This window comes from Bos indicus x Bos taurus, chromosome 9 (genome assembly GCF_003369695.1).
Source record: "Bos indicus x Bos taurus breed Angus x Brahman F1 hybrid chromosome 9, Bos_hybrid_MaternalHap_v2.0, whole genome shotgun sequence".
Taxonomy (NCBI): Eukaryota; Metazoa; Chordata; class Mammalia; order Artiodactyla; family Bovidae; genus Bos; species Bos indicus x Bos taurus.
This window is the reverse complement of record NC_040084.1, coordinates 75,097,132-75,169,220: the sequence shown is the minus strand read 5'-3', so window position 1 is coordinate 75,169,220 and position 72,089 is coordinate 75,097,132. Positions and strand designations below refer to the sequence as shown.

At 40.8% G+C, this 72,089-nt stretch overlaps 2 protein-coding genes across 2 annotated transcripts in view; both read left to right on the top strand.

Annotated features, from left to right (window-relative positions):
• The first annotated feature begins 21,639 nt into the window (after nt 1–21,639).
• Nucleotides 21,640–46,115, top strand: IFNGR1 (interferon gamma receptor 1). The gene is made up of 7 exons (XM_027551676.1): nt 21,640–21,841; nt 33,558–33,672; nt 34,327–34,490; nt 35,842–36,014; nt 37,996–38,182; nt 42,558–42,685; nt 44,720–46,115. Exons 1-7 carry the CDS (start codon nt 21,655–21,657, stop codon nt 45,266–45,268), a joined length of 1,503 nt encoding a protein of 500 aa, XP_027407477.1. The 5' UTR covers nt 21,640–21,654; the 3' UTR covers nt 45,269–46,115.
• Nucleotides 46,116–53,609: 7,494 nt separating this feature from the next.
• Nucleotides 53,610–72,089, top strand: part of IL22RA2 (interleukin 22 receptor subunit alpha 2) — a 20,261-nt gene continuing 1,781 nt past the window's right edge. Inside the window, exons 1-4 of the mRNA XM_027551675.1 lie at nt 53,610–54,320; nt 58,378–58,513; nt 62,237–62,415; nt 72,083–72,089. The exon at nt 72,083–72,089 is cut by the window's right edge and continues 160 nt beyond it. Of these exons, the coding sequence (XP_027407476.1) occupies nt 54,260–54,320; nt 58,378–58,513; nt 62,237–62,415; nt 72,083–72,089 (383 nt within the window). The 5' untranslated portion in view covers nt 53,610–54,259. The remainder of the gene's footprint in view (nt 54,321–58,377; nt 58,514–62,236; nt 62,416–72,082) is intronic.

The window sequence follows — 72,089 nt, the reverse complement described above, 5'->3', positions numbered from 1 at the left end:
GTTGGGCTGGGGGTTGCAAGGACAACTGTAACTTTCAGAGCAGAGCCCCACAGTTTCTGAGACTTGGGCAGAAAGAGCTAGCAGCATAGTCTATAAATAACCAAGTCAACTTGTGAAATGCTAAGCACCAATTGCCTAAGTCAAGATTTATTTTAAGGACTTGGCTTGTATTATTATGGAGGCTGGCAAATCCGCAATCTGCAAGGTGGGACTGGAAAGCTGGAGACCCAGGAGCCGAGGTTGCAGTTCAAGTCTGAAGGCTGTCTGCTAGCAGAATTCCTTCTTAGAGGAGGAGGTTAGTCACTGATCTATTAAGATGTTCATCTGACTAAATGAAGCCCTCACTAATGTAGGGCCCTGTGGCCTATTATGGGTCCCCCCGCCAGCCTTCTGTCTCATGATTTTCTCTCAGAGCCCTGCTCTCCACCTCAGTCCTTTGTATCAGGGTCTATGTCCCTGAGTCCCAATTTTAGGCAGAGTCCAGGGTCATTGGAAGGAAAGCTATGACCAACCTAGACAGCATATTAAAAAGCAGAGACATTACTTTACCAACAAAGGTCCATATAGTCAAAGCTATGGTTTTTCCAGTAGTCATGTATGGATGTTGAGAGTTGGACCATAAAGAAGGTTGAGTGCCAAAGAATTGATGATTTCAAACTGTAATACTGGAGAATACTCCTGAGAGTCCCTTGGACAGCAAGGAGATCCAACCAGCCAATCCTAAAGGAAATCAGTCCTGAATATTCACTGGAAGGACTGACTCTGAAGCTAAAGCTCCAATACTTTGGCCACCTGATGTGAAGAGCCAGGTCAATAGAAAAGACCCTGATACTGGGAAAGATTGAAGGCAGGAGGAGAAGGGGATGACAGAGGATGAGATGGTTGGATAATATCACCAACTCAATGGACATGAGTTTGAGCAAGCTTCAGGAGATGGTAAAGGACAGGGATGCCTGACATGCTGCAGTCCATGGGATCACAGAGAGTTGGACATGACTGAGAAACTAAACAGCAAAACAAGGTCATCTCAAGAGAGTCCCAGTTCCATTTAAATCAGAGGATAAGGCCTGTTGCTGTTATTGTTTACTCGCTCAGTCGTGTTCAACTCTTTCGAGACCCAATTGACTGTACCGGAGTTGGTTGCTATTTCCTTCTCCAGAGGATCTTCCCGACCCAAGGATCTAACCCAGGTCTCCTGTTTGGCAGGTGGATTCTTTACCACTGGGCCACCTGGGAAGTCTGGATGTGGCCTAGTAGCTGTTTAGCTCATGAACATTTCACGATAGTCAACAAGTCCTCAACAATCTGTGATAAACCTCAACTTGTTTGTTCCTGCAATCTGAGGAGTTGTAGCAGGGTTTCACCTGTTGATAGAAATAATAAACAATCTATAATAGGAATAGAAAAGAGTTTTATTTTAATCAAACTGAGGACTATATAGCCTGGGAGACACGGATTCAGGAAGCACTGGGAGACTCTTCTAAAGGCAAAACCTGTAAAATTACGTAAGTTGTTTGTCACCAATCACCACTGGAGCTGGCAAGAAATAAGGGTGCTTGTTATGCAAGGATTAACAGGGATTCGAACTGGTTTCCTAGTTCCCTTCAGACCATAAGGCTACAGCTGGCAACTGCTAGCAGATACTGTTTTGAGGATGACTGGTGATGTCCTTGAATCTGATACAGTTCAAAAAACTCAAGTTCTCAGGGATGTAGAAACGTGACTGAAACCACAGCCACAATGACCACCCAGCTCCACTCAAGCTAAATAATGTATAAGTCAGAAGGACTTCCACATACATTAAATATTTGACAATTTCTTCCATCACACCTAACACCACTAGCCAGGTTCAGCTTCAGTCCCACTAAATAACTAAAGTTAATATCAGAAATGTCAAAATGGACCAGACTTGTGTTACAGAGTGTGCTGGCATTTGGGGCTGGAGGAAAGATGATGAAACTGATGAGGTAATGCTGAGAAAAGAGAAATACTGGCTATGATTTCTCAAGCACTTTCTGTGTGTCAGGCATTGCGCTAACACTCCTACCCCCATTCACTGAAGTCTTAGATCTGCCCTACTGAGGTGAGTATGACTCTTCTTCAACATTTCAGAGACAAGAAAGGAGAGGCATGCAGCGTATAATAACGTACTCAAGTTACAGAGTTATTAAGTAATGCAGCTGGGATCTGAGCCCAGACAGTCTGGCTTACTACACTCTTAATTAACCATAGTATTCTCTGGCAAAGGGACTACATGCATGTATAATCCGGAAATGACATCTCTTTTTTCCGACACTGCTGGTGACATACTCCATGATTTTACCTACGTGAATTCTTCATTTTTTCTGTGTTTCCATCAAAATCATTTCTCCTTTTTTGATGTGGTTTTGAAAAATTATGCTAAATATCTTCACTTAGGTCAGGATTAAATTGTTCGTCCCTCTTTTGGCCTAAGAGATAGTGATAACTTCATTATATCGTGGTTTTCATAAGCAAGTTCCTTCATAGACAGAGAACAAATTGAAGGGTTGCCAGAAATGGGAGGTGGAGGTGGGGGAAATAGCTAAAGGGTGTCAAAAGAGATAAATTTCCGGTTATAAAATAAATAAGTCATGAAAATGTAACATACAGCATGGTGACTCTAGCTTATAATACAGTATTGCATATTTGCAAGCTGCTAAGAGTTCAGTTCAGTTCAGTTGCTCAGTTGTGTCGGCCTCTTTGCAACCCCATGGAATGCAGCACACCAGGCCTCCCTGTCCATCACCAGCTCCCAAAGTTTACTCAAACTCATGTCCATTGAGTCGGCATGCCATCCCCCCATCTCATCCTCTGTCATTCCCTTCTTCTCCCACCTCAATCTTTCCCAGCATCAGGGTCTTTTCAAATAAGTCAGCTCTTCGCATCAGGTGGCCTAAGTATCAGAGTTTCAGTTTCAACATCAGTCCTTGCAATGAATATTCAGAACTGGTTTCCCTTAGGATGGACTGATTGGATCTCCTCGCAGTCCAGGGGACTCTCAAGAGCCTTCTCCAACACCACAGTTCAAAAGCATCAATTCTTTGGCACTCAGCTTTCTTTATAGTCCAACTCTCAACATCCATACATGACTACTGGAAAAATCATATATAGCTTTGACTATATGGACCTTTACTGGCAAAGTAATATCTCTGCTTTTTAATATGCTGTCTAGGTTGGTTATAACTTTCCTTCCAAGGAGTAAGCATCCTTGAATTTCATGGTTGCAGTCACCACCTGCAGTGATTTTGGAGCCCAAGAAAATAAAGTCTGACACTGTTTCCCTATCTATTTGCCATGAAGTGATGGGACCAGATGCCATGATCTTAGTTTTCTGAATGTTGAGTCTTAAGCCAACTTTTTCACTCTCCTCTTTCACTTTCATCAAGAGGTTCTTTAGTTCTTCGCTTTTTGCCATAAGGGTGGTGTCATCTGCATATCTGAGGTTATTCATATTTCTCCCAGCAATTTTGATTCCAGCTTGTGCTTCATCCAGCCCACCGTTTCTCATGATGTACTCTGCATATAAGTTAAATAAGCAGGATGACAATATACAGCCTTGACGTACTCCTTTTCCTATCTGGAACCAGTCTGTTGTTCCATGTCCAGTTCTAACTGTTGCTTCTTGTCCTGCATACAGATTTTTCAAGAGGCAGTTCAGCTGGTCTGGTATTCCCATCTCTTTCAGAATTTTCCACAGTTTATTGTGATCCACACAGTCAAAGGCTTTGGCATAGTCAATAAAACAGAAATAGATGGAACTCTCTTGCTTTTTTGATGATCCAACAGATGTTGGCAATTAGATCTCTGGTTCCTCTGCCTTTTCTAAATCCAGCTTGAACATCTGGAAGTTCACAGTTCACATACTGTTGAAGCTTGTCTTGGAGAATTTTGAGTTATTACTTTGCTAGCATGTGAGATGACTGCAATTGTGTGATAGTTTGAGCATTCTTTAGCATTGCCTTTCTTTGGTAGTAGCTCTTAAAAGTTCTGATCACAAGAAAAATGTTGTAATTATATATGGTGATAGATGTAACTAGACTTATCATGGTGATCATTTCACAATGTATAAAATATCGAATCATGTTGTACATTTGAAACTAATAAAATTTTATATGTCAATTATACCTCAATAAGACAAAAAGACCAAGTTCTTATAGTCTTCTACCAGACTGCCAATGTTCTTGAATCTGACATGAATGACTAAAGAAGTGGGTGTGGTAGAAGTGTAGAGTCTGTGGGTCTATAAGTTCAGGAGCCATGAAAAACAAAAACAGGGGAAATGCAAGCAGAGAGTACTTGCATCATTGAAATCTACAGCAGTAAGCTTTTTTTTTTTTTTTGTCAAAGATAGTCATTTCTTAGTAGTCTATAGGAAAATACGTACTATTAGAAATTTCTGTTTTATTTTCTCCACCAGTATTTGGTGGTTGCTAGGAGATCAAGATGGTGAGAAAAAAACTGGTTTCAAGATTTAGTTCAAAGATCCCTGCATCTTGTAAAGAACTTCCTGATTGTTTTTTCCACCACTTTGAGTAGAACTGGCCACTCCCTGCTGTGTTCTCACTAGAGTTGGCACAAACTTTTATTGAAAGACAAATAAAGCTGTAATGTCATTTTTAGTTTACAACTCTTCCTTCTCTGTTTCTCTCTCATAAAACAAGTTCTTCAGAAAAGGAATGACAGCTTATTCTTATTTATATAACTGTGGTGGGCATATTGAGCAAATAATAACAAACAGCTAATATTTATCTACTTTCTTGTCAGGCCTGGGGCTAAGCCACAGGCACAACTATCTCGTTTAACCTTCACAATGACCCTATGTGGTACACATGATTCTATCTCCACTTACAGGTAATGAAACTGAGGAACAGAGAAGTTATTCAGTGGTGATAAACCCAGGCAGACCAACTTCAGAGGCTTCATGCTTAATCAGTGCACTGCACTGATGAAATGTCTGATGGTAGACTGACTGAAGAAAAGACTGTCTTGCTCACTCCCAAGCAGCAGCCAGGATTCTCTAACAAAATTAACACACTTCCATATGACAAATTTCCATGCAGATAAAATTGTTTGCTACATACTTTGGAGTAATATCTTAGCCTGTTCAGGCTTCTATAGAACAATATCTTAGACTGAGTGGCTTATAAGCAACAGAAATTTATTTCTCACAGTTTTGGAGGCTGGGAAGCCCAAGACCAAAGTCCAAGACCAATTCACCAAAGCAGAATTGGTAAAGACCCTCTTCCTGGCTCACAGCCAGTCATCTTCTTGCTGGGTTCTCACATGAGGGAAGGGGCAAGTTCTCTGGGGTTTCTTTCTTTTTTTTTTTGTAAATTAATTTATTTATTTTAATTGGAGGCTAATTACTTTACAATATTGTAGTGGTTTTTGCCATATATTGACATGAATCAGCCATGGGTGTACATGTGTCCCCGCATCCTGAATCCCACTCCCACCTCACTCCCCATCCCATCCCTCAGGGTCATCCCAGTGCACCGGCCCTGAGCACCCTCTCATGCATCGAACCTGGACTGGCGATCTATTTCACATATGGTAATATACATGTTTCAATACTATTCTCTTATAAGGGCAGTAATGCCACTCATGAGGGCTCTACCTTGTGACCTATTCATCCCCACAAAAGGCCCACCTCCTAATACATCACACTAGGAGTTAGCATTTAACATATGAATTGAGGGGTGGGAGAGACACAGACATTCCATCTTTAGCAAGTAGTAAGAAATTTTCTTCTCATTTTGGTTTTATTTCTAGTCCAAAAAATTATAAATTCTTCTTTCACATAATGTATTTCAATTCTCCTTTTAGAGGTCTAGATGGTAGCACATATACATTCCTTGATCAAAGTACTGACTGTGATAGCTTGGTGGAAAACTTACATTAAAGGTTAATTTAAACCAAAGAATGAGGGATTTCCCTGGTGGTGTAGGGGCTAAGACCCTGCACTCCCAATGCAGGCGGCCCGGGTTAGATTCCTGGTCAGGGAACTAGATCTCACATGCTGCAACTAAGAGTTTGTATGCTGCAACTAAAGATCCCAGCACAGCCAACTAAGTATTATTTTGGGGGGCTCCAAAATCACTGAAGATGGTGACTGCAGCCATGAAATTAAAAGACGCTTACTCGGGGTACTCTTTCTACCCCCTTCTGATGCCTATGTCAGAAGCTTTCTCTATCTCCTTTATACTTTAATAAAACTTTATTACACAAAAAAAAAAAAAAAAAAAAAAAAAAAAAAAAAAAAAGACGCTTACTCCTTGGAAGGAAAGTTATGTCCGACCTAGATAGCATATTCAAAAGCAGAGACATTACTTTGCCAACAAAGGTCCCTTTAGTCAAGGCTATGGTTTTTCCTGTGGTCATGTATGGATGTGAGAGTTGGACTGTGAAGAAGGCTGAGCACTGAAGAATTGATGCTTTTGAACTGTGGTGTTGGAGAAGACTCTTGAGAGTCCCTTGGACTGCAAGGAGATCCAACCAGTCCATTCTGAAGGAGATCAGCCCTGGGATTTCTTTGGAAGGAATGATGCTAAAGCTGAAACTCCAGTACTTTGGCCACCTCATGCGAAGAGTTGACTCATTGGAAAAGACCCTGATGCTGGGAGGGATTGGGGGCAGGAGGAGAAAGGGACAACAGAGGATGAGATGGCTGGATGGCATCACTGACTCGATGGACGTGAGTCTCAGTGAACTCTGGGAGTTGGTGATGGACAGGGAGGCCTGGCGTGCTGCGATTCATGGGGTCGCAAAGAGTCGGACACGACTGAGCAACTGAACTGAACTAAAGTAAAGGATGATATGAAATAGGGGGTCCCAAACTCAAATTGCTGCAAGAACTCAGAAGGCAGACTAAATTAAGCACTGTGTGAAGTGATTGAGACAGTGAGACTGTGGTTCAACTGGGACAGTAAACAGTAGAGAAAGTTTTCATGTTTTATATTTTTATGTCATGATTTTCTGAGCAAATTTTAAGGGCCTTTGTAATCTGAGCTAAAAGAACAAGACTCGACATGAATTTATGAGTGATTACTTATTGTGAATTCCAGAGAGATTTACTTAGAGCTGTGGGGTTTTTTTAATGTCATAGAGCAATGCAATCCCCTCCCCCTATCCCCATCATCTCCCCCCCACCCACCCAATTCAGGATATCTGTGATGTGAAGCTGGAAACTCTAGTCTTATCTTCATGTCAATAAATTTATTTACATCCCAAAGAGTAAAAATCCAGGATCCTGCTCCTTTGTTCCTCAAGGAGAATTTGTTTATAATATGAAGCAAAAGATTTTACTTTGCCTCTCAGAATGGGAGAGATAAATAAATGTGCAGGTTGATTCTGGGGAGTGAGTTGCTCACCTACAGTAGACACTGTTTTGAGTAGGATGACATCTGGTTCTCACTGCATGGCCCAGGGATAAGAATTGGGACAGAGAGAAGATGGAATGATCATTTGCTGTAAGTAAATAATATTCTGCTTTGCTCCAGAAGCCGAGTATTGGTGTACAGGATAATATTAATAAATGTAGATATTAAAAACTTAAAAGGAATCTATACTCTACCTGGGCTTCCCCAATAGCAGGTAAAGAATCCACGTGCAATGCAGGAGACAGAGGAGATGTGGGTTTGATTCCTGGGTTGGGAAGATCCCCTCTAGGAGGGTATGGCAACCATCTCCAGTATTCTTGCCTAGAGACTCCCATGGACAGAGGAGCCTGGTAGGCTACAGTGCATGGGGTCACAAAGAGTCAGACACAACTAAAGTGACTTAGCACACATGCATACATACTCTACCAGCCCTGGTGACCAAACAAAACATGTCTATTGGCTGACTTTAGTTCATGAGCTGTGAGTTTGCAGTAACTAGTATTAGGTGTGTCCTGTCTTTTGGAAAGTGGGTTGTCATAGCATAATTTTAAAGACACGTAAAAGATCCCTGTTTCAGAGCAAAGTATCTTACTCTTCTTGTCAAGATTTCCAATGTCACTGTTGTTACACCGTCACTGTAAATCCATTGTTTTGCTACTTAGAAACTGTCTATAATGCTAAAATATCTCCAAAAATGGCTATCAGAATGCTGATATCTATAAACTAATCTGTTTACCCATCTTTACTCACAGCCAGCAAAGAACATATGCTTGCAGATTAAAGAACCACTTACTGTGGTTCTTTAGGAACAACCTAAATGTTGATCAAAGATTGAGGTGGAGAGAAACCTTAAGCTGAAACCTTGTTAACCAAGGCAGTTCTAGTTATTCTCAAAGCAGAAGAATCTTGTCTGAAAAGCAGTGAGAGGGTACCGGGCATTGGTGAGACACAGGAAAGCACTTCAAGAGGAAGAAACTCTGAAAGAGGAAGTTCAAGGCACCCAAGACAAACTGCATGCTTCTTTACATTGCTTGATTCTTGCTCAGCAACAGTTTACCCAGCCCAGTGTTTTGTGGGATACTGAGAAATGTTTTCTAAAAACATGGTAGCTCTTCTTTATGGAACTGACCACACACTGGCTAGAAATTATGACAGGTGGGCTATTTTAGTTGCAAGAGACAGAGACTCTGATTACCTTAAGTGACAAAGAATTGTGGTGCAAATGTATGGGAAAGTCAAAAGAGGAAACAGTCACCGGTGAGGGGGTCCTTAGAGACCACAGTGAGGGAATACTGTTCAGGTACACAGCAGTGCTACAAAGCCTTGGGTTACTGCTGCATCTCCAAGGCTTGGGCCTCTTGTTTCCCTTCAACAAAGGTTCTTCTTTGCTTACTGTTCTAGTGCTCTATTTTCTGTCCCTGAGTTTCTCGGTGCTTCTTTTTTTCCTTTTCCCTCTTTCGCACCCCCTCTGTCCAGCCATCTTTCCTTCCACTGTGGTTTACATCTCAGCTCTCTGAAAGAGCATTTATTTAACTTGGTCTGACACTGAGTGAGAAAAATTAATAGAAAACTTAATTAACTTGATTAAAGCTTAATTAACAAAAAATCCAACTGGCAATGACTTCAATCCATAGGATTTTATTTTACCTCCTATAACAAGAACCCAGATGTAGGTGGTACCAGATACTGGTTCACCTGCTCAATGCTAACACCCAAATCTCAGTCTTTCTATTTTTTCTGGCCTTCCATTTTTAGCTGTTGGTTTTTCATCCTTAATTGTGAAAAACCAGCCTTATGATAGCTGCTGCAGATCCAGGCACCATGTGCCAACATTTAAGCCAAAAAGATTAGAGAAGGGTCAAAGCCAGCAAGCTCTCTTGTTGAATCTGCCTCACACACACACACACACACACACACACAAGCACGTGCATACACATGCTCGCAGACTTCTGCTTATGTCTCATGAACCAGAACTATGTCATATGACTATGCTGCTGCCACGAAGGTTCTGAAAGTGACTACTGAGATTGTATAGCCTCTGTAGTGGGAAGGAAACAAGAAGAAAGGTTATTAACTGTCGGGAGCCGTGTTAGGCATTACTGACAAAATGGAGGCACGGCCCCAACTCCCTCTCCTCATCTCACAGGCACAGTCCCGGGATGAAGGATTTAGGCCTTGTGATTCTGACTTGTTCTTTCCTTTCTTCAGTTGAGTTGGCTGGAAAGAATGTTAAGGTGCTTGAGAGAAGCATGAGAAAGCACAAAGCCTTCTGCAGTTGTGCCCAGAAAATAATCTATAAAATAACCATTGACATTTGTTCAAGGATCTTTACAAAGAATGTCCCAGGATGAGCATGTAGGCCGCATATTGAGGCCATGGGAAGGATTATTATCTGAGAACTGTTTGTGAGGGGAATGTTTATGGCAAAATAAGTTTGCTGAGTTTAGGGTTTAGGATTAATTAAGGATTAATTAATAGTTTAGGGTTTAGGATTAATTAAGAAGAGAATCGAAAAGCAAAGGAGAAAAGGAAAGATATAAACATCTGAATGCAGAGTTCCAAAGAATAGCAAGAAGAGATAAGAAAGCCTTCTTCAGCGATCAATGCAAAGAAATAGAGGAAAACAACAGAATGGGAAAGACTAGAGATCTCTTCAAGAAAATCAGAGATACCAAAGGAACATTTCATGCAAAGATGGGCTTGATAAAGGACAGAAATGGTATGGACCTAACAGAAGCAGAAGATATTAAGAAGAGGTGGCAAGAATATACAGAAGAACTGTACAAAAAAGATCTTCATGACCCAGATAATCATGATGGTGTGATCACTGACCTAGAGCCAGACATCCTGGAATGTGAAGTGAAGTGGGCCTTAGAAAGCATCACTACCAACAAAGCTAATGGAGGTGATAGAATTCCAGTTGAGCTATTCCAAATCCTGAAAGATGATGCTGTGAAAGTGCTGCACTCAATATGCCAGCAAATTTGGAAAACTCAGCAGTGGCCACAGGATTGGAAAAGGCCCGTTTTTATTCCAATCCCAAACAAAGGCAATGCCAAAGAATGCTCAAAGTACTGCACAATTGCACTCATCTCACACGCTAGTAAACAAATGCTCAAAATTCTCCAAGCCAGGCTTTAGCAATATGTGAACTGTGAACTTCCTGATGTTCAAGCTGGTTTTAGAAAAGGCAGAGGAACCAGAGATCAAATTGCCAACATCCGCTGGATCATGGAAAAAGCAAGAGAGTTCCAGAAAAACATCTATTTCTGCTTTATTGACTATGCCAAAGCCTTTGACTGTGTGGATCACAATAAACCGTGGAAAATTCTGAAAGGGATGGGAATATCAGACCCCCTGATCTGCCTCTTGAGAAATCTGTATGCAGGTCAGGAAGCAACAGTTAGAACTGGACATGGAACAACAGACTGGTTCCAAATAGGAAAAGGAGTACGTTAAGGCTGTATATTGTCATCCTGTTTATTTAACTTACATGCAGAGTATATCATGAGAAACGCTGGAAAACTAAGATCATGGCATCCGGTCCCATCACTTCATGGGAAATAGATGGGGAAACAGTGGAAACAGTGTCAGACTTTATTTTTCTGGGCTCCAGAATCACTGCAGATGGTGACTGCAGCCATGAAATTAAAAGATGCTTACTCCTTGGAAGGAAAGTTATGACCAACCTAGATAGCATATTCAAAAGCAGAGACATTACTTTGCCAACAAAGGTTCGTCTAGTCAAGGCTATGGTTTTTCCTGTGGTCATGTATGGATGTGAGAGTTGGACTGTGAAGAAGGCTGAGCACCAAAGGATTGATGCTTTTGAACTGTGGTGTTGGAGAAGACTCTTGAGAGTCCCTTGGACTGCAAGGAGATCCAACCAATCCATTCTAAAGGAGATCAGCCCTGGGATTTCTTTGGAAGGAATGATGCTAAAGCTGAAACTCCAGTACTTTGGCCACCTCATGCAAAGAGTTGACTCATTGGAAAAGACCCTGATGCTGGGAGGGATTGGGGGCAGGAGGAGAAGGGGACGACAGAGGATGAGATGGCTGGATGACATCACTGACTCGATGGACGTGAGTCTCAGTGAACTCCGGGAGTTGGTGATGGACAGGGAGGCCTGGCGTGCTGCGATTCATGGGATCGCAAAGAGTCAGACATGACCGAGCGACTGAACTGAACTGAACTGTACAGCATTACTTATGACTGGGAGGATCATGGGGGAAACATGCCCATGGTATCAAATTATGCCACTTGATTTTAGGAAGACCATTGTGCAACATAACTCTGCGATTAGGCACTTGCCTAGGTGCAGGGACTACTACAGTGAGGAAAACACTGAGTTTATTTTCTAGCGGAAGACAGAGAAAACTTAGGCTCCAATAATCCTGTTCTTCTCTTTGTAATGATCACCATAATTTCAGTGCTTACGTGTCTGCAGACATATAATGACAAAAACACAGTTAAGTAATTCTGATTGTTCTATAAATTAAACCCAGTATGCCCTCCACACAGTTAAGTAAGGAGCAGTGTGGAGGGCATACTGGGTTTAATTTATAGAACAATCAGAATTCAGAACTAAATGTTTTAGCCACAGACTTTTCAGTCTGTCCCCTTTACAGAGAAACTGACAGACATTTTTGTGCTAGAGAAACAAGGAAGGAAATGCACACTGCCAGGAGCCAAAAGCATAGTTTTTGCTGTACACCCTGTCCCCATTCTCATTAGAACATAGTTTTGACTTCTAAAATTACTTTATTTGGCCTTTATTTAACTTCCTCTATGGGGTTGCACAGAGTCAGACACGACTGAAGAGACTTGGCAGAAGCAGCAGCAGGATATGTTGAATGTGGCCTATAAAATGTAGCTGTACTCCTGAGCAGCACTTCTCTATGCACTTGTGCTCTATGCACTCTATGCATTAGTGGTCTTGGTTTTAAAAACTCACCAGAGGATATTATGCAGACCAACATATACTTGGATATTCTCTGGCCTTAGGCATTAGATGTTTACCAAGGAAACCGGCACTGCTCATGTGACTTCCATGTGACTATATAAGATTTATATATTGAATTTTTAACTTATTCTACTGATCTTCCTCTTACCCCTCTTATTAGCCTGTGATTCCCCCATCACCCAGCTTTATTCAGGCTAATACCCTTCCATCCTTCAGGTTCTAACAAAGTTGTAACCACCTAAAAAAAGAGTCCTTAAAACTTAGATTAAGTTCCTGTTCATGCTCCTGTAAACCCATCACTCTCCTGATAAAACTTACAATTTCAATACTTGTAATAGCTTTATTGGGCTTCCCAGGTGTCTCAGTGGTAAAGAATCCACCTGGCAATGCATGAGATATGGGTTTGGTCCCCGGGTCAGAAAGATCCCCTGGAGGAGGAACTGGCAGCCCTCTCCAGTATTCTTGTCTGGGAAATCCCATGGACAGAAGAGCCTGGTGGCCTACAGTCCGTGGGGTCACAAAAGAGTCAAGACTCATTAAGTGACTAAATGACAACAACAATAGCTTGATTAATACCTGCTCAATCTCTCACTAGACTGTAAGCTCCATGAACACAGAGGCCATCTCTCTCTTGTTTAAGTCTACACCTCAGTGTGTAGCAGTGTTGGATATACACAGTGGCGCTCAATAACATTTAATGAATTAATAAGTAACTTTAGTCTCCAAGTGACTAGCATAATGCTGCCAAAAAATAGATACTGCAGCAGATGTTGACTGCGGAGCTCTGCCCAGGAATAGAAAATTTCGTACCATTCTCTCCCTGCTACTGGGAGTGCTACTGGCAGACACCCTCAGCTGCCAGCTGCCTTTGGAGAATGCCTCACTTTTAAATTTATTTTTAACTGGAGGATAATCACTTTACAATGTCACGTTGGTTTCTGTTGTGCAATAAAGTGAATGTGTACACATATATTCCCACCCTCTTGAACCTCACTGCCATCCCACCTGCATCTCACCCCTCTAGGTCATGACTAAGCACCAAGCTGAGCTCCCTGGGTTATGCAGCAGCTTCCCACTAGCTTTCTATTTTACACATGGTAGTGTATATATGTCAATGCTAGTCTCTCAATTCAACTCAAACTATTTTTCTCCCGCTGTCTCCACAAGTCCATTTTCTATGTCTGCCTCTCTATTTTTGCCCTGCAAATAGGTTCATCTGTACCATTTTTCTAGATTCCATATATACGTGTTAATAAAAACATTTGTTTTTCTCTTTCTGACTTACTTCACTTTGTATAATACCCTCTAGGTTTATCCACCTCACTATAACTGACTCAAATTCATTTTATTTTATAATTAACATTCCATTCTATATATGTACCATAATTTCTTTATCCATTCATGTGTTGATGGGCATCATTGAAAAAGCAAGAGAGTTCCAGAAAAACATCTACTTCTGCTTTATTGACTATGACAAAGCCTTTGATTGTGTGGATCACAATAAACTGTGGAAAATTCTGAAAGAGATGGGAACACCAGACCCCCTGACCTGCCTCTTGAAAAATCTGTATGCAGGTCAGGAAGCAACAGTTAGAACTGGACATGGAACAACAGACTGGCTCCAAATAGGAAAAGGAGTACGTCAAGGCTGTATATTGTCACCCTGCTTATTTAACTTCTATGCAGAGTACATCATGAGAAATGCTAGGCTGGATGAAGCACAAGCTGGAATCAAGATTGCTGAGAGAAATATCAATAACCTCAGATATGCAGATGACACCACCCTTATGGCAGAAAGTGAAGAAGAACTAAAGAGCCTTGTGATGAAAGTGAAAGAGGAGAGTAAAGAAGTTGGCTTAAAGCTCAACATTCAGAAAACGAAGATCATGGCATCTGGTCCCATCACTTCATGGGAAATAGATGGGGAAACAGTGGAAACAATGTCAGACTTTATTTTTCTGGGCTCCAAAATCACTGCAGATGGTGACTTCAGCCATGAAATAAAAAGACACTTACTCCTTGGAAGAAAAGTTATGACCAACCTAGACAGCATATTAAAAAGCAGAGACATTCCTTTGCCAAAAAAGGTCCATCTAGTTAAGGCTATAGTTTTTCCAGTAGTCATGTATGGATGTGAGAGTTGGACTATAAAGAAAGCTGAGTGCCGAAAAATTGATGCTTTTGAGCTGTGGTGTTGGAGAAGACTGTTGAGAGTCCCTTGGACGGCAAGGAGATCCAATCAGTCCATCCTAAAGGAAATCAGCCCTGAATGTTCATTTGAAGGACTGAGGTTGAAGCTGAAACTCCAATACTTCAAACACCTGATGTGAAGAGCTGACTCATTTGAAAAGACCCTGATGCTGGGAAAGATTGAAGGCGAGAGGAGAAGGGGATGACAGAGGATGAGATGGTTGGATGGCATCACTGTATCAATGGACATGAGTTTGGGTCAACTCTGGGAGTTGGTAATGGACAGGGAGGCCTGACGTGCTGCAGTTCATGGGGTCGCAAAGAGTCAGACACAACTGAGTGAATGAACTGAACTGAGTTTGCTTCCATGTTCTCGTTATTGTAAATAGTGCTGCAATAAACACTGGGGGTATATGTATCTTTTTGAAGAGAATGCCCCCACTGAAAGAAACAGGCAACCCCAAACATGTCCCTTTTCTGGGTGGTTGATACTCAATGACTAATCAGTCTTGGGAGTTGAAGACCCAGCCACTCATGCCAACTCAAAGATACCTCTAAAAGGCCTGGAAGGGATCAGCTGAAGTCTTTATTAGGAAGGCATCATAGCTCACCTCCCTCTGCTCAATCCTGTTTCCTCCACCTCCCTTTCACAGGAGTCAATCCCAAGAGCATACAAGAGCATGTCTGTACGCTAATCTCCCCTAAGAGTCTACTCCATGGGTAACAACCTTTGATGGCTACTACAAAAATATTTACTGAACTGAATTGAATATTATGTTCAATTGAATTGAACATTATGCTCCATAAACTCCTATACAGCAAAATGAAGTGAAGTCGCTCAGTTGTGTCTGACTCTTTGCGACCCCATGAACTGTAGCCTACAAGGCTCCTCTGTCCGTGGAATTTTCCAGGCAAAAGTATTAGTGTGGGTTGCCATTTCCTTCTCCAGAGGATCTCCTAGCTCAGGGATCTAACCCGGGTCTCCCGCATTGTGGGCAGACGCTTTACTGTCTGAGCCACCAGGGAACTTATTTATCCTTGTATCCTTGCACTGATTAGAAGGTGACTTTTATAAAGGGAGTGCTATGGTCTGATTGTATATATACCACCAAAATTCACATGTTGAAATTCTAACCCTCAAAGGTGATGATATTAGGTGGTGTGACCTTTGGGAGGTGCTGGAGTCATGAGGGTGGAGCCCTCAGGAATGGAATTAACACCTTATAAAAGAGAGATCCCTCCCTCTTCTGTCAAGTGAGTAAACAGTTAGAAGCCTGCCACCTAGAAGAGTGAAGTGAAGTGAAGTGGCTCAGTCGTGTCCAACTCTTTGTGACCCCGTGGACTGTAGCCTACCAGGCTCCTCCATCCATGGGATTTTCCAGGTAAGAGTACTGGAGTGGGTTGCCATTTCCTTCTCCAGGGGAAATTCCCGACCCAGGGATCAAACCCAGGTCTCCCGCATTGTAGGCAGACACTTTACCATCTGAGCTGCCAAGGAAGCCCAACTTAGAAGAGTACTGCAGCCCTAATCTGCCCATGTTGGCATTCTTATCTTGGACTTGTAGCCTCAAGACTGCTACTGCTGCTGCTGCTAAGTCGCTTCAGTTGTGTCCGACTCTGTGCGACCCGAAACGGCACCCCATCAGGTTCCCCCATCCCTGGGATTCTCCAGGCAAGAACACTGGAGTGGGTTGCCATTTCCTTCTCCAGTGCATGAAAGTGAAAAGTGAAAGCGAAGTTGCTCAGTCGTGTCCGACTCTTAGCGACCCCATGGACTGCAGCCTACCAGGCTCCTCCATCCATGGGATTTTCCAGGCAAGAGTACTGGAGTGGGGTGCCACTGCCTTCTCCAAGCCTCAAGACTAGGAGAAATATAATCTTGTGGTTTATAAACTACTGAGTTTGTGGTATCCTGTTATAACCACCCAAGCAGACATTGAACACAATAAACTCAAAAAATAAAATATTACCCCAAACAGTTTACTTGTGTTAAACCCTTCCTATTCAAAGTATGATCTTAGAACTATGGCCATTGGCATTCTTTGTGTATTTTGTTACAAATGCAGACTCTCAAGGCCCAACCTGAATCTGACCAACTGAATCCAAATCTGCATTTTAATAAGATCCCAGGTTGTTCATACTGATTTTCAGAAATACTGAGCTAAGGGATTTATTATTATAAATAAAGTGATCTTGCTAATATTTCCTCTCTATGTTGTACATCTTCATAATGTTTTTCTAAAAATTTTTTTAATTTTAATGTGATCATGCCTTCTTTCATCCAACAAATACTAAATGAGTCCCAAAGATTTCAACCCTACAGCACTTACATTCTACAAAGATGAGAAAATAAACATCAATATACATATTGTAGAGCATGAGGGAAGGTGATAAATGCCCCTCACACACACACACACACACACACACACACACACACACACACACACCAAAAAAACAGTAGGGCAAGGTAAAGAGGATGGGAAGATGGGTTGCAATCCCAAAATTTTGCAGAAAGCCATAAGCAAACACTTGAGGCAAGCTAGGTAGTTAGCCATATGCATATCTAAGCATGATCCTGGAATGTTCTAAGAAGGGTAGAGGCCAATGTGGCTGAAAGAGAATAGGTGAGGCGATGCAGAGTAATAGGAGATGTGGTCATAGAGATAATAGGGCAGATCTTATGATGAGAGGCTGCTATTTAATAGCTGAAAAGGTAATGCAAGTTCTTTTTCCTCCAAGAAATAAAGTAGTTCTTGCCCGAGCCAATTAGATTTGGGCTGTGACAGTTTGCACAAACCATTTCCCGGCAAACCTTCTGGTTCCTCAACTACAAATGCAGGGATTACAGAAGCCATGTAAGGGCTCTTTCTGCCTGAAACTCTCAAATTCCCAGAGGCATTGATGCCAAAAGCTAATACGTGGTAAAGGAAGAATTATGGCCAGGTTGTGGCATAGATACCCCTCGTCCAAGGTAAGGAGCAATGGCTGTGCTTTGCTGGAGCAGCCGTGAAGAGATACCCCACGCCCAAGGTAAGAGAAACCCAAGTAAGACGGTAGGTGTTGTAAGAGGGCATCAGAGGGCAGATACACTGAAACCATACTCACAGAAAACTAGTCAATCTAATCACACTAGGACCACAGCCTGGTCTAACTCAGTGAAACTAAGCCATGCCCATGGGGCAACCAAAGATGGGCAGGTCATGGTGGAGAGATCTGACAGAATGTGGTCCACTGGAGAAGGGAATGGCAAACCACTTCAGTATTCTTGCCTTGAGAACCCCATGAACAGTATGAAAAGGCAAAATGATAGGATACTGAAAGAGAAACTCCCGAGGTCAGTAGGTGCCCAATATGCTACTGGAGATCAGTGGAGAAATAACTCCAGAAAGAATGAAGGGATGGAGCCAAAGCAAAAACAATACCCAGCTGTGGATGTGACTGGTGATAGAAGCAAGGTCCGATGCTGTAAAGAGCAATATTGCATAGGAACCTGGAATGTCAGGTCCATGAATCAAGGCAAATTGGAAGTGGTCAAACTAGAGATGGCAAGAGTGAATGTTGACCTTGTAGGAATCAGTGAACTGAAATGGACTGGAATGGGTGAATTTAAATCAGATGACCATTATATCTACTACTGTGGGCAGGAATCCCTCAGAAGAAATGGAGTAGCCATCATGGTCAACAAAAGAGTCTGAAATGCAGTACTTGGATGCAATCTCAAAAATGACAGAATGATCTCTATTCATTTCCAAGGCAAACCATTCAGTATCACAGTAATCCAAGTCTATGTCCCAACCAGTAACGCTGAAGAAGCTGAAGTTGAACAGTTCTATGAAGACCTACAAGACGTTCTAGAACTAACACCCAAAAAAGATGTCCTTTTCATCATAGGGGACTGGAAAGCAAAAGTAGGAAGTCAAGAAACACCTGGAGTAACAGGCAAATTTGGCCTTGGAATACTGAATGAAGCAGGGCAAAGACTAATAGAGTTTTGCCAAGAAAATGCACTGGTCATAACAAACACCCTCTTCCAACAACACAAGAGAAGACTCTATACGTGGACATCACCAGATGGTCAACACCGAAATCAGATTGATTATATTCTTTGCAGCCAAAGATGGAGAAGCTCTATACAGTCAGCAAAAACAAGACCAGGAGCTGACTGTGGCTCAGACCATGAACTCCTTATTGCCAAATTTAGACTTAAATTGAAGAAAGTAGGGAAAACCACTAGACCATTCAGGTATGACCTAAATCAAATCCCTTATGATTATACAGTGGAAGTGAGAAATAGATTTAAGGGCCTGGATCTGATAGATAGAGTGCTTGATGAACTATGGAATGAGGTTCGTGACACTGTACAGGAGACAGGGATCAAGACCATCCCCATGGAAAAGAAATGCAAAAAAGCAAAATGGCTGTCTGGGGAGGCCTTACAAATAGCTGTGAAAAGAAGAGAAGCGAAAAGCAAAGGAGAAAAGGAAAGATATAAACATCTGAATGCAGAGTTCCAAAAATAGCAAGAAGAGATAAGAAAGCCTTCTTCAGTGATCAATGCAAAGAAATAGAGGAAAACAACAGAATGGGAAAGACTAGAGATCTCTTCAAGAAAATCAGAGATACCAAAGGAACATTTCATGCAAAGATGGGCTCGATAAAGGACAGAAATGGTATGGACCTAACAGAAGCAGAAGATGTTAAGAAGAGATGGTAAGAATACACAGAAGAACTGTACAAAAAAGATCTTCATGACCCAGATAATCACGATGGTGTGATCACTGACCTAGAGCCAGACATCCTGGAATGTGAAGTCAAGTGGGCCTTAGAAAGCATCACTACCAACAAAGCTAATGGAGGTGATGGAATTCCAGTTGAGCTATTCCAAATCCTGAAAGATGATGCTGTGAAAGTGCTGCACTCAATATGCCAGCAAATTTGGAAAACTCAGCAGTGGCCACAGGACGGGAAAAGGTCAGTTTTCATTCTAATCCCAAAGAAAGACAATGCCAAAGAATGCTCAAACTATCGTACAATTGCACTCATCTCACACACTAGTAAACTAATGCTCAAAATTCTCCAAGCCAGGCTTCAGCAATATGTGAACCATGAACTTCCTGATGTTCAAGCTGGTTTTAGAAAAGGCAGAGGAACCAGAGATCAAATTGCCAACATCCGCTGGATCATGGAAAAAGCAAGAGAGTTCCAGAAAAACATCTATTTCTGCTTTATTGACTATGCCAAACCCTTTGACTGTGTGGATCACAATAAACTGTGGAAAATTCTGAAAGGGATGGGAATACCAGACCACCTGATCTGCCTCTTGAGAAATTTGTATGCAGGTCAGGAAGCAACAGTTAGAACTGGACATGGAACAACAGACTGGTTCCAAATAGGAAAAGGAGTTTGTCAAGGCTGTATATTGTCACCCTGTTTATTTAACTTATATGCAGAGTAAACCATGAGAAACACTGGACTGGAAGAAACACAAACTGGAATCAAGATTGCCGGGAGAAATATCAATAACCTCAGATATGCAGATGACACGACCCTTATAGCAGAAAGTGAAGAGGAACTAAGGAGCCTCTTGATGAAAGTGAAAGAGGAGAGTGAAAAAGTTGGCTTAAAGCTCAACATTAAGAAAAATAAGATTGTGGCATCCGGTCCCATCACTTCATGGGAAATAGATGGGGAAACAGCGGAAACAGTGTCAGACTTTATTTTTCTGGGCTCCAGAATCACTACAGATGGTGACTGCAGCCATGAAATTAAAAGACGCTTACTCCTTGGAAGGAAAGTTATGACCAACCTAGATAGCATATTCAAAAGCAGAGACATTACTTTGCCAACAAAGGTTCGTCTAGTCAAGGCTATGGTCTTTCCTGTGGTCATGTATGGATGTGAGAGTTGGACTGTGAAGAAGGCTGAGCGCCAAAGAATTGATTCTTTTGAACTGTGGTGTCGGAGAAGACTCTTGAGAGTCCCTTGAACTGCAAGGAGATCCAACCAGTCCATTCTGAAGATCAGCCCTGGGTTTTCTTTGGAAGGAATGATGCTAAAGCTGAAACTCCAGTACTTTGGCCACCTCATGCGAAGAGTTGACTCATTGGAAAAGACTCTGATGCTGGGAGGTATTGGGGGCAAGAGGAGAAGGGGACAACAGAGGATGAGATGGCTGGATGGCATCACTGACTCGATGGACGTGAGTCTGAGTGAACTCTGGGAGTTGGTGATGGAGAGGGAGGCCAGGCATGCTGCGATTCATGGTGTCGCAAAGAGTCAGACATGACTGAGGGACCGATCTGATCTGATCTGTGGCGTAGAACAAAGTTCTGCAATCCTCAGTTCAGTTCAGTTGCTCAGTCGTGTCCTACTCTTTGCGACCCCATGGACTGCAGCACACCAAGCCTCCCTGTCCATCACCAACTCTCGGAATTTACTCAAACTCATGTTCATTGAGTCGGTGATGCCATCCAACCATCTTATCCTCTGTCTTCCCCTTCTCTTCCCGCCTTCAATCTTTCCCAGCATGAGGGTTTTTTCAAATGAGTCAGTTCTTCGCATCAGGTGGCCAAAGTATTGGAATTTCTGGCAACCCACTCCAGTGTTCTTGCCTGTAGATTACCAGGGATGGCAGAGCCTGGTGGGCTGCCATCCCTGGGGTCGCATAGAGTCGGACACTACCTAGCGACTTAAAAGCAGCAGCAGCAGCAATCCTAGAACACTGCAAAAAAAGAGGAAGATGAATTACGGCAAGTAGTGCCAAGCTTAAAGAACATAACCTTTGGACCCAAGGTGCTCACAAACGGGTGAGCCAAGATCTCCACCACAGACTGCCGTGCCCTTAACGCCGAGCTTCCACAGAGGCGACCTCTCTTTGACTTCCCGCTGTATTCCAGCTCGCCTACCCAATTCAACCTCCTAGGCCACCTCAGCCTCCCCTGAGGAACCCTAATTACCCCCACGCAGGCCGCCCTCCCCGCCCAGGCCCCGCCTCCCGGCCCTGGCCCCGCCTCCTGGCCAGGCTGGCCGCCCAGTCCTGGTCTCGGCCTCCCTGTCCGCGCCCCACTTTCCCGTCCACGCCCCGCCTCCGCTGGAGGGATGGTTTTCGGCGGAGGAAGTGACGCAAGACCTAAGCCCGAGGTCCGCGCGGGTGTATACCCGCCGTGGTGCTGGGCAGCACCCGCGTTAGTCTGGAGCAACATGGCTCTCCTCTTTTTCCTCGTCCCTGTCTTGCTGACCGGAAGCTGGGTTGAGATGAGCGCCGCGATTCCAGGACTTTCTTCGGGTACTGTCGCTCGCGGCAGGGCCGCAGGCGGGTGGGGACGGGAAAGGAGGGAGCCCCACCGGCCAGGAAGCCCCGCCCGGGGTCGGGGCCGCGCCCGCGGCGGTTCTCGACGCCCGGCGGCGGCTTCGGGTCCTAAGGGGGCGGCCGCTGGGAAGGTGACGCCGAGTCTCCGCGGTTTGCAGCGGAGTTCCCTTTTTCTGCCCTCTTCCGCGGTTGCCGAAACAAAACGCGTTTTCTTAATTCGTTTTTAAATAAGTGAGTTACCTGGTGAGCAGTTGCACACTGTGGCCACAGCTCATGATTTAAATATTCGTAAGGTCGGCCCCAAATCCTTAGACGTTCTTTCGCCAGCTGAGAATTATTAAAAGGCAGTTAAGTGGCCGTCTTACATGCGAGTCTGGAAGTGGTTCAGGGCATGTACTCTCGAGTCCGTTTGTCCGGCAGTAGGTCTCTTGGCAGACCTCAGTTCCTCCTTTATCTCCGCCTGCTTAAAGAGATTTCCCGGGAAACATATTTTTCTAAAGCTCAGTGTAGTGATAATTAGGAGCTCCGGTGAAATCAGTAAACTCTGCAAAAGGGGCAAACCTAGATTATCGGAAAGCGGGGCATTCTTGAGCGTTTCCTCTGTGTATGCGATTAGCAGCTGCCTGGAAGGGGTCAGGGCGACCCCGCCTCCTTTACCCTTGGCGAACTCCGGGTCTGCACCTGTGTTATAACTTCCTCTGTGACACTTGTTAGGTGCGATCCCTTCGTATCCCGCTCTCCTTTGGCTTGCTCTTTGGAAGTCAAGCAAACAAATAGTTAAGTCATTCCTTGGAAGAGACATTGCGCCATTTGTGTTGGAAAGACAAAAATAACTTCAGTTTTTGCCTTCAAGGATCCTGATGGTATAGCTAACAGTTATTGGGCTCTGTTGTAAGTTCTTATCACATCATTTCCCAAACGTCCTGTAAAGTAGACGCTGTTCTAGCTCTTATTTATGGATGAGAAATTGAGGCATGGAATCTACTAAATTGCTGCTATTCACTGGGAAGCTTGGCAGTTGGGTTCCAGAGTCCGAAGTACTTAACTCTGTCCTCTGCCATTACTAGGGCAAGTTGGTCACCCATAAGAGCAGTTTCAGTCCATGGTGATAAGAGCCAGAACTTACACATAGTTTACTGGAAAGCAAGACATGGATGCCTGACTCAGCAGGGGAATCAGGGAAGATTTCACTGAGAAGGTGACTCCAGAGTTGGAGCTGAAGGTGCAAAGAGACTTATGTGTGCAGAGGAAGGGCTGTGAAACAGCAAGTTGAATTTGTGGAATAATTTAAGCATTTTGGGTTCGATCCCTGGGTCATGAAGATCCCTTGGAGAAGGGACTGGCAACCCACTCCAGTATTCTTGCCTGAAGAATTCCATGGCCAGAGGCTGCCTGGCAGGCTACAGTCCATGGGGTCTCAAAAGACACAACTGAGCGACTAACAACAGCAGCAAAATTGTTGTTTAGGAACCAGTTGGTTGGTAGGAACCAGTTAATGAAGTGCCTTGTCATGTGTAACAGCAAAGGACAGAAACACAGCTTCAGCTCACTTCAACAAAAAGAGGAGTTTATTGGCTCAGAGAATCCAAACCAGAGTTAAAACAGAAACGTAGAGATGTCGGCTGAACCAGAAACTCAAAGTGCCAAGACCCTCCATTTTTTATTACTGACTTTGGCTATTGGCAGCCTTCTCTACTTGGCAGGAATCATGGATGTTGATAGGCTTTTGGATTTTGACATCTTGCAGCTTCCTCCACCCTGGAAAAATCCCAGAAGAAGGCTCCGATTTGCCCAGCTTGGATCAGGTGCCAGCTATGGGAAGGATACTGTTGCAGGTGGTAACAGTAGGAGAATCCCGGGAGGGAGAGCCATAATGTTCCTGAAAGAAGTACAGGTGCTGAGCCAACAAGATAACAGGCTCACTCTTGCTCAAATCAGTGGGTAGCCATGGGATTATTTTCAGGAGATCAGTGATTTTAGGCAGGATCAGATACGCCATTTAGAAAGACCATTCATCTTAGAGGATAGTTTTGAGATAGATTCAAAGGAGGGATGCCACATAGGAGGCTGCTACTTAAGTCTGGGAGAAGACAGTGGTAAGTTGAAATGGAAAAGGAAAAATCAGAATAGAGAGCATAACTTGGGGATGACTGGATGTGGGAAGAGAGGAAGAGAGTGACTGAGGTTCCTGGCTAGGGCAGAGCAGTAAACCAAGTACAAGGCCCTTCCTTCTGAGACCGGAGGCCCCCTGACCATGGGCCCCTTGGGACTACATAGTTCCTGTGTTCTTGATACCAGCCCTGGGAGGAGGATTGCCTGCCTTTCTCCATAGGAAGATCTGTGGCCTTCTGTACTTGAGCATTCATTGTATAACCACAGGTGTCAGCTACCTTTTTCCAGTTTGTTCTTCCACTCTGGGTATTATCTGAAGAGCAGACTGCTTTAAAACAGGAGTGAGGCTCTTAACACCTTCTCCACTTGATTATTAGCTGTTCATTCTCTGACTTTAGGTAATGCTCTGGGTGTGCTGAGAGTTTTCATTACTTTAGATTCTATATGTATTTCAGAGATTCAGAATGCTTAAATCAGTGCATTTCAATTATATTTATTGAAGAGGGTATTAATAAATTGTTTTCATTTTATTGTGATCCATGATTTATATGGGTTTTTGAAAGATCCACATTTTGGTTCTATATAAAAGAAAACCTAAAGAACTCAAGAGAGAAATAACCCCTTTAAAGACTGAGCTAAATGGATAATTAATGGCTCCATTTTAATTGGACAAAGAATCAAAATGAAAGATGAGCCAGAATTAAATGAGTTCCTGACAAAAAGGAATCAGTTACTTGTAATTTTCTTATTAAGGGAGTGTCTTTGTTTTAGATTATCCCAATACTAGATATCCATTTCAATCATGTCCATTCTAAATAAATAATTTAGTATATTGTTCAGATTTTCAGTGACTGTCTTGTAATTGTGATAGTGTAATAAATTAGGCAAAATTACTTGAAGCAAATGCTTATGAAGTCATCAGAAAACAATTATCTCCAGTTTCTATTTATATTTTTTCCCCACTTTTAGTAAACTATCACAAAGATGATGCTTACACAGCTTTTATTAATTAAAACCAACAAAACTTTGCACACTGTCAAGTCTTTGAGTAACTTCTCTAAGCTTTTTTTTTTTCCCCTCTCTTTTCGGTAAAAAGATGTAAATACTACCTCCCTTCTAGGACGGTTGTGGTGTTTAACTGAGATAATGCATAACAAAGTTGAGCTCACAGCTTGTCCAGTAAATATTTCATATATGTTGGTGACTGTCATTCAATTATGTGCATCATTTTCACAAATATATATTTTAAATATTGCATTGTTTTAGTTATGAATGAGAAATTGTGTCAGCTTTAAAAACAAACTCATCCAGATCAATATGAAAAATTTAAAATAGGCTCCGTGACTAACTCCTTGTTCCAACGTTTTCCCATTCTTCCTAAGATTGAAAAGTCCTGTTTAATTTTTTCTGTTCCTAAACTATTTCTCAACTTAGAGTTTATCAGTCCAAATGAGAATTAGTCTTGAGAAATGAGTTCTCTCATAGACTAGGTGGACCTGGTTCAATTAGAATTTTATTGGCATGCCAAGCAAACCCAACTAGATGAAATTGAATAAACAGGAACAATATTACAGTGCTGCATTTCAGATGAGAAAAGTGTCTGGGAAGAAGTTTATTGGATAAGCCCTAATTTGGTTGTGGTTTCTGTGAAAGACCTGGGGAGTTTTAGTTCATTACAAATTAAGTGTAAGCCACGATTTGATAGAACAATCCTTCAGAAAAGTATTTCATTCACATCAGTTACATTACTTCTGGGTCTTATATTTTAAGGAAGAGAGAGTGAGTGATAAAACCTGCAGACAGGAGGAAGAGAAAACTTCAAGGACACTAGAGCTAAGGAACTCTGGAAGGTGAAACAGACCTGAAATATTTTAATGAACTCACTTGAACCCTTAGTTCTAACACCCTTTTTACGAAGGTACAAGGAAATAATAGAAGGAATTTTAAATAGGATCATTTTTTCCTTTTGTTTCACAAAGTGATAGATAGGATTCCTTTCAAAGCCCCCCAATATTTAAATGTTTCAGTTTTTAAACTTTTATGAATGCTTGAAACACCATGTGCAAGAATTCTTAAATGTCTTTATTCAGCTTAAATTTAGAGGATCGTGCTATCAATATTTGCTAAGAGAAGAAGTTGGAAAGCCCTAAGAAAAAGTTATTTTATCAGCATCGTAAAACCAGTAGATAGATCATAATCATAAATATATTCTGAAAAGAATGCAGAAGTCTTGATGTTTTTCCCTTTTTCTGCCTGGATTTCTCATGTCATTTCTTATTTTGCTGTGTAAGAAGAAACCTTTGTGAAAATGTCCATAACCCCACATCTTTAACATGAGGAAGTTGTTAGATATTTTGAGAGTTGCTCACTCAAAAAAAAAAGTCTAGATGCTTTAAGTTAGTTTGTTTTTGAGTTGTAGTGTCAGATGACTTTGCATCCTCCAAAACAACTTACTTACTGGCCACTGTCTCCTTAACCTCTTTATGCTTCTGTTTGTCCTTCCCCTGGAGAGATTGTGAGCAGATAGTCGAATGGTGTCCATGGAATGCAGAGTTCTGTTTTGCATTTAGATGTACACAACTTTTGGGGCTTTCCAGATGACCCAGTGGTAAAGAATCTGCCTGCAGTGCAGGAGATGCTGGTTTGATCCCTGGGTTGGAAAGATCCCCTGAAGGAGGAAATGGCAACCACTCCAGTATTCTTGCCTGGAAAATCCTATGGACAGAGGAGCCTGGTGAGCCACAGTCCATGGGGTCGCAGAGTCAAATATGATTGACCATGCTCACACGCACTCACATAATTTTTTTGTCTTTGAATGCTATTATGTAAAAATCGTCGAACTACTGTGACTGTCCGTCTTTTGGTTGAAGCACAGATGCTTTCAGAGGCTACAGGATGGTGCATAGGAGGCTGCCTGCACCCCTATCACCGTCCCTGCAAAGGAAATCTGGAGGTGTCTGTAATGATGTGCTTCCCCCCTGCTGCCTTTCCCAGTGAGGATCATAGAGCTGTCCTAGCTACTGGTTTAGGGGCTTCGGTGACACCTCCATTGCTCCATCTAGCGGCAGGGCTTCACCACTTGCTGAACTTCATTTGTCTTTTCTGTCCTTTCCCTTGCTGTTTTTGCATATCCTTGCTCTTTTTTGCATATCTTATCACCAGGAAACAATCCACTGTAACCAGATCTCTCCTTTTTATCTGTGTTGTAATTAGAATGTTATGAAAAGTGATTCCTCCCTCCTTTGATTTTGTTTAACCTTCAGCTGCTAGCTCTAGAGGAGTTTGGGGAAGCAGATCTTAAAACAGAGCTGAACTTGACTCTGGGTTGTATAATGCCAGATATAATGCTACAAGGACTCTAAACCCATTTCCGAAAACAACATGTGTTACAGAAAACTTCTGGGCATTTCTAAGAGATGGGGACATCTGTAAGATGATGCTACTTCATGAGATACTCCTTTAACTCCATTCTCTTGCTATTTCTACACATATTTTTATTGACATAGAGTACATTCATTATGAATAGAAGTTAGCTGTAAGCCTCAATTATTTTAAGCTGATTATGTAACCATTTAAACTTTAGGTTACAAAATTCTGAAACTTAAGGAGAACACTGCTCATGTCTACTTTATCATGTGATTTTGGCAAGGATGACAAAAGCAGATGTCTGATCACCACATGGTTTCTCTTCTGTAGCATTAAAACCACAGGTTACATCCTTTGATGTAAATATTCAAAAGTCTCTCCTATAATCTAGTAAGTAATTTCTGTGTTTTAGAATCCATTGAAACCTCTTTTCCTACTACCTGCCTTGATTGCTTTGAAAGCTGTGATTTAAGTCCTTGTCCTAGTCTAATCATGCCAAGCTTTTACTTAAATTTTGGGAAATATTTGATTCACTCTAAAGATGAATGCAACATAAGTCTGCTGCTGTTTGTATTTCATAATGTATCATTCAGTAACCTCTTAAATATAAATTGCACTTTATTTTATATTCTAGTACATAGGTTTATTTCTATATGCCTTTCCCTCAAATGCAGAAACTAATTTCAGATTGGGTACATACATATTCCTACTGGGAATAATTTTTTAAAAGGTACTTAAAAGGAAGTGAAGGACTTGTCTTTACTGGAAACTGTGAAAGGATCCTTGTTACATAGTGGCAGGAAACTTAACACCACCATCACCTTTAATAGCAGGGAAAGTAGGATATGTGCCTGGTGAGCCCAGTGACCTAGCAAAGGAGGTTTCCAAGCAGATTGAAGGCGCCATGTGGTGTCTTTTTATTTCTTACTGTAAAATACAAGGTTAGAGAGAGTAATCAAGGGAAGGACTGTTAAAAGAAACCAGGACCTGATGGTTTGTAAATTCTCAGCTACTAACTGCAGTCACGAAATTAAAAGACATTTGCTCCTTTGAAGAAAAGCTATGACAAACCTAAACAGTGTATTAAAAAGCAGAGACATCACTTTGCCAACGAAGGTCAATATAGTTAAAGCTATGGTTTTTCTAGCAGTCATATATGGATTTGAGAGTTGGACCATAAAGAAGGCTGAGTGCCAAAGATTGATGCTTTTGAAGTGTGATGTTGGAGAAGACTCTTGAGAGTCCCTTGGACTGAAAGGAGATCAAACTAGTCAATCCTAAAGGAAATCAACCCTGAGTTTTTATTGGAAGGACTGATGCTGAAGCTCCAATATTTTGGCCACCTGATGCAAGGAGCTTACTCATTGGAAAAGACCCTGATGATGGGAAAGACTGAAGGCGGAGGAGAAGGAGGTGACAGGATGAGATGGTTGGATGGCATCACCAACTCAATGGACCTGAATTTGAGCAAACTCAGGAAGATAGTGAAGGACAGGAAAGCCTGGAGTGTTGCAGTCCATGGAGTCACAAAAAGTTGGACACAACTTTGAGACTGAACAACAAGAGCAGCAAAAGATGCTAAAATTAAGAAATGGCATCTGAGGGACGTTCTGATTTATTACGAATTTTCTTAACATTAGGTTTCTTATATAATTGCAAAATTACATTTATATGTGTGATTGATATTTGATATTAATGTTGAATTGACCCTAGAGGGGGATGCCTTTAATTTCCTTCTCAACCATAGAAAGTAAACTGTTTGAGACAGGTTGCTTCATGAAGCTGAGGTGTGAACACACCATAGAGGAAGGAGCCCTGTTAAGGAGGGCTCAGTCCACCCTGCTGTGTATGGCCACGGGAACTCGACTAACACCAGGGCGAAATCGGGCAAGTCCAGTGCTTCCTGACTACCTGCAAGAAAATTGCTTAGAGAACCAGCGATGATAGATACCAAAAGCCATCAACATTATTCCAGAAAGGAAAAGTAGAAAAATGCTGTCTGATCACTGGCTACAGGTTAAAGGGCATATTGAGTATTTGAACATGAGACATCATTCCAACTTCATAATTTCAATCTTTAGGTACAAAGTGTTCTACTACTTTGGTGAATAATATGGAAATTAGAGATTTCAAGAGACACCAAGGCTATTTGCTGAGCAGGAAGTGTAAAACACATTAGTTTATCAAAAAATTCTGTTTGTCTTTTATTTTTTATTGAAGTGTAGTTAATTTTCAGTATTACTTTCAGGTATATAACAGTGATTCAATATTTTTAAATTGTATTCCATTTAAACTTATTAATCAACTATATTCCTTGTGCTGTACAGTGTATTCTTGTAGCTTATTTATTTTAGACACAGTAGTTTGTGCCTCTTAATCCCCTACTCCTCTCTTACTCCTACCACACCATTGGTCACCACTGGTTTGTTCTCTATGTTTGTGAGCCTGTTTCTTTTTTGATACAGTCATCCATTTGATTTTAGGTTGCACATGTAAGTGATGATATACAGTGTTTTAACTTTTTTCACTAAACATAATACAGTCTGGGTCCAAACATGTTGCTGTGAATGGCAAAATGCCATCATTTTTTGTGACTGAGTAGTATTCCATTGTGTATGTGTGTATATATGCATATATGTATATTATATATACACATACAAACACCATATCTTCTTTATCCATTCATCCATTTTTGGGCACTTGAGTTGCTTCCATATATTGGCTTTTGTAAATAATGATGCTGTGAACATTGGAATACATATATCTTTTCAAGTTAGTGTTTTTATTTTCCTCAGATATATGTATATATCCAGGAGTGCAATTGTTAGATCATGTGGTAGTTCTATTTTTAGTTTTTTAAGAACCCTTCATACGGTTCTCCATAGAGGCTGCACTGATTGGCATTCCCACCAACAGTGTATACTAGGGTTTCCTTTTCTCCACATGCTTACCAACACTTGTTGTTTATAGACTTCGATGATAGCCATTCTGACAGGTGTGGGGTGATTTTGAATTCCATTCTCTCTTTAAATTAATTTTCTTCTTAAATAAAAACGATTCCTAAAATTATGATAAGGCAGGGTTTCTCAGTGTTCGGCACTGATGGCATTTTTGACTGCCAAAATGTGGAGGGCTGTCTTGTGTGTTGCAGGATATCAGCAGCATCCCCAGCCTTTGTCCCTTAGACGCGAGTAGAACCCCACCAGCACCACACCCTTAGGAGAACCGTACTGTCTCTAGACAGTGCCGTATATCCCTAGGGGACATAGCACCTCTTGTGGAAAACCACTGATATAAAGGGAAAAATAAAAAAGGGGTTGGGGTATGACAATAGAATCACACTGTCCTTGAGGGCTTCCTTAGGTGGCTCAGCAGTAAAGAATCTGCCTGCCAGTACAGGAGACATAGGTTTGATTCCTGGATCGGGAAGATCCTCTGGAGGAGGAAATGACAACCGACTCCAGTATTCTTGCCTGGAAAATCCCATAGACAGAGCAGCCTGATGGGCTACAGTCCAGGTGGTTGCAAAAAGCCAGACATGACTTCGTGACTAAGCATGCAGGCACACACATGTGTTTTTTACCTAAATAACTCTTGATCCGTGTTCTGCTTTGAAACAATAATGCAATTGCTAAATAATTGTAAATTAAGACAGTGTACCAGTTTGGCTTCAAATATTGGAATTTTTTGTTTTGGGAAAAAATATAGTAGGTGTTTTCTTCATCAGTAAGCAAATATCCTGTGTATGTGAAATTAACACCTCACTTGACAGGTGAGGGATTCTGAAACAACTCTTTAGTAATATAGCAAGGAAAGAATCCAGATTTCTTAAGGTCTAACCTAGGGAATATATTTCTTATTAGAACAGTCTACTAGGTATAAGGCTACTGGGTATAGGGCTTCCCTAGTGGCTCAGTGGTAACGAATCCTCCAGCAGTGCAGAAGATGCAGGTTTGATCCCTGGGTCAGGACAGTCCCCTTGGAGAGGAAATGGCAACCCACTCCAGTATTGCCTGAAAAATTCCATAGACAGAGGAGCCTGGCAGACTGCAGTCTATGGGGTCACAAAGAGTCAGACGCAACTTAGTGAATAAACAACAAACAAGTCAGTATAAATCTAAGTGATTATCATTATTATCTGGAATACATTTTTTAAAAGTATAAACTTTTGGCTCTCTTTGAGGTTTTTAGGGTGACAAGTTATGTTTGGAAACCACTGCACCTGACCACATTGCTATTCATTTATTTATTTTAGCTGTACAAGCAGATCATGTTTGATGGAGTTTTCTAGATAGGTAGGATTGAATGGTCTTACGTTTCAGGTCATATTGCTAACTCTATACCTTCATGTTTGTTCACAGAGAAGGGCAAGAAAGGAGAAGGGGGGGAGAGAGAAGGAGGAAGGGAGGTGTGTGTTCAGTTTTCTCTGGATTGGTAGACAATAACCATTCACACCCAGCAGGGGAAGAAATGGCAGCTTTTAGTGACTAGATAATGGTTGTGGTAGAGTGTGAATATAAGATGTCAAAATGACTTCTGCCTATTTTCTTGTGTGACACTTGCACATCTTATCAACAGACATTTTCTAAAATGGTTTAAAAGAGCAAAGGCAGAAGGAAATATAGGGTATGTTTTGAAAAAAGCTGCTGACGAAACTGGACTGCTTGATGGCTCCGTCAGGCAGTCGTTCAGTATCTATTGCTGTGCTGGAGAAAAGGCAGTAAAGGTGTGTAACAGTGCTGAGTGGAGGTTTGAGAGCCCAGGTAGCACTTTAGACTGAAATTGACCATCCCACTTGTGGCCAGTTCTTCTCTAGCCATTGAATACAATCTTTGGTACCAGATAGAGAAAATTCTAGTGATTAAACGAATTGAGGATTATTATTGCAGTGCAATTATTATTGCAGTGCAATTATTATTGCAGTGCAATTATAATTGCAGTGCAATTATTGATAAAAACTCCTAAAACATTCTAGCAGTGTGTTGCTTATACTATATTAGTATTTTTTAAGTCAATTGTGTTTTATTTTTACTGTGGTAGAATATATATAATGTAAAATTTACCATTGTTCTTCTTATAAATGTGCAGTCCAGTAGCATTGAGTATATTAACATTGTTGTGCAGCCAGCACTCCATCTTTGGAACTTTTCGTGATCACGTATGAAACTCTGTACCCATTAAACATTAACTCCCCATTGTCTCCTACCCCCACACCTGCCCCTGATAACCACGGTACTAGTCTCTGTCTCAATGTATTTGATTATTTTGTATGCTTCATATTAGTGGAATCATACAGTATTTGTCCTTTTGTATCTGACTTATTCCAATTAGCATAATGTCTTCAAGGATAATCCACGTTGCAACAGGTGTCAGAATCATTGTATTCATTTGTAAGGCTGAGTAACATTCCATTATATGTATATGCCACATTTTTTATTGTGGTACAAACACTTGAGATCTACACTCATAAAAAACATTTTAAATACAGCAATTGTTGTTGTTCAGTCACTAAGTCATGTACAACTTTTCAACCCCTGGACTGCATGCAGCACGCTAGGCTTAGCTGTCTTTCACTATCTTCTGGAGTTTGCGCAAACTCATGTCCATTGAGTCGGTGATGCCATCCAACCATCTCATCCTCTGCCACTCCCTTCTCCTGCCTTCAGTCTTTCCCAGCATCAGACTTTTTTCCAGTGAGTCAGCTCTTCACATGAGATGGCCAAAGTATTGGAGCTTCAGCTTCAGCATCAGTCCTTCCAGTGAATATTCAGAACTGATTTCCTTTAGGATGGACTGGTTTGATCTTCCTGCTGTCCAAGGACTGTCAAGAGTCTTCCTATAAGTAAACAATACAGTTTTGTTAATTATAGGCACAAGGGTATACAGCAGATACCGAGAACTTACTAATCTTGCATGCCTAATTTGTACCCATTGGACACAATTCCACGTTTCCCCCTCCCTCCACCCCTGGGAACCACCATTGTTCATACTGTATTTGTGTGTCCCTTATATCACAATGTTGTTTCAGTAATTTGAAATGAATTAGAATGCTTCTGTACATTCTTTAATAAAATTAATTTTTAGAAATGCTTAATTTAAATAAATTTTCTATCCTGGTGAATCCTTCAAGTGTATATTTGGCTGCTTCCGTTAAGGTTTTGTAATGTTAATGTTTGTTGCTCACTATGATCCTTACTTTTTGCATCTCTTGTAGTGCCACCACCAACCAATGTTACAATACAAGCCTACAACTTGAACACGGTTATATTTTGGGACTATCCTGTTATACTACAGAGTCCTATGTTTACCGTACAAGTGATGAACTATGAGTGAGTGTCACTTTTATCTTTTTATCCTGTTTTTGCCAAGGCCTTTGCACATCTCATAACTGATTCTTCCGTCATCATTCCTTCCCATGTGGCAGAACTGCCTTAACTGCTTAACAACATCCAGATGTAATAAGGATGCAAATTAGTTCTTTTCAGAATATTTCCTGCCTCTTAGTTCTTCTTCGTGTCAGATTTAGGGTAGAGGAGTATGACCAACTTCTGACATGTTAAGGCATGATGAATAAAGCTTACAGTTCTGTGTTAAAAACAGCCAAGTCATCTTACTTCCTATAGTATATGTATGAAGTAGAAAGAAAAATTTCAACAGAATTTTTGACAAGTGTCAGGGGTTATTATATGTTGGATTCTATAAGTTATGACTGTTAATGGACTCTGGATTTGTTTAAAGAACAGATTTTTTTAAATTGCATGTGGAATGTGGTTTATATAGGTCTTATTCTGAATTGAGCCTCTTCATTGTAAATGATTTTACAGATTTTCTAACCAAAGAGTAAAAGTTTCCCACTTTATCTAGCTTCTTGGTCCTGTTCTTATTCATCTGTATCAGCTCCATGCTGTGAATGAGCAGCAAAGCACGGACAGAGACGGTTCATGTATTAACAGTAAAAGTTACCTTTGTGTTCTTTATTTTAGGGACGGGAAATGGATTGATGCCTGCAATACCTCTGATCATTCTTGTAATATCTTTTCTGTAATTAATGATCCATCAAGTTCTGTCTGGGGTAGAGTTAAAGTCAGGGTTGGACAAGAAGAATCTGTCTATGCACAGTCCAAAGAATTTATTTTATGCAAAGAAGGTGAGTAGAATGTATACATGTCTGAATTTTAATTTCATTCGTGTCTTCTGTATATATTTGCTTATATAAGCAGTTGCTAAAAATTATCACAATGTCCTCAGGAACATTTGGAGAAATATAGGGAGTTCCTGTCTTCTCTTCGCCCAAGCCCCACAAGATAAGAGGTACCCGTCACTTTGCCCTTCTAAACCTGAGAACTGCTCTCAGGACCTGAGAACTGCCCTCAGTCTTCCCCTCAAGGCCTCTGGCAATTTAACACATTAAATTTAACATTTTTAATTTAACACATTAAAAATTTTACAGCTCTATAATCTCTTCAATCACAGTGATTTTTCAGTTCTTCACGCTTCCGACATCCCATTCCCATGATCTGCCTGATCTTCGTTGTCACCTCAAGCTCCAGACTCTTCAGGGCCCATTCTTCTTTTTGGCTAACACCCTACCTTGTAGCTTTCATATCGTCACTCACGGGTAAGAGAAGTCTGTAGTCACATGGTTCCTTCCCAGTCTTGTAGCTCTTAATGCCTTGCCTTATAGCTTCTCTTTAATCCTCGCTCAGCTTCCATGCTTCGTGACTTCAGCCACTGGCCGGGTCTACTCCTTCCTTCTGGTTTGTGCCTACTTCGTCTCTTCTAAAAGCCCTGCCTCTACCCGCCCTTCAAGTAGTTTCATTCCCCAGATCCCACGCTTCTGTCCCCTGATAATTATACTATCTGTTATGTCAGATTTTTCCCACACAGATTTATCAAGGTCATACTATGTGCCAGAAAGTATGCTAGGCCCTAGGGTATATTGGTGAGTAAAAACAGATCTGTCAGGCACATAGTAGGTGTGCAGTAAATATGGGAAGAATAAATAAATGGTTCACCTACAAATTCCAGACATCAAAGACATAATAATAATATTATGGAATCAGTGAATAGCTAGTTCTGATTTTCGTAGTAAAAATTGAATGTATTTTGCAAACTTTTATGAAGTCTTCATGCCCCGTGTCCATAGGCACTGGAAATACGAAGGGTTTTGATGAGGACTCAAAGATAATTACAATGCCTTTTCTGAAATGTATTTTAAAAACCATGTTCTGTTTAATGATTTTTAATCTACAGAATCAAAGATAAAGGAAAGATAAATTCATTGAGCTTCTTTTATGTCAAGGCTTTTTACCAAGATTCATTAAAGACAGTTAAAATATATTCTAGATGTTTGTGGAACGATTTAAATGCAGTCCTGCTTTAGAACAACAGCAACGAAAAGAGTAGGTTGATGGATTGAGTTTGGTAATGTTATGTAATACGCTGTGGATCACAGTTCCAAGGCTGATGCAAATTCTTTTTTGTTCCCTACCCCCCAGGGAAAGTTGGACCACCTAAACTGGGTATCAGAAAGAAGGAAAACCAAATCATTGTTGATATATTTCACCCTTTAATTACTGTAAATGGAAAAGAGCCAGAAGCTATGTATGATGATGAAAATACTTGTTATACATTCACATACAGTGTGTTTTTGAGCATCAATAGAAGCGAGGTATGCGTTCTATCTCATCTTTTTCTACACTGAAATTTTCCTGTTTGCATAAATTGTTTTGTATGTGGTAAAATGAAAGTAGAATGTTTATGAATATTCAGTCAAGACTCATGGCTCATCAGTTTTAGTAAGAAAAAAGAAATATATATTGAAGGGACTCAGTACTGGAGTTAATCTTTAATACTTGCCACGTGAATACATTTTAAGTTTTTTCTTTGCCTCTTTTAACAGTGTGGTTCTAATCTAGACTGTTAACCTGTGTCTCTCCATTTGTTAACCTGTGTATCTCCATTTCTCCACTGGTAAGATGAGGATAGCTTTAATCCTTTCTTCTCATTGGTAGTGACGTGAAGTAATACAAAGCTCTAATTGGAATCACTGTCTTTGAAAGAAGCAGCTACCCATACTTCTGTAGGACATGACTGCACCCTGGCAGTGACGTGCAGCCCACACTTTGCCTAAAATTTTTCTGTTGCATCCACTGTCCACAGCACTGCCATTCCTTTACTTAACAGCATTTGTCAAGCACAGGCCTGGTGCCTTTTAGGCCCTAGGAGTAGCCGTGAGCAGTGCAGACAAAGCTCCAGTGATAAGTATTGTGGGAGAACCACAGAGCAGGGAGGAGGGCCGGGCAGCTGGGTGGGGCAGTAGTGATTTCCAGCAGGGTGGCCAGGCCTTGCTGGGAAGTGTTACTGGAGCCAGGGCTGGGGGAGGTTAGGAGGTGAGCTCCTGGATGTACGTGGGGAGAGTGTTTCAGGCAGAGCCTGGCAGAGGCACCCAGGCACGCGAAGGGAGCACCACAGCGGGGCAGAGCACTGGGGCAGCTGACATGGGAAAGTTCACTGGGGACCACTTCTCTTGAGACATTGGAGAGATCTGACTCTTCTCACTGAGTCATTTTGCGTCATGGAAAGATGTTACGAGAAGAAGGACATCTGATTTAGGTTGTGAAACATCACTTTGGTTGCCAGCTGAGTTGTCTTTCTGAAGTGTGTACCTGACCACATTACTCCACTGCTTAAAACCCTTTAACAAGTCCCCATTAAGTACAGAATCATTTCTAAATTATCTTTGGTGACATGGCCCCCTTGGCCTTCATGATTTGGCCTCTTGCATCCTTTCCAGCTACATGTCTCCAGCCTTCCAGCTTCATTTTCGTTTGTGCTCTGGTGAACTGCTTACTGTTCTTAGTTTCCTGCAGGTACCCTGCTCTTTTGCAGAATGCCCTTCTCCACCTTGTCTGCTTTGGAGAATTTCTATTTATTCTTCAGTATTCAGCTGGCAAATCAGCTCTCCTTTGAAGTCTTTTCTGGCCCCATGGACTGTTTCCTCTTCTGTGGTCTGGTTATTCCTCATTTCATAGAGTGGGGCTTTCTCTTACAGTCCTCATCACTCACTCGCATTTCCTTCTTGTGTCTCCTGTACACTCTATCGTAAGTTACTGGAGGTCAGGCACCACTTCTTACCTTTGTGTCCTTAGGCCCTAGCACAGTGATCAGTGCACTGTGGCTGGTTGAATGAATAATAAGCTCCCAGAGATTGCTTCAGTCCCTTCCATGTATTACTGGTAAGAGATGCTCCGGCAGGATGCCTGGGTTATTCTTCCTATGACATGCTCGTCTCTCACATCAGCACAGTTTCAGGCACTATAGAAATAGGACCAGTGAGCATTTGTTGCTTTGACAGCCAACACTGAACATTCCTGCTATTTGAGTTTTTATATTCATAATCTATATTTTAATTTTTAAATTTATAATCTCTATAAAGAACATTTTAATGGATTTATAGCATCATGCATCATGCTTTGTTGAAGTAACAGGTTGACTTACTGTATGAATATCAACACTATGTTCAGACATGTTCAGCACTCATCATGTCTATGTTTTTCTTCAAATGTTCGACCAGGGTAAGTATGGTGATTTTTTTTTTTTCCCAAAGTAAAAGGTGCCATGCATTTTCTTTGTTTTCTTCTTCTGTCCAGACTACGGATAAAATGTACACGAAGGAAGAGGATTGTAACGAGACTCAGTGCTTCTTAAATATTCCTGTGTCCTCACTGAATTCTCAGTACTGTGTTTCAGCAGAAGGAGTCTCAGAATTATGGGCTGTTACAACTGAAAAGTCTGATGAACTTTGTATTACCTTTTCTGATGATAACAACACAGAAGGTAAGTTGTTACAATTTTTTCCTAAATGTAGGGTTGTGGTTTAATCCCTAAGTAGTGTTTGATTCCTTTGGGGCCCTGTGGACTAGCCCAGCAGGCTCCTCTGTCCATGGGATTTCCCAGGCAAGAACACTGAAGTGGATATTCTCCAGGGGACGTTCCCGACCCTGGCATCTAACACACATGCCCTGCATTGGCACGTGCATTCTTTACCATTCAGTCTCCAGGGAAACCCAGTATAAGGAGTGATCACTAAAATGGTAATGTGAAAAGAGTTGATTTTTAATTTCAGTACATCTCTGCTCTTTACAAAAAATATTTAGTAGTTCCATTCCTGAGAAGTTTAAAATTAAAAATAAGGCCATTTTTCAGTCTTAAAAGATACAAAACAACCAGTTTAGAGAGCCATGTGATGACCTTTGACCCAGGAAAGAAAAATGTAACACATAAAGCTGTGTGCATAAACTTCTGCATTTCAGGATTATGGGTAAGGACATAACATCAGTTTGTTACTTACTCTAATATAGCAAAATGTTATATATCCATTAAAATATTCTTCCTGGGGACAGTAAGTTTATAAACTAAACAGTAGTGCACTGACTAAAATTGTGTTACCTGAGAACTAGACAAGCACTGGAAATTAACATCCAAAAACAAAAAAAGATGGGTTTAAATCATAGATTATAGGTCATTTTTATAACACATTCTTAAATGTTTTCATTTTATTATTATTTTCTTAAACAGGCATTCTCATTTGGCAGGTACCTTAACAAAACTTCGGGCTTATTTTTGATGTTATGAAATTTAAAAGTTCATTATAGATAATTTTTAAAATATAAAAAGCCAGAAGGAAACAAAAGCTGTAGTTCTGCCATCCAAATGAATATTCAATTATTCACAGTTTGGTGGGGTTTTTTCCATCCTACTTTTTCTTTGCTTTGTAGCCATGATCATGCTGTAGTACAAATAGAACTTAGTATATGGGGCTTCCCAGGTGACTCAGTGGTAAAGAGTCTGCTAGTGCAGAAGACACAGGAGATGTGGGTTTGGTCCTGGGTCAGGAAGATCTCCTAGAGTAGGAAATGGCAACCCACTCCAGTATTCTTGCCTGGAAAATCCCATGGACAGAGGAGCTTGGCGGACTATATATAATATAGTCCGTGGGGTCACAAAGAGTTGGACATAACTGAACACATGCACACATGCTAAGCATATGCTATAAATATTTTTTCATTTTATTTTACATACTTTATTAATAGTATTTTTAATGTCTCTAAAATATTTTATTATGAAGATCATATTTGAATTGAAGTGAAGTGAAAGTCGCTTAGTTGTGTCTGACTCTTTGCGACCCCATGGACTATACTGTCTCTGGAATTCTCCAGGCCAGAATACTGGAGTGGGTAGCCTTTCCCTTCTCCAGGGGATCTTCCCAACCCAGGAATCGAACCCAGGTCTCCTGCATTGCAGGCGGATTCTTTACCAGCTGAGCCACAAGGGAAGCCCAAAGATCATATTTAATGTTTCTCAATTTTTGGATTAACTTGTCGATTTGTCTTTATAAATCATACTTTGCTGACTGTCTTTGGGCGTGTGCGTGTGTGTGTGTGTGTGTGTGTGTGTGTGTGTGTGTGTGTGTATATGTTACGGTGTTCAAGTGTTTTTAGAATATATTTCCTAGGTTAAAAATGTACAAAAAATTTTACTAATTTCTTTTCGAAGAATGAAAATCTAGCCTGAAGAATCAGACCAAACACTTAAAATGAATACTGAAAACTTTTAGGCCGTTACATGAGGATTTCAAATAGATAACTTAAAATGATGCAGTGCATTTAATATCCGTTTGTGTTATGCTGTTTTGAGTAAGAAAATGCATAAAATTTGAAATAATGCAAATACCCCAGATTTATTAAAAAAAAAAAAGAGAAATCCTGAGTTACAAACCAGACTGACAGGTGGCTGCACAGTGGTACCTCTGTGGCTCATATGCAGGCAGCATTCTCTGCCTGTCCACTCCAGTGCTTTTGAGCAGGGTGCTGTGTTGCTTATGGGGTTATTTTATCTTTTCCTTTTGTAAAAATTTTTTTCATGTCCTCTAACAGGTGTGATACAGGCATTTATTTTAGTAACTTCCAGAGTTATTCTGTTTTTTTGTTGGCGTACGATTGCTATGTTAGTTTCTGCTGTACAACATGGTGAATCAACTGTGTGTGTGTATATACCCCCACCAACCCCCCATCCCACCCAGTTAGGTTATCATCAAGCACCAAGCTGAGCTTCCTGCACCTTATAGCAGGTTCCCACTGGCTATCTGTTTTACACATGGTGGTCTAAGTATGTCAGGCTAATCTCCAAGTCTGTCCCACCCTTTCCCTTCCATGTCTACATGTCTGTTCTCTATGTCTTCATCTCTATTCCTACTATGGAAATAGTTTCATCTGTACCATTTTCTAGATTCCACATATATGTATTAACGTACAATCCTTGTTTTTCTGACTGTGCTCTATATGACACATTCTAGGTCCATCCACATCTATACAAATTACCCAATTTCATTCCTTTTTATGGCTGAGTAATATTCCATTGTAACTGCTTACCACATCTTCTTTATCCATTCCTCTGTGGATGGACATTTAGATTGTTTCTGTGTCCTGACTATTGTAAATAGTGCTGCAGTCAACATTGGGGTACACATGTCCTTTTTTTAAACTTATTTATTTTTTAATTGAAGGATAATTGCTTTATAGAATTTTGTTGTTTTCTGTCAAACCTCAACATGAATCAGCCATAGGTATATACAAGTCCCCTCCCTCTTGAACCTTCCTCCAATCTCCCTTCCCATCCCACCCCTCTAGGTTGATACAGAGCCCCTGTTTGAGTTCCCTGAGACATAAGCAAATACCCATTGGCTGTCTATTTTACATATGGCAATATAAGTTTCCATGTTACTCTCTCCATACATCTCACTTCTGAATTACGGTTCTTCAGGGTATTTGCCCAGTAGCGGAATTGCTGGGTTGTATGGTAGTTCTGTTTTTAAGGAACCTGCGGACTGTTTGCCACAGTAACTGTATCAGTTTACATTCCCACCAACAGTGCAAGAGGATTTCCTTTTCTCCACACCCTCCCAGCATTTATTGTTTGAAAATTTTTGATGATGGCCATTCTCACTGGTGTGAGGTGATAACCTCATTGTAGTTTTGATTTACATTTCTCTTATAATTATGATGCTGAGCATCTTTTCTTGTGCTCTTGACCATCTGTATGTCTTCTTTGGAGAAATGTCCGTTTAGGTCTTCCACCCATTTTTCAACTGGGCTGTTTTTTGGGGTTGTTTTTTTTTTTTTTTTTAGATTTTGAGTTCCAGGAGCTGTTTATATATTTTAGAGATTAATCCTCTTTCCTTTGCTTTGCAAATATTTTGTCCCTTTCTATCTTTTTGCCTTGTTTATGGTCTCCTTTGCCATACAAAAGCTTTTCAGTTTCATTAGGTCCCATGTGTTTATTTTTGTTTCTATTTTCATTACTCTAGGAGATGGGTCAAAAAAGATCTTGCTGTCAGAGTTATTATTTCAAAGAAGTAACTTTGGAATAGAAATTAGAGGTAATAAAATGCTGTGAAGGATGGCAAACACCACCACAGCATGTAGAGCACTGTTAATTTGAAGAGAGGACTGGAAAAAAAAATTGAAGATTGTGCTGTGAAAATAAAAAGCAGCATTAGAGAAAAATATACAGTCGTGATTATAGATGTTTGTGCCCTGAAACAAACCTTCCCTTCCCTATTTTATGTATTCTTTATATCTGATTTACATTCAAAGGGACTTTATTCCTGTGCAGCTTGCCTGTATGTGTGTATTTGTGTACATCTGTGTATTTTATAAAGTTTTTGTAATCTTTAAATAACAAAATGTAACAATTCAGAAGAGTGGGACTAAAAGACATACAGATTGTTTTAAGAGTTACAGACAAAAAAAAAAAAAAAAAGAGTTACAGACATTACCAGAGTTTATTTCCAAAGAGATATATTTAATTATTTTTTTTTTGCCTTTTCAACTGAGAGAAACAGCCTGTATTGGGGGCTGTAAGGAAATTATGAAGAAAAAGTCATTTTAGCCACACTATATGACAGTATAGTTGCATAAAGTTTAGAATCTGAAAGCTGGGAAGAATCGCATGTTGATATCTTGGACAGGTACCTAATTTTTTACTCATGTCTTCTGACTTCTGTGTCAGTGTTCTTTAAAACTCTGACCATATTAATTACTGGATATGTAAATCCATTAAAGAATAGCACTGAGACTGTATAAAACTGTTTGATGGATCTAGCACTGTTTGACTGCAATTCTAATTTGTGATTTTTTTTCCCTTTTCGTAGATCCTGTTTGGATTCCTATTGTTGCTGCTTTACTTCTCTTTCTTGTATTTGCTCTGGTAGTTGTATGTTGTATCATTAAGAAGTTTTATCCAATTAAGCGAGAAGGCACCAAGTTACCCAAATCCTTGGTAATATATTTAGATATTTTTTTCTTTATTTATTTATAGTTGGCTCTTGAACAACATGGATTTGTACTGCACAGGGCCACTTCAGTATTTTTTTAGTGAATATATTGGAAATTTTTTTGGAGATTTGTGACAGTTTGAAAAAAAACTCACCATATAGCCTAGAAGTATTGAAAAAATTAAGTGAAGTTAGGTATGTCGTAAATGTATAAAATGCGTATAAATATAATACACAGGGTACATACAGGTCAATCAACTGTTTGTTATTGGTAGTTCTGGCCAACAGCAGACTCTTAGTAGTTAAGTTTTTAGAGAGTCAAAAGTCATACGTAGATTTTTTGACTGCAAGAGAGGCCCAGTGTGCCTAACCCTTGTATTGTTCAAGGGTGAACTGGACACTAAATGTTAATTTAAACCTTTTTGATAATTCTTCAAAAATTTTTTTAAAGTAGAATGATACTCAGCTGCATGTCACCTATCATAAATCACTCAATCTGCCACATACCCAAAACCACTTTTTTTTTTATTACTATGCACCGGGTGCCTTTTTATCTGAGGGGCAGAGGCATAGTTAGGCCTAAGTGCTCAGGAGCTTAAAGTCAAGTGGAAAAATGATAAGGACTCAGTGGTTGTCCAGTGCAATCTGAGGTTTGAAGATCGAGGTTTATATACATGCCGGTGAGGACTTGGTCCATCTTTGCAGAGTTGGGTTAGTCATGGCTTCTCCAGGAGCAGTGACAGCTAAACAGTCCTGAGAGGCAGAGGAGTTTGTCCAGGTACCGAGGGACAGTGTGTGCTAAGGCCCACTGTCAATAAGGTGTGGCTTTTGAAAACCTGCGAATACAGAAATGCTTCATGGTAGTTGAAGTGTAGAAGGAAAGATGACCAACAGTGAGTCTAAACTAGAAGGTTGACATTTTAGTGCCTAACATTTTAAAGTATAATGAAAAGAACATTTAAAAGTGTCAGAATGATAACTATTTAAGTCAAATATGACAGGAATCATACCTGTGATATGTAAAGGGCACGTGTAAATTTGTTATGGAAACACTGTCTTTAAGTCGAGGGGATAAGAACTGTCAAAAGTTAGCAGACAATTCATATATGAATTATTAACTACTAGTGCCTGGAGAATCCCAGGGATGGGGCAGCCTAGCGGGCTGCCGCCGTCTATGGGGTCGCACAGAGTCGGACACGACTGAAGCAACTTAGCAGCAGCAGCAGCAGTGGTTAAAAGAAGGAAATGACCGCCCACTCCAGTGTTCATGCCTGGAGAATCCCAAGGACGGGGGAGCCTGGTGGGCTGCAGTCTATGGGGTCGCATAGAGTTGGACACAACTGAAGCGACTTAGCAGCAGTGGTTAAGCACAAACGAAGCTCGCAGTATGCTATTTTACACCTACTCGAGAAGGAAAAATAAACCTGAATATCCACTAGTACCTTGTAATAAAAGTAGTGTATGCTGGCAAAAAAAGAAATTTTAACCCTGAGGAGTTGATAAGTATGCAATGGGTGTACAAAGTAGCAGCATCCTAAGCATGCCACACTCTAAAAAATTAATCCTTAAAAAGATAGTTTCATAAATAAAAAGATGTATAAAAGTATTAACTTTAGCATGTTCTATAAATGGTAAAAATTCGAACACCTTAACACTTAGTATTAGATAAATGATTTCATCATCAATATAAAATTATTGAGCCTATGAAAATTAGACTATAAAGACAAATGGTGAAACATTACCTAGAATAAGTAACTATACTCCTATTACAAACATAATGTGCATGCTTGTTGAAGGTAACACAAAAAGCAACATATGTTGGTGAGATAGTGACTTTCTAAACACTTGATTTTAATCTTAATGGTGTTTCCATTAAAAAGAAAGAAAAGGCAATTATCAGACTCTATTCCACTGTTATCCTAAATATGCCAATGAGTGATACATTTAGTTACCCTCTACCCTTTTAAACTTTTTTTTTTTGAGAATAAGCACTTAAGTTTAATAATTTATTGTTTAATCACTGATTTCTCTTCCCTTAGCTGTCTGTGGTAAAAAATGCCTCTTCAGAGGCAAAATTTGATTCAAAAATTATATCACCCATCACCTACCAGCCAATTGCCGTAGAAAATGAGCAGCTGTCCCCAGGGACCATTTCAAGCCTGCACACTGAGGACAATCCAGGAAAAGTGGAACACGGAGATCTTTCTAGTGAAATGGAAGTGGTGACCATTGAAGAAAATATTTCTGACTCGGCCCCATGTAGTCCTCTGACCCCAGAGAGAGAGGATTCTATCCACGCAAGCAGCAACCAGTCTGAATCCTGCAGCATCACTTTGAATGCGTATCACTCCAGAAATGGCTCTGATAGTGGCCTGGCGGTGTCAGACAACTGCTCCAGCTCAGAATTTCCCCCAAGTAATAAAACTGAAGTAAAGACTGAAGGACAAGACTTCATAACGCTGAGAAACACCACCACCTCCTTTGGTTATGATAAACCGCATGTGTTAGTGGATCTGCTTGTGGATGAAGGTGGTAAAGAGTCCTTAATTGGTTACAGACTTACAGCAGACTCCAGAGAGTTTTCATGAGATCAACCAAGGTGACAAACTGGGAAGGATCTGTTTTTCCTGAAGAGCTTTTCCACTTTTATTCCATGAACAGATCCAGGATTTCAGAAATGGCGTCACTTGATAGAAATCAGATGGAGTGTCATGGTTTAGATAAAAGTGTAAAGAGCCTGTCTGGCCATGTCACTTTTGGTCTGAAAACTGCAGTCTCTTTTAAAAAAAAAAAGCCATTGTCACATGTGAACCTTTGCATCTACGTGTTAATGGTGAACATAACCCTGCTTCCTGTAGGTGTTAACTCCAGGGTCCTTTCTAACCACTTTAAGAGTGTTACTGAACACAGCAAGTGTTCAGTAAATGCTTGTTGAGGAAATGAATTGTCTATACAGTCATTTCTATTTGGCTTAATAAGGACTGTTTTCCTTTTTGTGCCTCAGCATGATATACTCTTGCCTGGAAAATCCCATGGACGGAGGAACCTGGTAGGCTGCAGTCCATGGGGTCGCTAAGAGTCGGACACAACTGAGCGACTTCACTTTCACCTTTCACTTTCATGCATTGGAGAAGGAAATGGCAACCCACTCCAGTGTTCTTGTCTGGAGAATCCCAGGGACGGGGGAGCCTGGTGGGCTGCCATCTGGGGTCGCACAGAGTCGGACATGATTGAAACGACTTCGCAATGCTGCAAGCAATGTATATAATTTTTTCATATACTTTAAGGAGAAATCCTGAATGCTTTTCAAAACTGCACTTAAAATTGCCTTGAAATCAGTAGTATTAAATAGAACGTGTAAGTGAAAGCATGTATGTATTTTTTATGAGAAATTACCATGAGGGATATTTTTTAATAAAGTAACTTTAAAATTCATTTTTGTTTCCATTCAGTTAACTGGGATGTTTTTTATTCATTCACTTGTTTCTATCCATTAATATTATAGAATCATTTTCTAATTATTCATATCTTTAAAACCATCCTAAAAATAGCCTAATCTTTAAAAATGGTCTTTTTGTATCTATGTCTTAATATTTAGCAATCAGTGTGCAGAACACACACAAGGAAAACCAAAAGTTTATATTACACAGAAGTTTGGGGAATTACTAAGAGGCTAGGAATTTTAAGACTCAAATTAATTAACTGACCCTCAAGAATGTTAAATGCAAATTAAGTGAGTACATTAACAAGCCATGGAAAAAACGTATTTCTTCTCACCTAAAAGTACAGATTAGATCGTGGAGGGCTCCCTGCCTCACCCAACTCAGGCCTCTGTTCACCTCCACTGGCAACAGCACCTTGCTGAAAAGCTCTCCCCCTGCCCCCTGCTTCGTCTTTCTTGAGGGCACCGATCCTTGCCTGAGAAAGCAGTCATGTGTCTGCCTCAACATGTAGATGCTAGTATGTCAGCTCTCTGAGAGGAAGAACTTTTCTAATCCCTTGTAATATTTCCAGACTTTAGGACAGTGCCTGGCAAATGTTACTGAACACAGCAAGTGTTCAGTAAATACTTGTTGAGGAAATGAATTGTCTATACAGTCACTTCTATTTGGCTTACGATTATGTCCATGTCAGTTTTACTCCTTTTGCAGCGAAGTGTGTGTGTGTAGAGAGAAGTGTCCTGTTTTTGTGCTTCCAGAAAAATCTGAAAAAACCACAAATTCTTGCAAGCAAGAACTGAAGTAAAATCTGGAATAAAGGTGTGGGAGTAAAGTCAGATGATAAGCTAGACATGTTACAAAAAAACTTCTAATTTTTTTATAATTTTATTTATTTTTGGCTGTGCTGCATCTTTTCTGCTGTACTCGGGTTTATCTGGTTGAGGCGAGCAGGGGCTACTCTTTATTGCAGTGCTTCTCATTGCTGTGGCTTCTCTTGTGGAGCTTGGGCTCTAGGCATGCAGGCCTCAGTATTTGTGGCATAGAGGCACAGTAGTTGCAGCACTCGAGCTCTAGAGCTTGGGCTCGATAGTTGTGGTGCATCAGCTTTGTTACTCCATAGCAAGTGGGATCTTCCCAGACCAGGGATCGAACCCATGTACCCTGCATTAGCAGTCGGATTCTTATCCACTGCACCACCAGGGAAGCCTCTTTTATATTTTTTAAGAGTACCAATTTCCATGTTTTGTAACAGGGAATCAAACTCAGTGAACTGATTTTACCTCAACAATTACACCTGTGTTGTGTCTATAGAACTGTTCTTTTCCATCATTCCCAGTGTCTTGCAGGGTTACATGGAACAAGATATGACTCACTCTCTAGATCTGTAGGGATCCTTTGTTTCACACAGCAGGAATCCCCCTTGACTCCTGCCTGAATGTTTGGAAAACTGCAACAGTTCTCTGGACTCCCCCAGCCTGCAGGAAGGACTGATATTTATCAAGTCTGCTCTAAGCAGATGTCTGGCAAATTTCTTATTGATCCCAAGTGACCTAATGTGGAAAGTATTCTATGTTTCTTCCAAGTAAAGAAACTGGGGCACAGGGAAGTTGCTAAAAGTTGTTAGGTAAACTAGAAATCACAAAGGTGTATCTTGGGAACACAGCACAGTAGGCACTCAGAAGCCAATAAAACCTGGAGGACAGCAGGCCTGGGACCAGTGCAGCTGGGAGTGGGGTGGGTTGCAGGTCAGAGGTGAAGGGGTCAGCCAAGTCCTGGAATGTGGAAGCCAGCAGCCCAGCATGACCCTGGGCAGGAACCTCTGCGGGAGCCTCTTAGGCTGAGGAAAGGACAGGATGGGGGAAGGCAGGTCACCTCTGCAGTATGATGTGGGACCCTGACTTTGGAGAGTTTACGAAGCCTAAAAGTCTAGAGACTCCAGAAATCAAAAATTAGTGCTCTGGGTTTTCTGGGCATTTGGTGGAGGGGGATAAAAAATGGCATCCTCCAGGCCTTTGAGCACCTGACTGGGGACTACGCTGGTGAATGAAGCTCAGAGATACTCATGTTGAGAGACTCAAACTCAACTGTCACTTGTCTCCAAAGTCCAGGATTTTTCTGTTGTGGTCTGATATCTCTAGCTTCCTATTATTCAAAACCAAAGGGCTAGGGGGGACCCTAGCCCTTCCACTTGTCTTTGAATATGTGTTATTCTTTGACAACTGGCACCTACCCCCAGAAACAGCCTTCGATGAAGCTGGGAATATACTGGCATAAGTTACTTACGGCAGTTACTCACAATGCTATCATAAAATAGTACATGAAGTCATTATTTTAAAATGGGAAAGTTCCTTTGCTTACTCTGAGGTTCGTGAGGATTTTTAAATTTTGTTAAGAAGCTCAGTGTCCTTGTTGGATTGTCTGGCCATGTTTTATCTTTGTTCGTGAATAATAAATTAATACTGATCTGTTTCTCTGCTCTTCAACTCCTCCCAGAAAGCAAAGCAATAATAAAGGGGGTTTCCAAGTTGCAAGTGGTTGCCAAAATCAGCATCTTTTTCTTCCCTGGGAATCACGAAAAAGCAGCAATGAGAATTGAAATCAAAAACTTTTCCCACTTGGAAAGTTTGTTTTTAATTCTCTTTAAAAACGCTTGGATCAGAACAAGTAATCCAAGTTACAGAATTGTTAATAATAGAGGGGAAAAAAATCACATTTCAGAAACAAAGGGAGAGCCTGCGAGATACAGTCCAGAACAAATTCCTAGTGTAAATATTTGTATTGATATCAAATAAAGAACAAAGCAAATGCAATAAACATATGACACAGAGAATTTTTCTTTAAAAGAATAAATTATATAGAAGAAAAGAACTTTAAAAGGTAAAAGAGGAGAAATGAATGAGACATGAAATTTTCAAAAAGCAGAATATATATATCACAAAGTCTGCTTCCTTGAAAAGTGGAAAAGATAAATAACTAGCTTACCTAACTAAAAATAACAAAACAAGGGAGAAAATATCACTACTCAGAATAGGAAATTATAAAAGGGAAGCTGCAGAAACAGGCAAAATTGCATGCACCATAAGGGAATAATTGGCTCAACTCTCTGCAAATACATTTAAAAGCATGAATGAAGTAGAGACTGACTGTTCTAAAGAAATACAATTTGTAGAAACTAAACCTAGGAGACATAGAAAATCTAAACAGACTAATGATTATGCGAGAATTATAATAAAATTGGCAAAGAAATGCTACCCCCAAGTTCCCCGACGTCCCACCCAGGAAAGCACCCAGATGATTTCTCAGGGAAATCTCTCCAACCTTCAAGAAGCAAATAGTTCTCAGGTCACATAGATTAATCTGTCCAGCTTCATGGCCACATAACACGGTGAAGGTCATTGTTTCTTCTGTGTGTCTGACTGAACTACAGTGACCCCAGGCAGAGAATCTCAGCCCTCTCCCACCAGGACTCCAAAACTCAGACCGCAAAAGCAAAGTGTTAATTACTCAGTCGTGTCTGACTCTTTGCAACCCCATGGACTGTAGTCCACCAGGCTTCTCTGTCCACGGGATTTTTTCAGGCAAGATTACTGGAGTAGGTTGCCATTCCCTTCTCCAGGGGAACTTCCCCACCCAGGGATCGAATCCAGGTCTCCTGCATTGCAGGCAGATTCTTTATTGTCTGAGCCACCAGGGAAGCCCCCCAAACAGAGAAGCATCTTATTCCTTTAACTTCAATCTTGCAAATTCATGAAAACTGCTATATCACTTCCTTTCACTGATTCACTAGATATATATTCTGTGTTTACTCTATGTCAGGCATCCTTCCCAATGGAAGCAGCAATTAAAACATACAATGTTCCTGACCTCATGGAGTCTGTATTCTAGTGGAGGAGACAGACAGCAAGAATAACATAACACGGTGCATTAAATGAAAGTGTGATGGAGAAAAATGAAGCAGATGAAGTGCTGCCATGGTGGGTGGTCACAGAGGGATTCACTGATAAGATAATATCCAAGTTAAAATATGAGGGAGGTGAGTGAGTGAGCCTGGACATCTCAGAAAGAGCATTCAGGCAGAAGGGACAGCTAATAAAAATAAGTCCTAGTAGAGGATGTGCCTGACGTATTTGACAAACAGCAGAAAAGGCCACCAGGGCCGGAGGGCTTGGGGTTAGGAGGAGAGTTATAGCAGATGAATTTAGAATCTAGCAAGGCCAGATTATACAGAGCTTCAGAGGTGACCATCAAAATTTTTATTTTTATTCTGAGAGGCATGGGAAGACATGGGAGGTTTCTGAGCAATGGCTCTGATCTGACATTTGAGAGAAACAATCTGCCTGATGCAGAGGACAGAGACAGAGGCAGAGAGAATGGCAAGGAGACAGTCAGCCTCAACCCGGGAAGGAGATGATGGCGGCAGAGACCTACGTGGTTGCAATCACGGGGGTGACCTGGCTATGCCAAAAATCCTTTCAGAGTTGCAACAAGGTACAGGCATATGCTAGTGCTTAAGTATCATGACTGATGACACCCAATAGAGTTTTTGAGGTCAGTGGAAGACCTCAGTCAAGAACAATCGAAGCAAAATCAGTAGCATCTTTTATCCAAACAATATGAGAGAAGAGCAGAAAAAGTTATCTTAATAAAGCCCTAAATCCAATGAATGGAGATTGAGAATAATCTATTAGTGTACAAAGTCCAAAAATAAAATTAAACTTGATCAAATTGGTCATTGTGCTTATTGCCTGTATTTGAACAATGCAGCTCCTTTTTTTCTGAATTTAAGCCCATAAACTATTTTAAAACTCATGCCAGCTATTTCCAGAATGCAGAAGTACTTAAAGGTCATGGTTATTACTCAGCAGAGTTATTGAGGGTCCAGCGGGTAAGAAAGAACAAATAGTTTCCCAGTTAAGGGTATTAGAGGCATGTGGTTCTCTGTAGGCTGAGAAGAGTGGTGTTCGAGATATAATTCATGATTGAAGTTTGAAAGATGTCCTGCTGCTTACCAAGTCATAGAATGAGGGAAAGGGCATGAAGCAGAAACCCAATCCATCCGACCCCCTTGGATAAACCCACTGAAATAGTGCAGAACATCAGTTTTTAAACACCTTTCTGAAGATAATAAGAAACATATAGCCCTTCATTACCAAGACGCACTGAAGACAATGACACGGGCTCCCTGTGGACTGACTCTGCTGGTATGCTCAGTACCACATGCCTAGTTGGGTGCCTGGCACACAGCACATGCTCAGTAAAGATTTGTTTGAGTGAATAAACAAAGGAATAAATAGCTGAATCTTCTTTGACATCATTCAATCCCTTTATGGAATCAACATTACAAGAAAAAAGCAACTTCCGATTTTTATAACCCTCAGACCCTGAGGGCAGGCAGACCTGGCTTCACTGCCCACTGTGTTACTGCATGCTATCCAAGCCTGGTCAGCTTCTCTTGCCTCTCAGCAACTGTTTCCTCATCTGCAAAATCAGGATAATAATACCAAACTCCTGGGCTTGTTGTGAGGATTAACTAAAGTAATGTTCAAAAAGGATACAACATACTGCCTCATAGTTATTAGATACTATTATCATCACTAAAATGGCATTAAAATCACTATAAGAAATTTCACAGAGATGACATCTTGTAGATAAACGTAAAATTTTTTTCTTTTGTTACAAATTATTTCAAACATACACAAAAGTACAGAGTATAATGAACTGCCTTGTACCCAGAACCCAGTTTCAATAGTTATCAGTTCATTGCTGGTCACCCCCCTTCCCCAACCGCTTGGATTATTTTGAAGCAAATCCCAGACATTATGTCATGTCATCTGTGATACTTCAATGTGTATTTCTAAAATAATAACTAAAATCCCATATCATTCCTAAAAATAATGAATAAAGATTCCTTAATTTGATGAATTTTTGGTCAGCTGGAAGCCACAGGAGAAAAGAGAATCAGGTCTGTCCAAGGCAGGGCTTTAGGCAAGTTCTCTCCAGATCCAACACAGTAGAGGCATCCATGGTCACTGTCGAGGTGGTCTCTTCCTGCTAAGGGGCTGGTGGCTGGGAGTGGGGGATTTGGGAGGGGAAGGAACAAGTTTGCAGCCAGCATTTCATGCCTGAAGCCGAATAAAGCAGGGGTCTCCCATTGTCTGTAAGTTTCTTACTTCCCAAAGCAGATCTCATTTGATTTGAAATAATTCTATACAAATTCCTCTGCTTTCCAATTGGTGGTATTTTAATTGTATCTTTTCATTAACTTGAGGCATGGTTGGCAGTGTCGGCTCTTATGCAGACTGTGATCTGAGACAATCAGACAGCTCATCTAAGGGTGACAAGATGAGTTCCGTTTCTGAAATTTAACAAAGCACAGACATTCACACATATTTGAGCAAATTTGGTTCTTAGTATATTCTCTGCTCTCCTCCAACCTTCTCCCCCCACCCCATTTTCCCCTTATTTGTTCCTACAAAAAGTCATTACAGTGGAAAACCCAATTTCCTTCTCTGCTTCTCTACTTATTAAACCTTGAATTCATTTCTTTTTTTTTCTTAACTGGAAGTTGGAGCAATTTGGTTGCTCTAAAACATGAATTATTGGCATTAAAGATATTGAACATCAATGGTTCAAACCTAAATCACTATTCCCCACTTGAAACCAAGGTGAATAAAAAGTCTAGCGTTCAGTGGTGAATTATGAGCAAGGAAATGAAGGATGATGCTGAAAACGCTAAGGGACAAAGATCCCTCAGAAAGTATTCATACAAAGGGTACCTGAGATAGGTTGCTGTTTCTTCTTTGAAAGCCTAAGTCAACTTAGAAGCAGTGGAAACTTCACCTGGAGGAGGTAAGGAGTTTGGATTCAGAAGTCTGACCCTGCCAGAAAGTGCTGGAAAACCCAGCATTGTCTCCACAAAGCCCCCCATCCTGCTTAGGAACTGTGCCTACTTCCCCCATTAAAACTCATCTTAAGGTAAGTAGGGACAATGTCTATGTTATTTGCTGCTTCATCCTTGATGCTGAGAACAATGCCTATCTCATGGTAGGGCAGAAACTATGTTATTGAGTCAAGTATTTACTTACTTATTACTTAAATAATTATTAATTAATGGATACTGCTCAGCAGCCATCACTATTGCCGACTAAAGGGGTTATTCCACCAAGAGCTTGAAAGTTCAACTACCCCAAAGGAAAAAGAAACCAGCATGTATTTCTTCTTTTACCCCAAAAGCCTCTTTAAAAGAAAATCTTTGAGTTTCTTGTGCTTTAATGTATAATCTTAGTGTTGCTAAAAACATGTAATAAAAAAAAAAGTTTGGTAAGAAAACTGATGTAGTGAATCATGGGCAAAGAACAGATGACCTAGTTTGATTAGATTTCCAAGAAGATATGATGAAGATTTAACGTAGTTCAAAATGATTGTCCTTGGTCTTCCTCCTTTTAAGGATTTACTTGGTTTGTTGGGCTCAAAATCTTTATCAGCTAGATTGCTGGAAATGGAGAGTGCAGATGGAAAAGGAAGAGGCAAGAGCTGCATGGGGCCCAGGGCGCTATGGACTGGGACGGCCGCAGAGGGTGGGAGAGAGCCCTGCAGAGAGGCCAGGCAGGTGGAGGGGATGAGGTCTACACCGAGGAGGTTACTCGAGGAGCTCCCATGAAGGGAGGAAAAGGAAAAATTAGCCAGAGACCCCACCTGCTTGAACCACTGCCAGGGACCCTGATTACTGCAACTGCCAAGCCCGTTACTCAGAGTCACTGGCAGCCCCTCTGCCCCCTCTGCCAGATGCCATTTAGGCCTCCTCTGCTCACCTGCCAGAACCTGGCATAATTCCTCACCCTGCCTGCCCCCCGGCCCACCAACCCTCAGTGTTCTGCCTTTTCTCAGCTAGCAAAGCTCCCAAGAAAAACAAGCTTCCACATTAAAGTGACTTAACTGACAATATTTTTGAAATGATTCTTAATACTTAGTCCTCTCAAGTGATAATACACGAACAGGATGAAATTGTATTTACTTCAAGAAGCATGGTTAAAACCAAAAGGGGATCTTCGAGCGAGAGGATTCTGGTTTCCTCTCTTGTCCAGCGCTGTCGTCTCATAAAGGTGAACTCTGGCCACCCGACCAGTCACACTCGCAACCATGACGCCGAAATGTTGCTTTCTAGGCTTCCTCCTCAGTGTCCTCCTGCCTGGTGTGGTAGGTAAGTGCTTCCTTTCTTCTTAATTTCTCACAGTGTTGTCATCAGAGTCTGCTCCAGGGGACCATTAGACATAGCAGTGGCACTTTTCTGGGCTTTGGAAAAATTTCAGCTCTCTCCTGTCACATATTGGTCAGAACAGACATGGGGTCAGTTTCTCAGTGTGTTGTTGCTCCAGTCGTGTCTGACTCTTTGTGACCCTATGGACTGTAGCCCCCCAGGCTCCTCTGTCCATGGGGATTCTCCAAGCAAGAATATTGGAGTGGGTTGCCATGCCCTCCTCCAGGGGATCTTCCTGACCCAGGGAGCAAACCCATGTCTCTTGCGTCTCCTGCGTTGGCAGGCAGGTTCTTTGCCACTGGCACCTCCTGGGAAGCCCAGTTTCCCTCTATAGCCTGGATAAATACATGCAGACTTCATGAGTAGCTACTAAAGAGGAGGCACTCTAGGGTCCAAAAAACTCCACAGGACAAATACACACCCTTCTGGGTCTCCTTAGCATTTCTTTCAACTTCAAGGGACAAGCAGAGCTCCTAAACCAGACTGCCTGAATCTGGATTTCAACTCTGTCTCTTTATTATCTAGAAAAACTGGGCTGATTGGCTTAAACCTCCTCTGCCCCGATTACTCCATCTGTAGAATGGGGATTGTAGGTCACTGTAAGGATTAAATGAGTTAATAATATATGCCAAGTGTTTAGCACCATGCCTAGCATAGAATAGATCATAAACAACATGTGAGAATTTGCTGTTGGCATTCATGGAGAATTCTTCAAGAGCAGAGAGCATCTTGTCACCCCAGCTTACCTCTGAGCAAAACCATGAGGGCCCCCAGTTAACAGATGTGTACCTTCCAGTGTAAGTGGCTCAAGTAACTTTCCCAGCATTCTACACTTGCCCAGTGACTGATAATTTAAACACAACAAGCCTCCATTTCCCAGAAATGTGTGGATTTGGGAAGACTATGCCTTTGGTCTTTGGTCATACCAAGGATTCAATTAAAAGAATATGACAGGAATTCAAGTGCCACCAAAATGACCTTGGTGCTACATCTTACCAACCCTAGGCAAATCACACAACTTCTTTAGACCTTGGTTTTCCCATCTGTAAAACGTCCTAATGAAAGTACCTACCTTATTAGGTGGTTGTAAGAATGAAAAAAGAGATGAAGTTTTGAGCACAGTGCCTGATAGATGTTTAATGTTCAAAATATGTTTTATGAACACCAGCCAGGAAGAGGAGGAAGAGGGCAAAAAGGAGGAATATCTTTGACTTCTCACTGTTCTGCTTCCTCCATTGGCTCCTGTCCCCCCAGGCTTTGCTCTTGGTTTGCTGTGGCCGCTGAGAGGCAGGCTCTGGAGCCAGACAGCATTGGTATAAAATCAGCCTCACTGTCTGCCACTTTGCCAGCTCTTTTACCTCCCCAAGGCTTGGATTTTGGTCTGTAAGAGAAAGACCATAATATTATCCTTTTCATAGGTGAGCTGGGCGGATTCTTGCAGGTAAAAGACCTGCGGTGTTTTGCAGAGGGCTTGTTATTTTCTTTGATGGTGCCTACCAACGGTGTTACAGAAATGAGAGAAGAAGCCTGAAGACAGACGAGATAAAGGACACTGGACCATTTGTCTTCAGGATAGCAGATCAACTGTAGGCAGGATCTTTAGGAAACTGTGCCTATCACTTCCTATCAACTCCTGAAAACTTTCAAAGTTTTTATGTGCTAAATATGATTGATCCGATAGTGACTTGCCTGAGCGAAACCAATCATGGCATTTGACTCTTTCCAAGTGATATGTTCTTGTACTTTGGACGAAAGGAAGTCCAAAAAAGTAAAAAATAAACAGAAACCAAATAACAGCAGTTTGGTTGGTAAAAATAAATACCTAAGGAAACAGCCTTATTCATTGGAGAATAACACGTTTTATTTATTTACTTACTTTTGGCTGTGCTGGGTCTGCCTCGCTGCCTGCAGGCTTTCTCTAGTTGCGGTGAGCAGGGGCCGCAGTCTAGTTGCAGTTCGTGGGCTTCTCACTGTGATGGCTTCTTTTGTTGTGGGGCACGGGCTCTAGGGTACGCGGGTTCAGTAGTTGTGCACTGCCTCACAGCATGTGGCATCTTCCCAGGTCAGGGATCAAACCTGTGTCCCGTGCATTGGCTGGGGGATTCTTAACCACTGGACCACCAGGGAAGCCCCGAGAATAACAAGTTTCGAAAGTTCAGGGAAGAGATCATAGGCATCAGAATATTCGCTTCCCTTTGAATGATATTTGAGCAAAGACTTGAAGGGGGTGAAGAAATGAGGCTTGTGGAAATCCAGAGAAGAGTATTTAAGGAAAAGGAAAGGGCCAATACAGAGACCTCAGATGGGGCCACCCCCGGCATGGTAGAGCAGGAGAAAGGAGGACACTCTGGAGAAGCCAGGGGGCAAGTGATAGAAGATGAGGAAGAGACAGGCAGGGGAGACATGCTTCCTGACTCCTGCTTCTGCCTATCTCCTATCCTTCAGCAGAAACGTTGGGCCTGTCAGGAAGGCAAACCTTTAATTCTGCCTCTTTTACGTTTTCATCTGGTACTCTCTTCTTTTTTATTTAATTTGCTTACACAATGTTACATGACAAATTTATCCAGTAAAAAAGTCAACTAGGACTCTAGCAAAAGAAAAACAGTTTATTAATGCATACATAGCATATCACTAGTGAGGAACTTAAATGAAGATGAACTCAAAATGGCGTCTTAAAATCCCAGCTTCTGTAGCATCTTCAACAAAGAATGATATACCTGTGGAAATATGACAGGACAAAGGAGAACAGTTCTAGGCTTCCAAAGGTGGCAATCTGTGGGAAAGTAAATACGAGGAAACTAATGGAGTCAGTTTCATTTGCAGATTCATCTAGTGTTTTCTTTGGGCTGGTAAGAGTCTGTCTGTAAAAGAAGAATTTATATGCCGGCTTCCCTGGTGGCTCAGAGGGTAAAGAATCCACCTGTAATGCAGGAGACCTGGGTTCAATCCCTGGGTTGGGAAGATCCCCTGGAGGAGGGCATGGCAACCCACTCCAGTATTCTCGCCTGGAGAATTCCATGGACAAAGGAGCCTGGCAGGCTACAGTCAGGGGTCACAAAGAGTTGGATATGACTGAGTGACAGCAAATCATAGCATTTAGGCAGAAAAGCAGGGGATCAGGAAAGTTTTTACTGCATTTGCTGCTTCTCAATTGCCTTCAGCTCAAAATAATTTTTATGTCAAAGAGACATTTCTGGGGGTGATATATTCTGGTTTCCTTCAGACTCCAGAAAAAAAATTGTCAAAGATCTTTTACCTCCAGCGGACTAAAGGCTGGTGAGACTGAGCTTTCACATTCCATTAATTGAGCAAGAAATCACAAACTGTGCCAGTGTGAAATTATGCCCATTCCTGTCATGACCCCTGATGAGACTCCTCTCAGGGAAGTTCCTGGCATGGGCAGTCTCCCTCCATAGCTTAGACCAGTCACCTGAACAATTATTTTCGGGCACTTGGAGCCAGGATGCAGGCAGGTAAGAGGATCTACTCCTGAGTACATGGAATAAAGTCAGGTCAACTAGACAGGCAGAGGACAATGAGGCAGGACCTGGAGATGGAGGAAAAACCAGAGAAAGGAGGAATGAGTGCTAGGGTGAGGTCCTGGAGGCTGAACTGATCCCAGGCGAAACCTTGAGGAGTGGTAATACAAGACCTCCTAGGAAGATGAGCATCTCAGTCATTATATTTCATCACCACCAGGAACAGATCAAGACAGTATCTTCTCACTCTCTTACTTCCTCTCCAGTTTAGGAGTGATGTGGGAGATTATCACATATGTTTTTACAGTCTGGATCACAACTGTTTTGAGACTTTAGCATGCATCAAAATCCATCACATCAAAGATCCAAAATGTTGATTTCTGGGCTCCATGTCTACCACCTGCTCTTAGAGCAACTATTTCAAAGAATCCCAATGGAGATATTACTACACTGAAACTTATGGCTAATGACAATGGTGCTTGTATCAATGTTCAGTTTTGTCTCTCTTCTTATTATTTTAGAAACTCAGCCAGCCAACGAGTCTCTGAAACCTCAACGAGTCCATTTTCAATCCCGAAATTTTCACAACATTTTGCGCTGGCAGCCTGGACAGGCTTGTCTTGGGAACAACAGTATCTATTTTGTGCAGTATAAAATGTAAGTCATCTGAGTGTCCTCCAGCTAGTAGATGGCTGCTGAGATTCCATGTCCTAGAATGCGATGGCATGTCAGGATCTGAGCTTTGGCAGTTTCAGAAGGGTTGAGAAGAAGCAGAGATTGGGGCAGAAGAGTGTCTCCCCTGAAGGTGACACAAAATGCATGATGACGTGAAGTCTGTGGAGGGAGGTACTTCATCCCTAGGAGACCCCACTGAGGCCTTATAGGCTCAGCCTTCAGCTTCACAATAGACTCTTACTATTCATTTGTCCACTGAGTGCTAGAAGCGACTTGTTTAGCATATAATAAGTACTCAATCTCAATTAAACTGCTGCTATTGATAGTTGAAAAAGAAGTTGTGGGACACAGGGAAGTGAGTGTGTAAAGTATATTTTCAATTAAAAGTCTTTTTAAGTTTAGAGTGAGTTTGCTATTTAGAAAAGTCCTTTTAAAACTGAATGCCTCTTGAAAGCATGAACGCAAATTGGAACATACCACGGCATGTTCCTCTTTCATGATCTTCAGGCTAATTCTAATGGATCAATGCAAAAACTCAGATATAATCTACTCCTTTCCTGGATCAAGGCCTGGGAACAGAAGTTTCAGATTTGCAGATGGCAGATTTTCCCCTTCACACATCTTGTTCTGGACACGGTGGGGCGGCGGAGGACACGGTGGGGCGGTGGAGTACAAGGTGGGAGTTAAGGCTCTTCTCTTTCATAGATTGAGATGCTAGTTGAACATGAGGCAGGCAATATTACTGTTTAGCTTTTATGGTTTTCTATTAGAAATTCAGAAGATCAGATGCAGAAGATTTATGGCAGTTTTTATGCCATAAATTCATTCCTGTCTCTCTAGCATGGGATAGATTCAAGGTCAAATTTTTCCATTAATCAATCTAACTTCAGAAGGACTATCTCCAAAAGTTTCTCAGTCTTGGTGGGTTTTTTCAACATGTTTTGTGGAGCAATTATAAACTTTATGAATCTTTATGATAAAAATTTCTCCACTTCTAAAATAGACTTGTGCATCTATTTTGGAAATGCTCCTTGCATATAGGAAGTGGGGATCGATGATCTTTTTATGCTTCCCCTTTAGGCAGTATAAACATGTCCAAAATGAGCCTATTTGTGGTTCAATATAAACAGTGGATTAGAAGTTGTTTTACCATGAAATTAATGAAGATTAGACTTTAGGGCCCCACGGAAGAATTTCATAGTTCTAATTCTTTTTCTTAAATAGAGCTCCCAGACTTGTATAAAGTTCAGAATATCTGGATCCCTTCCTACCTATGTGGTATTTTCAGTAGCACGATGCAGATTTATATTTTTGAAATGTTTTGCTTTGGGTCTATCCAATTCTCGTGGATATACTGTTAGATATCTCATAGATATACTTGAAAGGTTGTTGTTGAATCACTCGAATACACCGGGATTCTTGGCCCCCGGAGGAGAATTCAATCCAGGGCCAGAGACGAGGCTTGATCGCTCAGAGCTTTTGTGTAATAAAGTTTTATTAAAGTATAAAGGAGATAGAGAAAGCTTCTGACATAGACATCAGAAGGGAGGAGAAAGAGTACCCCCCTGGTAGTCTTCAGCTGGATGCTGTATAGTCACTAGCAGTCTGTTAATGAAAGAAAGGAATGTCTTAAAATTCAGAATGGCACCAGGCCCCTCACCCATAAGATGCATTTTGGGATAATCTTGGCACCAAATGGTTTATCCTGGGCCATAAAATGATTAACTTGAATCTTGAAGAAGGGCAGACCACCATACAAATAGTTTCATTTACATAGATTAGGGGAACAATATCCATACTGGTTTGTCATGTAGGTTCTGGGCCAAGAGGCAGAACCGACTTGGAGACAGAGTTTGGGGTAAAGGCATAGTACATTAGCATAGCTTAAGACGAATATTTCCATAAGAAAAAGGCATTGGTTATCTCTAGGCTCAAGAATAGCTAACTTCAGGAAACCGGGTGTCATTATGGCAACACAGTATTTTAAGAGAAACCTCCCTTTAAATTTGTATAGAGAAGGAAAAAATATTGCTAGTTTGTTTCCTCCTGCCGCTTAAGAGAGATAAAAATGTTTGACACTTGCACGCTATTTCCTCCATTTGGAGACCCCTGGCCTTCCTGCCTGTTACCCTCTCATACTCATAGATATATATTCCCTTTGGAATAGGACAAAAGATGATATATTACACCAAAAAAAGAAGCCAGTCATTACAGTTAAATTTAGCTAGCAAAGACAATGTCTCATCAATAAATAAGAGTTCAGTTCAGTTCAGTTGCTCAGTCGTGTCCGACTCTTTGTGACCCCATGAATTGCAGCACGCCAGGCCTCTCCGTCCATCACCAACTCCTGGAATTCACCCAAACTCATGTCCATCGAGTCGGTGATGCTATCCAGCCATCTCATCCTCTGTCATCCCCTTCTCCTCCTGCCCTCAATCCCTCCGAGCATCAGAGTCTTTTCCAATGAGTCAACTCTTCACATGAGGTGGCCAAAGTATTGGAGTTTCAGCTTTAGCATCAGTCCTTCCAATGAATACCCGGGACTGATCTCCTTTAGGATGGACTGGTTGGATCTCCTTGCAGTCCAAGGGACTCTAAATAGTCTTCTCCAACACCACAGTTCAAGAGCATCAATTCTTCGGCGCTCAGCTTTCTTCACAGTCCAACTCTCACATCCAAACATGACCACTGGAAAAACCATAGCCTTGACTAGACAGACCTCTGTTGGCAAAGGAATGTCTCTGCTTTTTAATATGCTGTCTAGGTTGGTCATAACTTTCCTTCCAAGGAGTAACCGTCTTTTAATTTCATGGCTGCAATCACCATCTGCAGTTAGAAAACATTAAATTGTGTTCAATATATGTTATTGGTTCTGCCCATATGGTATCTTTTGATATAATGAAACTATTGTCAACATATAGTTTGCAGAGAACAAATACCATGAATGTTCCTCCTTATATGACTATAGAATTATATTTCAAGTCCTTCAGCAAATACTTTGGGGGCTTTTCTCCCCAGCATCTAATCCCTCCTCTGTTCCCACCATCACCTTATTGCGTTTTCTCTTATCTGTGACTGGTAATCTTCCCTTTTGCTGTTACACCATCCCAGAGTGTTAGGCTGAATCACTGTATCTGGCTCTTTGACTCATTATGTTCTCTTCTTGGGTTCTCCTCCCTCTCTCCCAGCCTCTAATTGCAAAACTCCTTAGCTAACCCTCACTACCACCCCTGATCAGTTGTCAAAAAAAGAGATTGACCCTAGGTGTTGGGTAAACATCACCTGAGATGAAAAGTGGTAGCAACTTCTCAGAACCAGCCGCATTACTCAACAGCAGGCTGATGAGAAGTGAGGAAAACCACAAAGCCCTGAAACCCCAGGAGCCTGAAGGACGTAGTCAAAAATGGAAGTTGGTTCAGACACCAGAAGAAAAACTTGCTTAAGTACTAAAGATCCAAAAACCCTTATGCTAGGGATATAGAAGATTATCAGGCTTGAATTTATCTTTCAACAAGATAGCATTTTTATTAACAAAAAGAAAAAAACATTTAAAGATACTTAAGAACAACTGTCAACTTTCACAGGGGTGCTGATGATATTGGAGGACAAATGCCAACCAGTCTGAAAACTGAATAGACTGAAAAAAAACTGAAGACTCCTCCAGTGGAATAAAGGAACTCAGATTTTGTCTTTTTCTGTCTCTAGGTATGGAGAGAGACAGTGGAAAAATAAAGAGACCTGCTGGGGGATTCGAGAGTTCTTCTGTGACCTTACCAATGAAACATCAGATATATGGGAACCTTATTATGGGAGAGTGAAGACAGCTCTGGCTGGGATCCACTCAGGCTGGACCATGACACAGCGGTTCATTCCATGGTGGGAAAGTGAGTTCCATGGCATTTCTTTGCATTTGCTTTCCCTGACCTTCAGTAGCCCTCACAGAGCCTGGCTAGCTAGCTACCAGGCCCTGGGCTTTGCTGAGGTGCACACCATCATCTCATTTGATCTCATTCTCAGAACAACTCTAGCAGATGGGTTTTACTGTTCTCATTTAACCGTCCAGAAAATCAAGGGACAGACTCTTTGGAAGTAGCCCAGGTCTCACAGCCTGTATAAGCCAAGTCAGGATTCAAAATGGGCTGCCTCTGATTACGAAGCTGACACTCCATCCTGCTGCCAGGATGTTGCCATCTAGAAAAAAAAGTATTTTTATATAGCAGAAAGGGTTCATATTGCCCTTCCTAAGCATGAGGGTTACGTTCTTAAAAATACACTTTAGACAATTTTTCTATTGAGAAAAGTAAGGTTTTTAGTTACCTCTCCAAAACAGGAGATCCAAAATACTCTCTAGTATCCAATTCTCAATAATGTTTGTTCTCCTTCTAATTTAGTCATAATCTCAGAATAATGTATTATAACTTATGATGAAAGTTATTTAAAAAACTAACAGACTTCATATAAAATAGTAGACAAAATGTATGAGAAAAATGTGTCTAAAGTGTATGTACAAAGATATGCATAACAGAACAAGAACAAAAATATAGATATTATAGTCCTCACAATGCAACTAATCATGAATCTATAGTTAATATTTATAACGTCTCCTCTCATGATTAACTCAACATTTGCTTTCTTTTCAGCCAGCACCTCAGCCTTTCATTTTTCAGGAGTTTGTGTCCTTTTGATCTTTCCTCTATTAGTTTAACATAGCCTACATTAATTTTTATCTCTGAAAACAGGAGTTCTAAGAAGCACCTCTGAGGATGCCTAGCGTATTTGACCCCAATGTATTTATAACAGCTCTATTTCACTTTGATAATTGGAACCAGTCATCCTAGACAACACAAGGACCTCTCTTCCTCCTTGTTGGTTAAATGGCGTAAAAATCTCCCAACCATAATGAAGAAGCCTTAACTTCCCATTCTTGGAAACTATTGTTATAACCCAGAAGAAGGAAAGGATCAAGTGTATGGGAAACAAACCATTTGATGAATCATCCGCTGTGTTTAAAAGTGAGAATTGCCCCTCCATCTTTTACTTCCTGTATCTTAGACCAGTGAATTCTGTCCATGGAAGAAATAGCACCATTTATTGGTCATATTTCATATGAATAGAATCACATAATATGTGATCTTTTGTGATTGGCTTTTTTCATTTAGCATTTAATGTTTTCGAGATTCATTAATGTTGTAATGTGTATCAGTATTTCATTCCTTCTTGCTGCCGAAAAGCATTGCAGTACCTGAATGCACTGCATTTGTTTATACTTTCCTCAGTTGCTGCATGTTTGTTTATTTCCACCTTTACACTACTATGAATAGAGTACCTGTGAACACTCATATACAAGTTTTTGGGTTGATATGTTTTAATTCTCTTGGGTACATACCTGGAAGTGGAATCACTTGGTCACCTTATAACTCTGTTTAATCATTTGAGGAAATGCTGCATTGTTTTCCAGAGCAGATGCACCATTTTCCACTCCAATCAGCAGAGTATGAGGGTTCCTATTTCTCCACATCCTCAGCACCACTATCTGCTCTTTGATTATAGCAGTCCTAGTGGATATGAAGTGGTCTCTCATGTGATTTTGATTTGCATTTCCCTGACGATTAGTGATACAGAGCATCTTTTCATGTGTTTATTGGACTTCGGCATATGTCCCTTGGAGAACTGTCTATTCAGACCCTTTGCCCATTTTGAAATTGAATGCTTTGTTTTTAATCACTGAGTTTGAAGTTTTTTTATGTACTATGGACAACAATATCTTATCAGATATGTGATTTTCAAGTATGTTCTCCCATTATGTGTTTTGTCTTTGAGCTTTCTAGATGGTGTCATTTGAAGCCCCAAGTATTTAACTCTGATAAAGTCCAGTCTACTTATTTTTACTCTGGTTGCTCATGATTTTGGCATTATATCTCAGAATCCTTTGCCAAATCTAAGGCTATGAAGATTTATCCTAAGTTTTCTTCTAAGAATTTTATTGTTTAGCTCTACATTTAAATCTTTGATCCATTCTGTATTCACACAGTAGTATTCTGAGTCCCCAAGGATTACCATCAACTCAGAATCATGGACCAGTATTTCTATGATCTGTTGGATCACAGAAAAAGCAAAAGAGTTCCAGAAAAACATCTCTTTCTGCTTCATTGACTATGCTAAAGCCTTTGACTGTGTGGATCAAAACAAACTGTGGAAAATTCTTAAAGAAATGGGAATATCAGACCACCTAACATGCCTCCGGTGAAACATATATGCAGGTTGAGAAGCAACAGCTAGAACTGGACATGGAACAATGGACTTGTTCAAAATTGGGAAAGGAGTACATCAAGGCTGTATATTGTCACCCTGCTTATTTAACTTACATGCAGAGTACATCATGAGAAATGCTGGGCCAGATGAAGCACAAGCTGGAATCAAGATTGCCTGGAGAAATATCAATAACCTCAGATATGCAGATGACACCACCCTATGGCAGAAATCAAAGAATAACTAAAGAGCCCCTTGATGGAGGTGAAAGAGGAGAGTGAAAAAGCTGGCTTAAAACTTAAACATTTGAAAAACTAAGATCATGGCACCCAGTCCCATCACTTCATGGCAAATAGATGGGAAAACAATGGAAATAGTGACAGACTTTATTTTCTTGGGCTCCAAAATCACTGCAGATAGCAATTTGCAGCCATGAAATGAAAAGACACTAGCTCCTTGGAAGAAAAGCTATGACCAACTGAGATAGCATATTAAAAAGCAGAGACATTACTTTGCTTACAAAGGTCCATATAGTCAAAGCTATGGTTTTTACAGTAGTCATTATGAATGTGAGCGTTGGATCATAGAGAAGGTTGAGTGCTGAAGAATTGATGCTTTTGAACTGTGGTGTTGAAGAAGACACTTGAGAGTCCCTCGGACTGCAAGGAGATCAAACCAGTCAATCCTAAAGAAATGTCTTGAATATTCATTGGAAGGACTAATGCTGAGGCTGAAGCTCCAATACTTTGGCCACCTGTTGCAAAGAACCAACTCATTGGGAAAGAACTGAGGCTGGGAAAGATTGAGGGTGGGAGGAGAATGGAGCAACAGAAGATGGGATGGTTGGATGGCATCACTGACTCAGTGGACATGAGTTAGAGCAAACTCTGGGAGATCATGAAGCACAGGGAAACCTGGTGTGCTGCAGTCCATGGGGTTGCAAAGATTCAGACACAACTGAGCGACTGAACAACAGCAACTGCCAAAGAGGTGCCCAGTGCTGTGAGAGCCTGGTTAAGGAGGGACCTGATCAGGGATGTCAGGAAAAACATCTCTGAGGAAATGACACTTGAGCTGATAGCTGAAGATGCATATGAATTTGAGCAAACTCCAAGGGTAGTGGAGGAAGAGGAGCCTCTTGTGCTGCAGTCCATGGGGTCGCAAAGCGTCAGACACAACTTAGCTACTGAACAACACCAACTGCAAAGAAGGTAGTGCATCCCAGGGGTTGGCAAATGCCCTTTTTGCAGGAAGAAGCATGGCAAATACAAGAGACTGAAAGACAACCGTATGGTTAAGAAGAGTAGGCAGAAGGGAGCAGAAAATGAGGCAGGGCTGGAGCAGTAGGCCATCAATGAGATATTGCTTTGGAGTAATCATTTTCTCCAGAAAAATATAATTTAAATCAAGGGGTCACATGATCAGACTTGGGTATTAAAAAGATCACTTTGGGTATATTGGAAAGTTACATATCAGAAAACAAAAAACAAATAGGATACGGGTAAGTGAGGTAGACTCCTGAAATATAAGATAGAATTTGGCTTGAATTAGGGTAATGAAAAGGGCTACAGAAAATTTATTGTTGGAGGGACATTTGGTAGGAAAAATTGTCAGGGCTTGGTGATAGACTGGATATAATGTTAAGGGAGAAGGATATGTGAAAGAGGACTTCTAAGTTTCTGGCTGGCATAATTAGATGAATCACTGAGATGTTTTTCATGGGATTTGATGGGAAAAGACCAGTTTAATGGGGGTTCAAAGTAGCTATGATTGTTGAGTTCAATTTTTATTGTATTGAGTTTAAGATACTTTTCAGACACCCAAGGATAATATCTGTACAGATCCAGGACTCTGTTAGAGACACACATTTGTGAGTCATTTGCCTACGGTACAAAGGGTATTGATACAATTTGCTCACATGCACGCTTAATCGTGTCAGATTCTTTGTGACCCTTTGGACTATTGCCTGCCAGGCTCCTCTGTCCATGGGATTCTCCAGGCAGGAATACTGGAATGGGTTGCCATTTCCTCCTCCAGGGGACCTTCCTGACCCAGGTAAAGAACTGGCATCTCCTGCACCGCAGGCACATTCTTTACCTGCTGAGCCATCGGGGAAGCCTGATAGGACTGAGACAGAGTGTTGAGTGTTGAGTAAGACCAGGTGTTGAGAGAACCCCAACAAAAGATGCCTGAGTAGGGAGGATAAATCTTAAAAGGAGACTGAAAAGAAATAGCCAAAGATGTAGGAGGAAATCAGGGGACTGCTTTATTTGTGAATATCTCGAGGAGAGAGAAGTCAATGAATAAAACAGTGCTATGAGGTCAAGTAATCTTAAATTGGCCATTGTAACACAATCACAGTCCAGTGAAACGGCTGATAATGGTCTCTGAGTCACAGAGTCCTCCGTCATAGATCACAGATCAGGAGCCCTTATGAAGTCTGTAGTCAGGTTCACTGGTGTTTCTAGGCCAATGCTTGAAATTATGTGCTTCATCTGTATTTAGGATCAAATAACACATTAAACATCCAGACTCTAAAATAATGAGTCACTACATTCAAAGGACGAGGTCTGTATGCATATGATTAAAGGAAAATTCTTCAACAGTCATAACTTGGGCCAGAAATAACAAAATTACTAGGAGAAAATCAGTTATGCATATCGTGCTATGCTATGCTTAGTCACTCAGTCATGTCTGACTCTTTGTGACCACATGTACTGTAGCCCACCCAGCTCCTCTGCCATGGGGATTCTCTAGGCAAGAATACTGGAGTGGGTTGCCATGCCCTCCTCCAGGGGATCTTCCCAAACTAGGGATCAAGTCCAGATCTCCCACACTGCAGGCAGATTCTTTACAGTCTGAAACACCAGGGAAGCCCATAAATACTGGAGTGGGTAGTCTATCCCTTCTCCAGGGGATCTTCCCAACCTAGGAATTGAACCGGGGTCTCCTGCATTGCAGGCGGATTCTTTACCAGCTGAGCTACCAGGAAGCCCTATACATATCATACTGGCCTACAAAACTGACTCATGCTTCTCATCTTTCAAGTGATAGGCAGGAGGTCTATGGTCACCAGAATTCGGAGCATGAAAACCATAAACAAAATTAAATATCAACCACTTTGCATGATTAAAATGTAAACAAACAAGAATTCCTTCTTCAAGCAATCGGGCAAAGTTTCCAACATAGTTGAAAAGTGAATTAACATTTTTTTTGGTTACAAATTAAAATGAATCCCCCTTTTCTAAGAGGCTTAGAAATTCTGAATATATTATACCACATTCTCTTAACTCTGTAGACGAAAGGGAAAGAAAAGGAAGGAAATCCCCAGGTGCCAAAACAAAGAAGCTAGAAACCAGAGAAGAAACAAAGTGAAGTTCCACTGCCCTGAGGACATTTGCCCAATTTAGTAACTAGCAGTAACTGGACCCTGGGAGGGGAAACAGCCCTTCCCTGAACAGAAGACAATGTCATAGCCAGCACAGCGTGGGGAGTGTACTTCCAAAATATCTAGCCCCCACATAGGGCTACACTCTCAATAAAAGTGCAGGAAAAAGCCCTTTAGAGAAACAAAGAAAGGTGTACAGTTTCAGTCTTGACTGTTAGGAATCAAATGTTTCCTAAATTCAGAACATTTTGAGATTCAAATACATACAACCTTCATGTTCCAGAAAATACCACTTTGAGGCTGTACCACGCTGATGGTGCCATGGGATACCTTGCAGAAGCAAATGCTCAGACCCAAGTTCAGAAGCAGCACTACCGAGATGAGGTCATGTGATCTGTGTCCATGGTGCCGTTCAGTAGAGTACCCACTGTCTTTTTAATGAAGGAGACTGGATCAATTGGAAAAATAAGAAATCTTGGTCCCCTACATCCCTCATTTTCAAAATCAAGTATGGCGAAATGAAAACAGTAAAACTTGGCAACTACAGACTGTGGGCCAAACTTGACCTACTTCTGTTTCTAAAATCTCATTTTATTGGAGCAAAGTCACCCCCATTCATTTACACTTTGTTTGTGACTGCTTTCAGTCATCAATGGTAAAGTCAAGCAGTTACAACGAGACATATATGGCTCATGTATGTGTGTGCATGCCCAGTCACTTCAGTCATGTCTGACTCTTGGGGACCTTATGGATTATGTAGCCTGCCAGACTCCTCTGTCTATAGGTGTCTTGAGGCAAGAATACTGGAGTGGGTTGCCAAGCCCTCTTCCAGGGGATCTTCCCAATCCAGAGGTTGACCCCACATCTCTTATGTCTACTGCACTGGCAGGCAGGTTCTTTACTTACTGAGACAGCTGGGAAGCCCCATATACAGCCCACAAAGCCTAAATATGTATTATCTGGCCCTTTACAGAGAACTTTTGCTGATTTCTATAAAATAACATGGGAATCCCTGATGGCTCAGGGAAATCCCAAGGACAGAGGAGCCTGGTGGGCTACAGTCCATGGGGTTGCAAGAGTTGGACACAACTTCAGCAACTAAACCAACACTGTAAAATAACATGGAAGAATATTTTTATGATTTGGAGATAGGTAGACCCCCAAAAGTACTAATGAAGAAGGAAATGACTGATAAATTGGACTACACTAAAATTATGAACTTCTGATTATTAAAATATAACATTAAAATAATGAAAATGCAAGCCACAGAGATATAATATTCACAATGCCTGTTTTTGAAAAAGGACTATGTCCAGAATGTACAAAGAATTCTTACACATCAATAACAAGGGGCAAAAGACTTGAACAGTCTTTTCACAAAAGGGAACATTCAAATGGCCAATAAACATGAAATTCCACTAGTCAGCAGGAAATGCAACTTAAAAACACAATTAACTGGTACTACACACTTACTAGAATGACCAAAATTAAACTTTTTAAAATATAATAATGTCAAGTGAAAAACAGAATCTTTCATATACTGCTGGTGGGAGTAAAAATGGTGTATTTACTGTGGGGAAAATGTAAGTATTTATAAAAGTTAAACATATATAAACTCTATCACCCAGAAATTTCAGCCTTAGTTATAGTCCCAATGAAATGCTTGTTTCCCAAACTACATACAAAAGAATGTTCATTAAACTTTACTCAGAATATCCAAAAACTAAAAACAAACTAAGAGTCTGTGAATAACACAATGGATGAACTGTGTTATTCATACAGTTAAATACCACACAGCAATCAAAAAAACAAATTCTTGACACATGCATCATGGATGGATATGTACGCGTTCGACTGCCAGGGCCACCGTAGCCAAGTACTACAGGCTAGGTGGCTCGAACAAGTTTATTTTCCTATAGTTGTGGAGGCTAGACATCCAAGATCAGGTATCCAGAGGTTTGGTTTCTTCTGAAGCCATTCTCCTTGACCACCTCACTCACTGTGGCCTTGCATGGTCATCCCTCTGTATTCAGTCTTATAAGGATTCCAGTCATTGGATCAGGGATCACCCATATGACTTCATTTTATCTTAACTGTGTGTGTTTTTTTAAGATCCTGTCTCCAAATACAGTCATATCCCGAGGTGCTAGGGTTAGGACTTCAACCTATGAGTCTGAGGTGGGGCATAATTCAGCCCATAATTATATACATACAAATAAAAGTGAAAGAGTGAAACAAGCCAGACAAAAAAGTGTACATTGCATGATTCCAAAAACAAATGCACATGGCAATAAAAGCTAGGACAATTGTGGTTATTCTCTGGGGTTAAGTCATTGGAGAAAACATGGAGTTTTCTGGGGTGCTGGTAATGTCCTTGTTCTTGTCTGGGTGGTATCTGTACATGGTGTTTATCTGTAAAGATTTGTTTAGCCATATTGTCATGATTTATTTGTCTGCATCTATCTTATAGGTTGATTTTTTAAAAAGTTTATTTAAAGTTTAAAACTTCAAACCAAAGCAACAAAAATGAGTACCAACTTTCAACATGTGTTCACAATAAAAACACAAGGAAGCAGATCAACATGAGCAAGTTTGTAAGAAACAAGCACTTGGCTGGACCAGCGCTTTAAGGATTTGTATTATTGAAAGCAGATAATAAAATAAATAAGTTTAAAGAAATAATAGAGGAGAATAAAAACATAATCAAAGGACAAAATATTACTAAGACCAAATAGACTGGAAAGTACTCAAATAGAACTCATAGAAATAAAAAAATATAATCAATTAAATTAAAACTTCGATTTTAAGAGGAGTTAAAGATCAGTTTTGGAGAAGGAAATGGCAACCCACTCCAGTATTCTTGCCTGGAGAATCCCATGGACAGAGGAGCCTTGTGGGCTACAGTCTATGGGGTCACAGAGAGTCGGACACGACTGAAGCGACTTAGCACGCACACACGCAAAGATCAGTTTAGAAATGCTGTTGTTGTTCAGTTGCCAACTAGTCTCCAACTCTTAAATCAATGGACTAGAAGACAGCTCTGAAGAAACCATTCAAAATACTGAGAAAAAGAGATGGAAAAATAAAAAAGAAATTAAGACATGGAAAAATCAAATAAGAAATAGTGACAGATACTGAACTGAAATTCTAGAATAAAAACATATGTATCCTGATCTCTATATCAATTTATCTATCTATAAATCTATTGATCATGGCTTATTTTCAAGAATTATAAAAGATAGAAATCTACAAACTAAAAACACATAATGAATGCCAAATAAGAAAACAACAACAAAATCAATTAATGAATTAATTCATTTATAATTACTAAATGAATTTAACTTGCTAAATTAAATTAAACTGACCTTAAACCCTGCCCCCAAATAGTTAATCTGGGGGAAATTAAAGTGACAGTTTATTTGGTTTTCTTTCCTAGTTAATGATCATCTGATTATTGACACCAAAATTCAAGAAACAAAAATTCTCTCTCAATCCTTCTCCAGCTACTCCATACTATATAACATAGTTCCATTGAAATAATGTTATGCAAACAAGTCTTCGAATGATTTTAATGCTGCTTTGAAATTCTACCTCTTTAAGGACCTACAAAATATTTGCCTTATGCTAAGAATATTCACCCAAATAACTTTTTATAGTTCATTTTCTGAAACAATCACTGCAGGCTGTGGAAGTGATTGATAAATGTCCTCTTAAAGCTGATTCAGAATACATCAGTCTTTGCAAATAAAAAATCATCTTCAAAGAAACTTCTCAGATATTTATATTTTGAGTGTCACCAGTATCCCTCCCTGATGACTTTTGCCTGATCCCTGAATTTAATAATGATCTGTTATTATGTGTTCATGGGAAATATTACATTTTGAGTGATTTGTCAAAATTTCCTATTCTTTCAGCAAAAAT

What these genes read in the sequence shown, in the direction of transcription:
- IFNGR1 (XM_027551676.1), top strand. Translation starts at nt 21,655, where the DNA reads ATGGTTTTCGGCGGAGGAAGTGACGCAAGACCTAAGCCCGAGGTCCGC. An exon ending in GATTCCAGGACTTTCTTCGG is followed by an intron (nt 21,842 to 33,557) that starts GTACTGTCGCTC and finishes CATCTCTTGTAG; the next exon opens with TGCCACCACCAACCAATGTT. An exon ending in TGATGATAACAACACAGAAG is followed by an intron (nt 38,183 to 42,557) that starts GTAAGTTGTTAC and finishes CCCTTTTCGTAG; the next exon opens with ATCCTGTTTGGATTCCTATT.